Source organism: Pagrus major, chromosome 17, assembly GCF_040436345.1.
Source record: "Pagrus major chromosome 17, Pma_NU_1.0".
Classification (NCBI taxonomy): Eukaryota; Metazoa; Chordata; class Actinopteri; order Spariformes; family Sparidae; genus Pagrus; species Pagrus major.
This window is the reverse complement of record NC_133231.1, coordinates 8,690,904-8,762,992: the sequence shown is the minus strand read 5'-3', so window position 1 is coordinate 8,762,992 and position 72,089 is coordinate 8,690,904. Positions and strand designations below refer to the sequence as shown.

The window sequence follows — 72,089 nt, the reverse complement described above, 5'->3', positions numbered from 1 at the left end:
ATGGTTTCAGTCTTTGTATGGATGGTAATGTCAGTTGGTCAGTTGGTATTAACTGTTTTTTTTTACTGAAAATGTAGGTATAGTGGAAGAAAACAAGTCTAGGGTGACCAAGGACGTTTGGGCAAAGTGTGTAATTAAATAGGGCGGAACTCGATACTACAGCTCACATACCTCAGAGTGCTGCAGGGATGATGTATTTTTGTAGGCTAGCATCACCTGGAAGTCAGCATCACCCTGCTTCCCTCATCAAAAAGCCTATGATTTTTCCATTGGATTTTTTGTTTTTTTTCTTCAGCAAGATAATCTCCACAAATAAAAACACCACCTTTATGATTTTTGAAGCATAAATTAATTTGGCAGAAGTAAAAAGCTAACGCTAGGCTATAAACAAACTAAAGTAGCAACCACGAAGCATCTTCCTACACCATATTAAACACTCTTTACTATAAATTGATCAATTTACGAGTTGTAAAGTTAGAGTAAGAATAGTTTGCAATTGAAGTATGCCTGTAAAGACGGACTAGTGAGCAGATCAGTCTCCATGTTCAGTGTTATGACCTTCAGTATCCCAGACAACTTCTGTAGTCTCAGTTAGCCTCTTGTTAGCAATCGCCCACTTTTTTATTCAAACGTGGGGTTTTTACAGCCATATTTTATGTTGTAGAACAAAACGTGAAAATCTCCTAAGCCTGTATCTACCCCAGGCCTTATTTAAGGCATTTAACCGAAAACCGATTTAAAAAACCCATTAACTTTGAACAGGAAGTGCACGAATGCTAACTTATCACTGGGTTTTAGGACTCATTCCACTGGCACTGTATTAGTGAGCTCTATTGTAAAGTGTTACTATTCATGGTCCCCAGAGGATAAAGCCTACTGAGTTTGGTGATCCCCTGAAAATGTATCTAGCTCTTGCATAAAGTGAGCATTTTGGGTTTCTAATGAATTTTCTTGAAAAATACTTGATTGACAGGCATAACATTTCCTACAGACATTCATGCTGAGTTAATAATTATTCCAGTACTTTGGGTTATTACCTAAATAGCAGCAAAACTATTGAAATCCCCATCATAATTAGCTGTACTTTGTGTTTAGTGCTATTTAGCAAGTGCATCAGCACGCTAACATATTAAACTAAGCAGGTGAAATTGTAAACATTAAACATCAGCATAGTAAACATTGATATTTTCAACATGTTAGCATCTTAGTATAGCCTCACAGCTAACATCAGCTGACATCACTTCCTGTACACCACAGGCTTTGTCCCGGAGAAAAGCTCCAAGTCACTGAGTTTTTACGAGAGCAGATATAAAAGCTTTTATATACGGGTTACTAGTGCCTTCATGCTGGCGACATGGAGTAACAGGAGATGTTTAAATATGAAACTGTCAAAGATTGTAACTTTAAAAAGATTATCTGATTCTGACTTCCCCTGAAATAAACAGGCAGGAAACAATGAAATTATGCTTTTAAGTGCCACTCCTCCATGCACACAGGCTGTAATCGCCACTGCTCAGCCACAATCTTTGCCCTTCTTACTCCTCAATGTCTCTCTCTCTCCCCTTGACACATACCTCTCATTAATTCAGGCCTGTCACATTGACACATACAATTACACACACACACACATACACACACACTCATAGTATCTCAGTAGCGGGTGACAGCTCAGTGGTGAGTGACAGCAGCCCTGTCTGTCTGCTACAGGAAGATCTTCTGCTGCCAACAGTTTTGTAAAGTAACCCTCGACTGTCACTGCGAGAGACGGAAGGGTCATCTATTCATATGTCTGCCTCCTCAAACTGTAAATAGCTTCAGTGATGTCTTCCCTCATCCATTATTAACTGCTTCTGAATTAATGACAGTCTTTTATTTTGCACACGTAACTCTGGTGTGGTTGTTTGGCATTGACTTATCCATCCAGAAGCAATCCCACTCCATCCTCTGATTAGGATGGTTTCGAAATGTATGTTTAAGGAAATATTTTAGGATTCTGTCATACTAGAAAACTACATATTGTTGGGGGAACACCAACAGTGCTTATTCCAACTTTACCTGATCGGCTGTCATAAAGGCTCAGAGAAAAGGTGTGAACTGTGAAAAGTTGTCCTCTATTACACAAAAATAAACACATTGTCCTTTCTACAGATGCCTTTGTCATAGTTTTACAGAAACTTATAGATAAGTTACCTCTCATTTCAAGAAAGCCCAGTTTGCCTTCAAAGGTACAGGAAGTGATTCTGGAGAACGATAGCTGACTGTTGAGTGTCATTCACAGGTCGTCAAATAACCACGGTTTGGCTTGGGCCGGTCAACCCACAGCGGCCAACACACAGCATTTTTTTATTCTTTTGCTGTGCTCGAGATGTTTCTGGCTGTCAGCAGTTCTGGAGAAAGATAGTTGTTGACTGTTGAACGATGCTTTGGATTGGATCCACAAACCTAGAGCGCTGTCATCAGCAAACCTGATCAAGTGCCTGTTTGGGGAATCTATTGCAGCTGACTGGTGTATTAACGAAAAACAGTAGTTTGGACTAAAGACAGCCCATATTGATGTTTTATTCAACAAAAGGAGCTTAGAGACTTCTCAAAAGTCGCGCTGTATAACAAAAACAAATCCATTATCACCAATATGGTAATAGAGAGGCAGCTTGGCTAGAATTACCTACCTAACAAGGAAATGGTGGACCGCGTTGCGATGCATTGAAGCCAAAACAATTGGACTTCACACTTTTTCAGTGGCTGTTAAACATTTCATGATGTGCAGACTTTAAGCATGACTTGTTTGGCTGTTTGTAAATCTGAATGGGCCCACTGGCATCAAACGATTTCCATCATCCTGACCTGTACTGAACGCTGATTGGACTTTGCTTAGTTTTAGCTAACAGGTGTCTGTAATATGGATTGAAACTTAATTCAATGATATTGACATTATTTAGCACTGATGGTGCACTAATCTTCTTTTGTGTTATTCTCTGGATTAGCAGTTATAGTTAGCAGCAGTTTCATATTAATGGCTCACTGGTTGAATAGTTGTTCATCAGGCCCACATCACATGCTAGTCTCCTGTACTAAAGCATTTTCAGAGTGGATGACCCAGCAGTTTTATTTAGCATAAAAAAGATTATAAAGCATTCTGTCAGGTCTAATGTGGTCAATTGTTGGCAAACACGTTTCCAGAATATTGGCCCCAGCTTCCCCTGACACGTGACACAAAAGATTCCTAGTAGAAGCCAGGAAAGCAAGTGTAAACCAAATATTCATATCATATTTTCAGTGTCACATTATAAATGGAGAGGATAACAGGCTAAAGACTAAAAGAACAAAACAAACAACATGGAACAAGGCAAAGCACACAGAAGTGCAAGGTACACTGCCAATTATTTTCTCATGTTTTTAGCTAGATTTGTTTCTTTAAGGATCCCTCTTTATTTTGTGACCTGTGTGTTCATGATGTGGATTTGGACTGAGTTCAAATTTTACTACTAGGACTGTAGAGGATCTCTGGCATCCCCTAGGTGAGAAGAATAAAACTGTGATTTGTAGTCAGAAGTTCTGCCAAGGAAGCCCAGAGCTGGAGGGCTCAGAGACGAACAAGACAGACAGGAACATACAGTAAACTGGTCCACCAAACGTCAGAAACACTGTTTTTTTTTCTTTTTTTCATCATTTGATCTGTTCCACATCAGTCTAAGAGAAAAAAAAATAATTGGCCGTTTAGAGGCACAAAAAGAAAGTTTGCCTTTGTTCTGAATCTGCATAAGAGTCACCACCATACATTATCATGAATAATACATCCATATCTCCTCCATAGCCACGGGTGGTAGGGATTAGATAAAGCGCCATAAATAAGCTTCAAAGCCCGCTGTATGCCATTTTGTTACACCTCGCCATAGAGGCCTTTCCTTTAATCACAAACTTAGCCTTAGCTGGTGGGGCCCTTTTGTTGCGATTGTGCTGGTGTCGCTATTAGCGCGGGGCGGCCCCGTCTGTACACACATATTCATTTACCTAATTAACACGGGACTCACACTGGGAGTCAAATGAAAGCTACCGTAGGGGAGTCGCAGAGAACAAAGCCTGGTGAGGAAACCCGCCACCGGAATCACTGGGAAAAAAAAGCAAAGACACCCGGACGGGCCTTTGGTTAACTGTTGTGGTTTATCTGAAGACACAAACGCGCTGACAAGCTCTTTCTTGTCCGTTTGTCTATCCATTGCTTCTCACGATAATCATATATTTTATTAGGAAAAAAAACATATGTGGTTCTTTTTTGTTCTACTCATGTGAATTGTTCTTGCCAACATTGCAAAATATGTCACCAAAGTTTCTCTTTCAACTGTGTAGCAGGGCCGTAATTATAATAGAAATTGAAATGGGGTCACTCTAGTGATATGATGCCCCCTATTGGAGTATAAATTCAACAGAAGGCCAAACCTTACATATTGCATCTTTAGTATAAAGAGAGGACTGTCTTCTAGATGTTCCACTGAAAAGGTCAAAAGGTCACCAGTTACCTTACCATTCAAAATTCAATTTCATTTTTCTTTAACAAGAATAACATTTTGGAAATGTGTAACATTTTCTTGGCATCACAATAGATGATGACAGAGACAACAACCCCTGACTTCAGGCCAAAAAACATATCTGCCGTGAGACTTAACAGGCTCTGGACTTGATACTGGTGGAAACATAATTAGTAGATTATCAGGTAAATTTCCCAGTAGATTTTGCTCAGTCGACATGAAAAATGACCAACATAAGCCAGGAATTAACAACATCTTGTGCAATGTTCATCAGTTGTATTGTATTTTTGTTACAGCTCTGTTGTTAAGTGTGTACAGCCTCTTTAATAGAAACACATAATTAACATCTTATTTTTGGTGACAGTTTGAAAGTTTGCCTAAAATGTGCTTGACAGTTGGATGGACACAGCACCGTCTGTGTTTATATCTGTCTGTTTCCCTCTGAGGTGCAGGACTCACTGTCATGTGTTGATTTAAAGAGTTGGATGTCTTTAAGGACTGATTATCTTTAATTAACACAGTAAGATGGATGCTCATTCTATCTGCCTGTTATCTCTGCCTTGTACTCTGTCAGGTTATTTTCATGGCTTATCACCAGCTGCAGTGTATTAACATGGACTAGCTGATGTACATTATGTGAAACGTTATATTGTTTTCCAAAACTAGGTTCTAATTAACTTTGTGATTTTTTCTTTGATGTTATTTATGTCAACTAATTATTTCTTTTTGTCTTAGTTTTCTTCAGGAGGATAACAGGCCTAATGTCCAGCGCCTGCCAGTGGAGTCCAGAGAAGAAAAACAAAAAAATCTATTTAATACAAATTTCAACATCAACACATTCAAGATATTTGACAGGTGGACTTTGTTATACGACTCAGGAAATGAAATGTAAAACATTCTGTCTAATCAATTGGTTTGTTAGAAACAGCGAATCACAGGATACTATACCTGTCCATTCAAACAATATAGATAGCTATGCATATCTTAACCAATTACAATACGTAATAAAATACATTATAACTTTTGTTTATGTTTTTTTTGTTTATTTTAATGATACCAATGGAAATTATGAATGCCAACATTACAAATTATGTCTTAGTCACAAGTTACATTCAAAACATCTTTTAAAAAAAGTAATTCTCCTTTAATCAAATATCGGCACATGATAGCTTAGCTAGTTTAGCTAGGTTAGCTAGTTAGCTCAGTTAGCCGTGCAGCTAATGATCCATCAACATAGGCACAGGTCGGATATGAATGTTAGTAAAACAGGTGGACTTTATGGGAAAATGTTGATTATCTGGGATACAGGTTGACATGTTCATGTGAATTACTATGCTGGAGTGTAATTTGTTGATCAACTATTAGATTCACGTTGCAGCATGGCTCTGCAGCCTCCCATTGAACACCGACTGCCTCAGAGGCCAACGGAGGCCAGTTTTACAACAAGGTATACAGTACCAAGGTGATTTACAGCTGCTCCAACCAGGAAGCTGACTCCTGGGACAACAGAAACGTCGCGGATTCAGGCGGGGACTGAAGAGGAATTAAGCAGGAAAGGAGCGAGATGGAGGTTGGGCATTAGTCAGTGTTCGCCTCCTGAGGCCTGAGCTATACTCTGAGGTATCAGGTATCACCTCTTGAGGTAGAAAGCGGTATTACGAGACAGCATGGGCTGATGCTAGCTGTTTAGCATGCTAACTTTAGTAGTTTTCTCTGCAACACAGTGTCAACTTTGTCGGTTGAAAGTATAAGTGCTGATATATTTCACTGTAAGTGATCAGTCAATCAAGCTGCATTATATCAGGAGTGGACAACACTGACACTTAACACTCTTAAGCAATAATGCACTTCAAGAGCTGCCAATATAGGCAAATAATGAACGAGTATGGCACTCAGTAGAGCGCATACCTCCGCCAAGGCCCAAAAATCCCCTTTAATTCAGTCAAGCCTAATCCCTTATCAAATAAAACATATTTGGAAATCTGTTTAGCAGTTTTTATGTAATCCTGCTGACAAACCAACCAACCAACAACAAACATAACCTCCCTGGTGGAGGTAATAAGTTGACATTGTGGTCTTCTCTTTGCTGGTTTTCAGACACTGTCTTGCACCCCAGCCACATGGTGACCTTTCTTTTAACATTTTTTGCGACTCACCCTTGAGCCTTCCTTCATTTTATACTGTGAACATTGTGTATAAATGACACATAAAGAGGTGAACACGTGTTGTTTGTGATGCACAAAAAACCACAGAGATTAATTACGAGGGGTTGGATGTTGCATCAGCAGCCAATTATCACCTTAGGAGAGTCGGCCGGCCTCTGTCGGTTAGCAGCCAGCCTTCTTTCTTCTCCGGCCCCCCCTGAAATCAGCTGCCCATCAGCCACCAACAAAATGGATAGGAGCCAGCAAACATATTACCACCCAAATACACGGTGACAACAAATCGGGGATTGTGGTAATAAACTCTAATCTATCAGGAGGAATGAGGGATGAAGGATGGAGGCTGGTCAGAGAGCTGCAGCACAGCGAGCAAAGAGTGGAGGGACATGAGAGAAAAGAGGGATGTGTTTAAACTTCATTCATCTGAGGAAAGTCTGCAATGATTTACTGGTGGATGCTGGATAGTTCCATGGGAGCAGCTGGGGGTTCAGTGCCTCATTCAAAAGTGCTATCAAAGGTTTTCCTCGCTGATGTGGGAATTTGAACCAGACCGCAGCAGTAAAATGGTTGCGAAGGTAAAAGAAGCGCTGATGCCTGTGGACGAGGAGAGAGTGCACCGTGAGCAGGGGTGATGGACGGACACAGGGAGAGGCAGAGGGTGGAGGGCATTCCGTGAATGATTTCAGTGAACACATATTCGCCTCTCATCAGCGGCCTGACCTCCTCTGACTTGGATGATCCTTGTTGTCATGGCGACTGGCAAAACAAGTGTGACACTTCTCTGCTTTCCCCCTCCCGTATGTGAGTGATGAAAATGAATGTGGCCCCAGGATCAACACGCAGTCATATTGGCAAAAAATCAATAGTTTTTCCCTCTGTCTTGCATCGGTCCAGTAAGCTGTAACATATCAATCCATACGTGCGCGCAGTCAACACTAATCCTCCCTGTTTGTGTGTGTGTGCGCATGCGAGGGAAGAGAAAAATGTTGCATTGAACAAAAGCTGCCCAGCGTGTTTGAACTGCTCCATTAAAACAATCTTTGTTTTTGATACCGAGGAGGAGAAAAAGAGCAAGCTGACTGAACACGGACTGGATGTCAGTCGAAGATGGAGGGGTTTTTGTTGTTTTGTTTTGCTTTTCTTTAAATTCTGTTTCTCATTACTGTGCCGAGCCTCAAGCAGTGAGGGGAAAAAACCGAACCAGAGCAACTGTGCTTGAGCCCAGGGGCCCCCAGGAGCCGTGGGGGGTCCCTACTTTGATGGAGGCCTGAGCATCATTAGAACAGATAGCATGATGGGGTCAGGAACACACTGCTACCACTGTACCGCTTCTGCAAACTCCTAACAGCACTCTCACTGACAAATACAGACAGCAAAATGTGTTTCCACCCAACTATTTTCTATGTGACTTATGATGAATCAAAATAGGAAAAAAATCACAAAAATATTTTTAAACTTGCTTAGGGCAGAAATATAGAAAATATGCAGCGGTAGAAATGACATACAATAAAAAATACACTGACAGCAGATGATAGATAGATAGATAGATATATAGATAGATAGATAGATAGATAGATAGATAGATAGATAGATAGATAGATAGATAGATAGATAGATAGATAGATAAAGTTAAGATAAAAACCAAAAGACACCAACAGAGCAGGACTTTACAAAATATGATGACGGGTGAACAGAAAGCAGAAATTAATTATGTAACCCATTGCAGTTCTCTCCGAAAGTTCACTGTTCATGAAAAAATTAATGTGAGCTAGCGCTTCCTTTATGAGCATCATAAAAATTATACTGTTGTACTTAAATTTTTTAATAAACTGACTGAGAACATTTAGGGAGACTGGCATATGTTAATAAGACTGAGAGGAGCAGGCTGTCTAAACAGCGTCGGGGAGGAACAATCCCGCTCTAAAACAGCCCTGGACCTCAAAGGTCAACCATATTTTTATAATAGCAGCCCTTTGGCCAAATCTAAATCTGTCCTCAGAATATGGAGGCCGCCCAATGAGAAGGTGTGGGAGATAAAGTCTAATTCCTGCGCGAGGCGTCGTTACGACACCGTCTTTATAGGTGAGCAGGACAGAAAGATGGGATACGTGGCGATACACTTCAGGTTTTATATGCTGGCTTTAAGTACATTTCTGTGCGGAAGCAGTAGTGTTTCGTAGCCTTAGCCTTGAGGACTTGACTGATACATATTTTACAGGCTGATATAGACTCAGCAGCTACTTTGTTAGGTATGCCTGTTCAAACGCTCAGTAACGCAAATATCTAATCAGCCGATCGCATTGCACCAACTAATGGTTTGCAGAAGAACATCTCTGAACTACAACTAAAGTGGCCGTTGAGTGTATTATTATGCATTAATGTTAGGCTATGTAACTTTTGCAGACCACAAAGCAATATCTGCCTAAGGTTTGCCATCATTCGCTACACAAGGTCAGTGCAGATCAAGTAAGACTGTAGCAGTATCCAGAAAAACCCATAGTGTGAGTGTATGACATTGACTAAAGATGCATTTTAATGCTTCTGAATTATTTCCCCCATTATTAAAAGAGGAAGTTTGTTTTAATTCTTCTCTCTAAAGTTACATAGTCTCACTTTAAAGCTACAGCTTATCATTGTAAAAATGTTTTGCAGAATACAACAATACACCCTGAACCCTGTCACAGCTATGGACTTCAGTCCACCTCAGTTCAATGTCAAGGAAGTTGTCACTGTAGTTCTCAGGTCTGTTTGGATGAATATAACTTTTAATTGAACACCAAATTACCTGAGAACAGTCTAAATGAATGATGATGATGAAACATGAAAGCATTTTGTTCTTAAAGGGGCACTCACTTAGGAATACTTGTAAAACACAAGTAAGCCATAAAACCTGTATGGTTTTTATGCTTTGGACAAAGAGCTGCATTATAAGGTGGCAGTGTTGAAAAAAGTCTGCACACTGTAGCTCCCTTTTACATTCACTTGAGTATATTTTAATCATCTATTGGTCCAGTACCTGTAATATTTGAAGTACAGAGGGTCTAATGAAAAATCCTACTGAGTTGCATTATGGAAATGGTTGAAGCTTGACCCATCTTTGACGCTAAAAGTCAGGATATTTCGGCCTCTGATCCTTAGATTTTGACCACTCTTTTTAAATCTGTTCCTTTCCCCCTACCTTTTACCTAAATCATCCAAATTGGTCGATCACTTGATTAATGTGGCATCCAAGTCCTTGTTTACATGAAAACAGCTTTGTTAAAAGCGGAAAAGTTTAGGGTGAGTACACTCTGGAACCTGGTTTCAAAAGTTTGAGTTTTCAGGCCACCAAGACGCAGTTTTCGTGTGAATGCACAGCCAAAACCCTTTGTTTTGTTAACCTTTTTTGACAGTAGAGAACATAAATATACACACACGTCTCTGGAATTTGATTTCACTTGATGTTCCAATGTCACAGTGCTGATGCAGACTGACCACAGTCACCTAAAGTGTCTGATGAATGTGTTACCTATCAGTCCATGTGACCTCATGTGTACTCCTCTTGGTTCATTTGTAAAATGCCTGTGTGAACACCATTTTGACCAGAACCAACATGCAACAATGCATGTTAACAGTGGATTTATTTCCTTGCTCAGGACCAAATAAATCAACAACAGTTGGAAAAGAAAATCACATTCTGTATGTTAATGAATCTTCTTACTATTTTAGGCTTTGACAAGGCAGCACATCAGCAAAATTACTTTTCTCATGGAATAATCAACTGATCAGTTAATATGTAATCATTCAATCTGCATCAGAGGAGGATGTCATTTGGCTGCTTGATACTTGAGTTTTGGCAACTTATCTCTAAATTCTCCCAGCATATGTGTGTGTTTATGTGAGAATGTATGTTGGGTGTTGTAGGCGATCTCTGATGGGTTGTCTGCGTGTGTGTGTGTGTGTGTGTGTGTGTGTGTGTTCCCTGGCGGTGATGAGACCCTGTCTCTGACACGATGCTGCTCTGTTAAGGTCAAGCCCTACAGAATGTCAGGGATGATGACACGCACTGAAAGGTTTCATCTAATCCCTCCATTTCCCCTCTTCCCCTCCGTCCCTCCAATCTGTCTCCCCCACCTCCGTCGACGTCTCCGGCCCGCTCACTCACGAGACAAGACAGACATATACCGGCCTTCACCTAGAGTCTGCATCAAGACTCTTTGTGGGTGTGTGTCTGTCCGTGTGTGTGTGTGTGTGTGTGTGTAAATAGCATCAAGCCATGCCATCCCACTAGTAAGGCCAATTCAAAAATGCCTGAGGCCGCTGTCTCTGTGTCTGTATGGTTGGCCTGGTCTTTACAACCCGCTGTCAAACATCTTTGCTTCAGTCTACAGTGGCTGCACATTTACTGATACTTAGGTTCTACTTGGTTGCTTTAATATAGTGGAACTTCCAGTGAATGCAGAAGTACAATAAGCAGCAATCATGAGGATTCCCAGCATGCATTTATTATGAAATGATGTGAGAGGGATCTTTATTTGACCGTTTTAAAGATAACAGTTTTGAAAATATGTGTCCTTAAGTCCTTACATCCATTATCCATATGTAGTTTTTTATGTCCAAACAAACTAAACTCTCTTTGTTTTCATGCCTGAATAAACAAACCGACCTTAAAGGACAACACAATTTCATACTGTTTTACTTTGTTTATATTTGGCGGACCCTGCCACCTTTCTAGTCTCAAACAGTGTTCCAGGACCTTATTTTCCTCTGAGGACAGCTTGTTTATACAGCTATCAAAAAATAAATATTCCTGAGATTGTATTATTCCTCCTAATATTGTACATATTGAAATTATGAGTTTGAATTTCTTCTACAAAAGTACATAGTGCCCCTTTAAAGGCGCACTAGGTTGTTTTAGAGAAGAAATTCAAACCCAGAATTTTAATATTTACAATATTAATGAGGTATTAATAGAAACTCAGACATGTTTTTCATATTTTTTTTTCATAATTGAATAAACAAGCTGTTCTCAGAGGAAAATAAGGTCCCAGTACACTGTTTGAAGCTAGAAAGGTGGCAGGGTCCGCCACATATCAACAAAGTAAAACAGAATCAAATTGTGTTGTCCTTTAAGGTCAGTTTGTTTATTCAGTTTATTCAGTCATGAAAAGTTTATTCATTTAATTTGTTTAGGCATAAAAAGTCAGACAATGACGATCTTCCTCTTCATCCCCAAAACTACATAGTGCACCTTTAAGTCAACGTCATCGATTTATGTCGAAATGTTTTCCATATTACCTTGACATTTCTGCATTTAGGGTGTTCAGCAGAATGAGCTTGAAGTGCTATATCACAGTTAAATCACAGACCTAAGTACAGTCCTTGTGCAGAGAGCAGGGATAAGAGCTCTGCAGAAAGACATGAGGATGATTTCAATCATTCCCATATCCGATCCCTTCACATCCGTTTGAAGTAACTAACCTTAATTCCTCTCACTTTCACCTTTACAAAGAACGCCTCCTGACAGTCTTTGCTTGCGTGTGTGAAAGCAAATCTAATTCTGTTATTTCTAAATAGCGTCAAATGAATTCAATTAAGCTGCCATGAAAAAGAATGTTATTTACACCGTATGAGATTACCTGGACTTAATTTCCTGGGGTTTTAAATAATTGACAAACAGCATGTGCGTACTTAACTAAGCCTCATATTATGCGCACAGTTGAACATGTCATCAGTTAATCTTAATGCTTTTTTACTCCTACATTTTCCCTCATTTTTCCCTCTTTTCCCTCGCTCGGCTGCTCCATAGTTAACACTTATTAAATTAGCAGTCATCCAGTGATCAAACAACAACCCTTTTCCATGGAGCCGGCTGAAAGACGGCAGAGGTCTCCTCAGCATCTGGTGAGATGCCTGGTTTGGTACAGATGAGCACAGAAGCTCTGCTAATTATGATATTACAATTCCAGTAAAGTGTGTGGAAGCACTACAGTTTGGATTTGCTTTTAACCCGGGTAAGGAAAGAAACAATGCTGGATTCAAGATGCCTGGCTTCCCCTGCACCTTCTCAAACTGTCATTTATCCTCTCACCTCTGTGGATTGGGTCTGGATCAGTGGAGGAATGGCGGAGATGGAGAGAGCAGAGGGAAGGGAGGGGGGGGGGGGGGTATGAAGGATTATATAAAGAAGAAGCAGCACTTGACGGTAACTGGTTGAGATTAGCGCCTTAGGGGTACAGCAGTGGCTGTGATTTTGATACTGCGCCCCCAGCTAAACGCTGAAGGCCGCCTTGCCTAGAGGAGTCTGCCTTCACCCACAGGCAGTCAAAGATTGTTTTCTTACCAGCATCTCCTCCTCCTCCTCCTCCTCCTCCACCCCACAGACACCTGTCATCTCCAATGTCAAAACTCACAGAAAGGAAAAGACAACGCAAAGAATAAACAAAAGAAACATGCTTTTTTAAAGGCACACTCTGCATACAGATCTGTGAGGGTGAGGCCCGGGCTTCACCTGCAGCAGCCTGAGCCAAATGCACTCAAAGTCATGACAAATGGGGCTCTGCTGGCTATTTAGGATGAAGTCTAAATAATAAAACAGATATATTATTCTTACACAGAGGGGTTATCAATTCATTCAGACACAACAATGATATATATTTTTATGTCTGAGTCTTGATTGCAAACAGATTTGACTCTGATTTCATCACACGTATGTTTTTTAATAAAAAAACAATAATATCTGGGAACACATAAAAACTAGAAGTGTGTTTATATAAATGAAATAGCGTAAAAAATGATACAATTTTAAGCAAGATTGTCATTTTAGAATCTTGATCTATGTCCTGCATCTTCTTAGATGATCACCACACTCACAACACAATGTTTAGGACTCCAATATGTAGAAAATGAAGACCTGCTAATTCAGGTCCAATGTAAATATTTAATGAAAAATCATAATAGATATAGTTTTTCAGTGTAGTGGCTGAAAGCTTGCACTGTACCTACTAAGTGTGCAGAACCTTATTTTCCAGTGGTGGAAAATAACATACATATGTACTCAAGTACATTTACTCAAGTACTGTACTTGAGTATTTCCTTTGAATGCTGCATATTACTTACTCCGCTACAATGTTTTGAGAGCCAATAATATACTTATAACTGCACTACATTTATTTGATAGCTTTAGTTACTAGTTGCTTTCAGTGTTATAAAACGTACACAAAAGTCATATGTGAGTAAATTATTGTGTTAAAATATTTCTTAGGTAGAGTGAATCTCACCCAAACAAATAATACTTGAGTAAAAGTCTTAAAGTATCTAATATTAAATGTACTTAAGCATCAAAAGTACAAGTAAACGTAAATTAAAAAATATATTGACATACTGTACTATGGGTCTACTGATTATCGGCCTGGGCGATGAAAATAAAAATGAACTACTTTTGCACTGATGCAGCATGTAATCTGCAAAGTAAGCTATCAAATAAATGTAGTAGTTTAAAAAGTACAATATTTGCCCCCAAAATGTAGCAGAATGGAAGTATAAAGTAACAGAAAATGGAAATACTCAAGTACAAGTACTGCAAAATTGTACTTAAGTACAGTACATTGGTTACTTTGCTGATTCAGATTCTTAATACAAAATAGAAATATACTTATTAACATGATGTTTTATCATAGATTAATCTACAAAGCCATTTACAAAGTAGCTTAAATGATCTCCACCTTTACCAGCTGTTAAAGAGATTAACGCATTAATGCTTCACTAATATTAATCCATTTATAGCTGCATTATGAGTACTTATTTTACCATGAGTATATTTAAACGCTAATACTTTTTTACTTTATTGCTACACTGTGGTATTTTTATTTTTCACCTCCGCCAAGGAGGTTATGTATTCATCCATGTCCGTTGGTTGGTTTGTTACCAGGATTACACAAAAACTACTGAACAGATTTCCACGACAATTGGATAGAGGATGGGTCTCAGCCCAAAATAGACCCCATTAACTTTTGGTGTGGATTCGGATAAAGGGATGGATCGAGGGATTTTTACAAATTTTCTTTAACATTGCGAGGTAGGGCTTTTTCACACATTTTATTGTTAATTTCTCAGGGAATAATGCATGGATCTTAATAAAAAATCAAATAAACTCAAATTTATATATATGTCACCAAAATATGCCTGATTTTATTTTATTTTTTATTACCCCTCTTAATTTCTCCATATGTGTCAATTCTCCTGTATCTAAAAATATTCCTAATCTAAACAACCAAACCAAAATTTCTATAATTTTCATTTGGTGAATATTTGGTCACCAGAGAGAACATTGGGGATGACACACATTAAAAAGCCAGTCTTAGCCATTGTTAAAACTTTTTGTGTGGATTTTTCTTTTACTTTTCCCTCCATAAAGACATTAAAAACAACAAGATCTCATTTGAACTCACGCTGGCTTCGCAAAGATGATTTTTTATCAAATTGAGTGTGAACGACCTTTGCCGCCTTGAGGAAACACAGCTACCTGAGGAGTAAGAAGCAGAAAAACCCGTCCTGGTGTGAAGCGGCCCTTGTCGTCCGCGTAGTTAAGCAGAAGCATGAGATGACGTGACACTGGCAGCCCTGCCAGGCGGTGTTGTCGCAGCCAATGGGGGGCAGAGGACACAACGGAGAGTAATGGCTGCTACATGCCATCAGCCTCGCAGCGATAAAAACACACCAGCACCACGTTTCATCTGCTCTGTTTTTCTCTATTTTAATTCCTTCTGTTTGTTTGTTTGTTTGTCGACCTTGCCATGTCAGCTGACCTTCCTCCATCCAGGACCCTGAAGAGAGGGGGAGAAAAAAACAACAATGAGCAGGACGCTGACATTTCTGCACAGAGAAAGAACAAACAGCACATACAAAACGCCCCCCTCACCCTCCACTCCCCTCAGACAAATTTACTCAAAAATATGTGTGTGTCTTGAACGTCCGAGGCTGTCCGGCTCGCGGCCACCATTGCCAAGGAAGTGTCAGGGTGTCGTGACAACTTCAGCGACTGCGGTGCGATGGGTGACCCTCGGCCGGCGGAGGGGGGGCGTTGAATCCTCCACCCACCCTGGATCCTGACAGATGTCATATACCTCCTCCATGGGCACCTTCTGTTTCCTGTTCACCTTTCTCCATCCTGCAGCGTTAGGGCTCCTGTCTCCACCTCGTCAAAGCACACACACATACACACACACACACACACACACACGGAGGGGGAGAGACAGACAGAGAAGGAGAGACAGAAAGTTGACCGATACAGGTTTATAAACACCAATATTTAAGGATTGACAGAGGCGATAGAGCGCTTTCAGCATGTGTACCAGAATATATGCAAAAATGTATCTTTTTCCCACCTGAATTAAACCGTCACATCACACTTAAGCCTGGAGATTTATTAATAAAAGTGTTTAATTCTCGTCATCTGTTTGCGCTGACTCTATTTATGCCTTTTTGTTTAAACACTGTCTGCTCAACTTAAAAGGCAAATGTGCATCCTGCGCTCTCTGGCATTCATATCGCCTTCTCGGAGGACATTTCCTGTTATTTACCAAAGGCTTTTCTCTGAGAACAGTTGGTATTTTAGTCTTAGCACACCCCACTCAAAACCTGTTTGCACAGATTTTCCCAATCATCCTTCAGACCGTAGTTTGACAGAAACACTTCAACAGAATGAGATTCTGCCTCGTTACATTGTCTCATACTGTTACATCAAAAGTGTCACCAGCCCACTCCGTGAATAACAAGTCTAACAAACCAAAAAGCCTTATGATATTAGATTTCCATAAACCTTCTGCTGGCTGCCTCCTCGTTGGGATTGTGTATCATCCACTCAAAATGCTCTCCTAGATGGAAATGTGCAGGCTAAATCTGATCATGGCGCTAGATAATGTTCACTTCTCACTCCTGAAACACAGACTTGGGGTAGGAAACGGAGGGGATCCTGTGACTAACCCATCAATCACGCTGACGTTGTGCTCGAGTGATGGATATTCTAATTTCCCTTTTATATACAGGTGCACAGGATGGATGGATGACGATTAATGGACGGGCAAGGCTGTTCCCAGAAAACAAAGAAAGACGCAGAGCGGCCTGCGGCGTCACTTTGGAGGCCAGGGAGCTGCATTTCCCCGTGTTTTGAAGATGATACCTCACATTTGGGACTTGATTTCCCTGTAAACACGCGAAGACGAGGTATACATCCTGAGGTGACAAAGGTGTTGCTAACACAACAATCGTCTCCCCTCCACAGGGACCTACAACAGGTCCTGCAGTCACTTCTCTGACAGCCCTTGACACCCTCACCTCGCCTCATTTTCACGCAACCTGTTTCTCACATTCTGTCACTGCTATCACCTCTGTAATTATTCCTTAACTTTCACCCCACCTCAGACTGCTTAGACCGTAGTTTATTTAAAAACATCATCCTCCTCAGGCCAACTCTTCCAACACGCCGTGCTTATCTGTCAAACTCTTCAAAGTCGGAGTTGTGCCAAACATCCTTTTGATGAAATCTTCTGACGTATCGGCGCTGCGGGCTTGAATCTCTGAAGACGTTTCCTCAACAATCTCTCATCCTGTCTTTTCAAGAGCAACTTTCTTCTCTCTATGTACTGCTTTTAAGCAAACACCTCTTTCATATCGACCCTTCCGTTTAACCCTTTGCGCCATGCTGGAGGTTAAATGGTTTCACCCCACTAATTGGCCAAAGTCGTCACTGACATGGAGGCAAATGAAGTGGATGAAGTCCATCAGACTAACTCAGGATGATCAGTGATGGAATGTAACTAAGTACATTTAATCAAGTAGTGTACTTTTGGCTGTACAGTTTTGAGGTACTGGTGCTTAACTTGAGTATTTCCATTTTCTGCTACTCAAAAGAGACCTACATGCTTTTTTGTTTTTCCCTTTCCTTCAGTGTGTTATACAGGTTATTGTACATGTAAAAGGTCTTGAAAGTTAAAAAGCCAAAGATCTGCAACAATGGGAGCTCCTCTCTCCCACAGAAAACACTGCTCCTGAAACGCCTCGTCAGCAGTCCCTCCTTTCATTCTGTGACTTCTTGACATCACACTATGTCACCATGTCACACATTTGCCTAATTTATGCCTATGTTCACAGTAGAAATAAAGCTAACTGGAAGCTGAAAACACAACAGAACTGATGTGGAGACACAGTGACTATTGCTGGCTCGGGCGTGCGTGGGCTGACAAATCAGAGCAGACTGGGAGGCAGGCCTTAAAGACACAGGAGCTAAAACAGAGCGTCCCAGACAGAGGGGGAATACAGCGCTGCTGCAGCACTGCACAATATGTTATAACTGGTTTTGGGTTTGGTAACCCAAAATAAAATGATGAACCTGAAAGTGAGCATAATATGTCTCCTTTAATACTTCCACTCTACAACATGTTGGTGGCCACTACTGTACGTTTGTATTTTTTACTGCACTACAATTATTTGATTACTTTAGTCACTAGTTACTCTGCAGATTCCTTCTGCTTTTTCCATCTGGTTTGAACTAATCTATTTCACAATTGGATATCTGTCTTATCTATTTTAATAGTCAGACCAAGTAGTTACACTAACCACACTCAAATATGTCCTTTTGATGGACATCAGTGGCAAACTATTTCCCCTGTGATCTCTAGTTTCCTTCCTCGTTTCCCTTCACAGCTGACATTGAACATGAGCATTCATAAACCATCCCGACTTTTCATGAGACTTAACAATCCAGCCTGAGATCTCTCTTCCACCTCTGTCCTTCTCCCTCTCTCTCCCTCTATCTCACTTTATCTCTCGCTCTCCATCCCTCCCTCCCTGTCCGAAGCTGTCCTCCCAGCCATCTGTCATGTGATGTTTATGGGCCCTTTTGCTTTTGTGTCCTGATGACCACTGTCACAGAGAGCTACCCATTACCGATGCGGCCTGATGAACGATGTTACCCAGACGCATTGCTGACACCCCTGTGTCCTTGGCCGCAGAGACGTTGCCTCGCTAGCCAGCTCAGGCCAGTAAAGAATGAGGACAGGGGGGACCTGAGGGAGCTGGACTGAGGACCTGTCCGTCATCCCACCGACAGGATGCTCATACCCCCTCCCCTCCCCTCTCCTCTTTATCCAGCCAATGGAAATATGGGGCTGGTCAGCGTGGCGATGGCGATGATGTTGTCATTAATCCTGAGGTGGTGAATAGCGCCCTTGCCTTTCACCTGAATATATATCTACATCTTAACAGACACGGTGAGGGACCCTCGCTCCCCTCCAGAGGCCACAGAAGGTGCCCTAAAGGGTTAATGTAGGTAGGAAGAGATGATGAATGTAGCTGAGTGTGATTTTATCTGTCAAATAGAAATGTTAGTGCTTGTTTGGATGTTTTATTCAATACGTTTGTAGTGCAGCGAGCTGGAATAAAGTTTTATCGTAGTGTGTTGATAGTGGTAAATATAAGCTGTTCTAATATGATTTTTTTTTATCATGCTCTTAAATTTTAAAATTGTACGCTTATTTGGGTCACTTGAGAACTTGGCCGCGTCGACCTGCAAATTTATCCTCTGTCAGATATTGGCTTGGTTACAATGGTTTGATCTACATGCTTGGATGTCTCCTACTGCAGGACGAAAGGTGTTAGATGTGAAGGTCAAACCAGGCTGAATATAGTTACTTAGTCACAGATGTTGAGGTTGCATACCTAGGACAGGATGACATGGCCTTATATGATATTGCTTTATTTTTTAGGCTATATCTGAAAGGATATCTGAAGATCTGAAAAGCACTTCATAAGGGCTGGGTGAACAAAATCAAACATCCCAATATTTTTTTAAAGACATAGCTCACTGTTAATATTGAATATTGTAGGGATGACCATTGGTACTTTCACAAAATGTAAACTCAGATAAAATTTTTGATCACCAATAATCAGCTATGTGGATATAATGTAGAACAGTCTGGTAAGTTCAAAAATGTACATCACTTTCCTGTACTGCAGCCTTTAAAACCGGGAAAAGACAACACTTGTGCCACATCATGATATAACAATATCCAAAATCTGAGATGATATGTAGTCTCATATCACAATAACAATTGAATATCAACATATGGCCCTGCCCTACAGTACATATAACCATTGTTTTGATGTTTGCTTGAACATCTCTACGAAATCCAGGCCTTTAGACTCCCCCGAGAGGTAGGTGGACAATTCTGAAGGGTTGTTAGATTATTGACAAGATGAAAAACTAGAATGGCACTCAGTAGAGTGCACACCTCCACCAAGGCCCAACAGTCCCCTTTACTTCAATCAAGCCTAATCCTATATCAAATGAAACACAAATAAATGAGCTAGATCCAGATTTTCATAAGGATCCACATCAGATTGTGCGCACTAACAGATACCAGCCCCCTAAATATGCCTGATATTTTTCATCAAGAGCCCTCTATCCAGTATTCACTAAGGAATTAACAAAAATGTCAAAAGATTTCGCCCACATCTCAGTCTTCCTCAGCAGATGCTTGTATGTTAACAGTCCAAATTATTTTTATTATTTTGTTTTCACCTGTGTTGCTTGTTGGTTGGTTTGTCAGCAGGATTACACAAAAACTATTGAAGAGATTTCCACAAAACCTGGATGGAGGATGAGTCTCGGCTCGGAATAGACCCCATTAACTTTCTGGATAAAGGGACGGATCAAGGAATGTTTTCTCACTTTCAGTGACATTGTGAGATAGGACTTTCTTTTGCTGTTGACATTTTCGTTGATTTCTCAGGGAATAATGCATGGATCTTGATGAAAAAAATCAAGTGGATGTAATTGGCATTTTTTGTGTATCCTAGACCTGGTGAACTTAAATTTTGCTTAAGCATTTATACGTGGTTTAAAATTTAGAGTGATAGAAGTCTATCGAGGTTGATATTGGATGAGGCTTGATTGAATTAAAGGGGACTGTTGGGCCTTGGCGGAGGTATGTGCTCTACTGAGTGCCATTCTAGTTTTTTCTTACTTTTCTCCCATCTTTGCTCTTCATTGTAAAATAATTGGTGATTTAATCGCTACAGACATGTAAAGATTATTCATATTAAACAGCCTGACGAGGGTTCACTCTAAGACAATGGTTCATTTTTAAAGGGCCCCAAGTCAGAAAGGTGGGAGCTGCTGACCTAGACATCTAAACACTTTTCAGTTTTCACCAAATTTTTCCCACTTTTAACCTGCACCTCAAGACATCTTTTGACCCGCAAATCACCAAATCAATGCTCAGTCACTGCTCTATATCATAAAAATCAACCATTTTAAGTCGTCAGGGTTTGTCACAGCTGATCTTAACAGAGGAAAACAACAGAGAGGATAATCCGCTCACAGTACTGTAACATAATGTGAACAATCTGCTGGACAAAATAAAAAATCTCATTTAATCAGCGAGGCCTTCTCTTCTCTTGTGTCACCCTCCCTCCCTCTCCCTTCTCCGTCTCTCTCCGACTCTCCGTGAACGTCTTCACTGGCCGGTGAAGCCGCTGATGAATTCTTAAGCAGATCACACTGATAATTGTATTTCATAACTGTCAGTTGTGCGAAGGCTGCCAGTGTGCCCAGGAGCTATTTGTGTCTCAGTTTGTCCTCCACACACCTCAGCCCCCCTCCCCCTCCCCCCTCACCCCTCCACTACTCTGTCCAACCCCCCCAATCACCAGGGATGTGCTTACTGTCTCCGGCCCCGAATTACTCAATCAGGAGGACACATTTACGGATGACACCTTTATTACAATTAATCAGGGGAACTTGATTAAGAAAGTTATTCCTCCCCTTCATTGAGACTTACACAAGTGGTTCTGCTGCATATTGTAATTTATGTCCCACTGAGCTCTCGCGCCGCTGATAGACAGAAAAGCCGACAGATTGCCAGCCATACTGAGACACATGTGGACGTGTGTGTGTGAGGAGGGGAGTGTGTGTGTGCGTGTGAGCGGCCCCCACGCACATCTACATATCCAGAAACATGCACGGCCACAAACAAACACATTCCCCTATCATTCTGTCATGCACAACTCAGGTTTCGCAAACAGTTTAATAAATGACTTTAATTGGCTGTAGAGATGTGCTCGCTAAAGGAGGCTTGAATATTCCATTTCCCTTTCTTCTTGTCTCTTTCCTTCACTCTCCCTCTCTTTAACACACACACACACACACACACACACACACGCTCCTGAATGAAGCCATCTCTTTACCTTTACTCACAGTTCCTGGGTCTGCTGTGGCTAATTAGTCGAGTGGGGTTTTAGGTTTGGTAATTAGGCGGAGGTAGGAGTGACGGGGGCTCGGGGAGTTTGGGAGTTGAGGGGGTCTGACTGACTTGCAGAGAAAGAAACTGGACTGTCTGGATCCTGGCAGCACCAAGCAGCCAGCCAGTGTCCCTCAGGCGCCTGGAGGTAGACTACCATCCCACACGATGAGGGTGATGTCTTTGTTATGTGCCACATGTTCCAGGGGAAACTGTGGAGAAAGAGTGTTTTTAGTGGGAAAAAAGAAAGAGACAGAGAGAGACCTTTTGAGAATTTCACTCCCCGAAAATATGTTTAAGTGCAACAATGAAAACCACCTCCGTGCTGTGGTGTTGGATTGAAAATTAAAATGGATTGGAAGGGTAGAAAAAGTTGTGATTTCAAGAAGTTTGATTTCAAGAGTTGTGACTTTTTTCTTTCTTTCATAAACCAGTAATATAGAGGGGAAACACATTTTCATTGTAAATGAGTTTTCAGAATAGAAACGATCCACCGGTGCCTACATTGTTATTTTTGCTTAGTATCTTTAAATGCTTCATATCATTGAAATCTGTACAACCTAAGCTAAAAGGTTATTTACGTCTATTAACAATTATAAATTATAAAAGTATTGATACTATCATACATAAATAAAATCAATAATCCCTGTTTTCGTACAGTAGGGTTAACCTTCCCTTAGCAGCTGCCAGTGTGGCCACCAGTGACCATTATATCCAGTGTTGGGAAGGTTACTTTTTTAAATGTAATCTACTACAGATTACAAATGTAATAAGTATCAAACTAATGTAACCTGTTACATTTGATTACTTTTCTAATGCATGTTTTAAAGTGGGCCAATGAATCAGAAAAGTCAGATAATGCAGACTGAAGAAACAATCAAAAATTAGAGTGCACACTACCCAGTGAACAGAGCCTGTCTAGACACGTACAGCTTCTTGTGAACTACCCTGTCCTTAACGGTGTTGCACTAATAGTTGTTCCAGCAGCTTTTCGCACCCGCATTGTCCAAAAATATGAAAAAAGAAAGCATTCATGTGCGCCGAAAAGATGTGAAGCAACAGAATAAACGTTATATTCTACATATACTTGGTAGGGTTATGGTTACTACATCCCTTTGTTGTCACCAACATACTGATTAGTATCTGTAATATGATTGCATATTTTTCTTAGTAACTGTAAAGATTACAATCATACTTCCCAATAAATTTAACCCGTCTAGACATGTACTGATCCTTATAAACCATCATATACTTGTTGGTGTTGCACTCAAATTTGTCCCAGCAACTTTTCTGACCTGTGTCGTCAGAAAATATGAAGAAAGAAAGCACTCATGTGTGTCGAAAAAGATGTAAAGCAACAGAATAAATGTTATATTCTACAATCAAGCTGCTTATTAAAAAGAATATATTCATATGTGACCCCTTGTTATCACCGACATATTGATTTAGTATCTGTGGTTTAATTACATATTTTTTTCTCAGTAACCGTAATGGATTGCAATTATATTTATTTTGTGTTTTAATTACAAACACCCCTACATGTAACTCGTTAGTCCCCAACACTGATTTCATCCTAATGGTAACTTTAACATCCTAGTGAAAGAGCAACATAAATACTGTATCACATTCTACAGCCCTGTATATAATCTATTGCTAACTTATTCTTTCTTTTCGACTATAAATTCAATACTACAAAAACGAGCCATACGTATTATCATTAACAAGACTGATTGTTATGCTCGCACAATTCCACTGTTTCTAAATTCCCTTGTTATGAAATTTAATGATTTGTTTAATTTTAAAATAATTAGAAAGTCAGTCCTGTTCTTTTCAATACAGGAAAGCAAATATGACCTGAGAGGTGTTTGTAAGTCCACTTTATATAAAAGCTGAAAAAGGTATGAAAAGAGAGGATTGTCCACTGTTGGGGTCAAGTTATAGAATGATGCAAAATAATAGTTTGTAAAGTGTCAATGACTTTTTTTTGTCATTTTCTGCAGGGTAGCTTAAATGATTAAAAATTGATACAAGGGCCATTGACTTTGTTTATACTATACTGTTTATATTTATTGTATTAGGTGTGATGACTGAAAACTACTAATGCTGCTACTACGACAAAGTAATGTCAATGATACAACAATAACGTTCTTTAGTTCGTTACAAGACCACACAATTCTTATGAGTTCAACTATTGATTTACACCAGGGAGAAGTATTATTTCTTCTGTCAAAAGTCTCACTTTCAGGTAAAGCACCACCAATATCATCAAATCTCAGAAATACATCTATTTTGTGGCCTTTCTTAAGAGCACTGACTCATTGTTAATTATAAAGCTGCATTAACTATAAAACGACCAATAACAAGGCAATTAAAATTGTGCTAATGAACAAGCAGCCAATTCATATGATAACACTTGTTAAAATCTATGCTCTGCATTTAAATCCTTCACATATCCATCAGGTTAAAAACGGTAAACTCAGCTTACCTACATATACATATTAATCTAAATGTACCTGCTGTGTGAATGACCCTTTCTGAGGAGAACAACTACACTAACCCTCGACTAAAATAAGAGAGACACTAGGCATAACTCCTCAAACGAAGAAATGTTCCTGAACTTTTACCATCAGACAAAAGTCTGCCAACGCTTCTGAAGAAGCTTCTCTATCTTTAATGTCTTGTTTACGCTCCACGGTTCCAGGTTGCTTCAATACATTGCCAGTTAGCAGGCTCCGACTGCAACACAATCCAATTAAATAAAGAGTGTTGTCTCTCCAGGTTCCTGTGTTCTCTAATTGGGGCTGTGACTGCTCACTAATCAGCGGAGGTACAGGTAGGCCCTGGAGGACGCCGAGACGAGGCCTCTCCTGGTAATTGAAGAGATACTAAACCTGGCCTATTCCTCGCTGTGCAACATGGATGCACACAGTACTCGAGCATCCATGTGCATCATCGCGTTTTTGCATCATCACGGCTGACAAAACAGATGTGATGGCGATAATTAAACAATTACTGTTTGTTCTGTTGGTCAGATCATCTTAAAGCATTTATCAGCGTTAGTTTCTTGTCCTCTTTAATTATGTTGTTTTAATTTAAACAAAGGCACTTCAATCTTTTAGCTCGTGTGTCAACAGTTTTAAGTGTGTGAGGTAACGTAACGGTCACGGGTGAGTCAAAATTTTATATTGTAGATTTAAATCCAGACAAAGCAAAGAAAAAGGAAGCCTAACCGAAGAAAAGACACAACTTTTTAACAGTAAGTTGACAGATTGACAGACAGAGAGACAGGCTTGACAGATTTGGAGGGATACTCAGGGAAAAGTTGATAAAATATATTGAAAGGTGAGAAAAATGTAGTTTTCTAAGTGAATCTCGTGCATCATCACATCTTTGCATCATAACGCCTGACAAAACAGAAGTGATGGCAATGATTTAATTACTTAATTACTGTTTGTTCTGTTGGTCAGATAAACTAAAGGCCTTTTTTAGTGTTATTTTCATTTATTTTTTAAATTTTTAAATTAACTTAATTCAACTCAAATCACTTGAATTTTAAATCTCACGTCAACAGTGTAAGTGGCTCAAGGTCATGGGAATGTGTGTGTCAGTCAAAATTGTTTATTTTAGATATTAAGAAAGACAAAGTGAAGAAATAGGTCTGTCTGTCTGTTAATACACAATAATGATAATGTCATATTAACAAAATCATTGCGTGACTTTATAAAATGAAGTTTAGTGGATATGAGCATGAACATATATATATATATATATATATATATATATATATATATATATATATATATATATATATGTATATATATATATATATATATATATAATATGAATGATATGGAGGGAAACAGAGAAAAGGTAGTTCAGGGGTTAATTTTCCAAATCATTCTCTTGTTGCTGTGTTTAAGTAATAATTTAAAGTGCTACTTTATTATTTGTATATGCACATATTACCCGTCTTATTAAAACACACTGCGTATGTAAAAGATATTACAGGACTTCCATAAGTAAACATAACTAAATCTGAAAGTGTCCGCCATCTGTGCCAAAGACCATCAGTTTTCCTCCGACTTCCTTACACTCTGGATTGAAAATGGCCTTGGCCTGGTGTGTTCCTGATTTCCTGCGCCGTCTGCTGAAGGTAGCAGCTTTGCATGCTGGGGTCACACCTGTAACGTATTTCACACTGCGTTATATTTTGAGTGGCCACCTGGATGAGGAAATAACATGTTCACAGTGCATGAACACTACAGCCCTCCCTGCCAGGTAGGAACAGGTGTTTGTTTTTAGACGACACACAGTACATTAATACGACATGGACGGCCTCAACGTACACAGTGTCCCATACCTGATTCTTGCCTTTTTAAAAATAGAGGAAATTAAATGTTAAATCCTTTCAGATCTTGGTCATTTTCCACCTATTAAGGCTTCTGCATTTAAAAACCTTTCTTTTTTCTCTCGTGCATGATAATGATAATATGTGTTGTGTAGAAATAAGCTGCGAAGTGACTAAACTTCCTAACGTATGTTCTGCTGCTTTGTTTCCTGTTTCCAAAACTAAATTAAACACACACACACACACACACACACAATGGAAATGAAAAAAAAATGTCAAAGGGCATTCCACAATACATTCACTATAAGTGATTTTTCGTACGTTCAGTGGAGAAAAGTAATGGCATTTTATAGTCTGGCTCCTGGTTAGCTGGACTAATTTTTTTTTATTATGTGCAGCTTCTGGGCATGTGAATGAAAAGATTGATTGTGTGAATGCCATTTCTGTCAGCCACAAACAGGCAATGAAATACCAAGCACACCTGGAGCAGCGCTCACTTTTGACAAGCACATACCAATGTAAGCCCCCCCCCCCCCATTAGAAAAACAATGAAGTCTATCATAAAACATTTATGGTAGATAAAGTGCGTGTGAGTGCGTAAAGCTGGCACGTTATGGCAGCGGGTGGAGAATAATTTCAGGGGTGGAACACAAGATTAAGAAAACCTGTAAAAAACAGTTTCTGGGTGGCTATAGATTCAGATTTTTATAGGAATATTTGTGCAATATTATTTTTAATGCATAGTTGTTATCACTTTGTATTGCATAAAGCTTCCAAAACCAGGATAGAAGAAAATAAAGTTATTATTATGTTTATTGAAATCATTACTTTATAGTGTTATATCAGTTCAGTTCAGTTCAGTTCAACTGAACTGAACTGTTATATCAATCATACAAAAATAAAGAGCATAATCTGTATTTGAAATGATTAAAGACATTTTCTTCTTAAACTTAACAATCATTTGGGTTCAAGTATGATTTTTAGTGCATTAACAATCAGTGAAATCACAGCTTACTACTGCTAACAGAGGGTGGTGCCACATCCACCACCACCTTGCCCAGGTTTTTCCCATCATACATGTAGTCCACAGCTCTGAACACTGACTCCAACCCTGTGAACCTCCCCTCCTGCGCCAAATCCCCTCCATCCACCTCACACACCAGCTTCCCCTTGGCAAACATCTGCATCATGCTACCCAGAGCCTCCCTGTAGTCACTGATGAAGTGGGGCAGGAAGAAACCCCGAATACTGGCCGACTTCTGGAGCAGCTTCACCGGTAGTGTTCCCCCTCTGAAGGGCGGGATCCCCGACGCGCTCTGGTACCCTGAGATGAAGCCAATCACGATCAGCCGGCCCTTATTGGCCAGACTGTTCACTGCGAGTTCTAAGAGGCTGCCTCCGACTGACTCATACACCACATCTATGCCTTGTGGGTACTCTTTCCTCAGCGTCTTGGCCAGGTCTTCTGTTTTGTAGTTGATTGGCCTGTCGCAGCCGATGGATTTAAGGAAGCCGGCTTTCTCGTCGGATGAACAGGTCCCGATCACGTGACAACCGGCCTGTTTGGCAAACTGCACTGCGAACTGTCCCGTTCCACCAGCAGCCGCTGTGACCAGGACCGTCTCACCTTTGGCCAGGTCGCCCAGACGTTTCAGGGCGATGTAGGCCGTGGCACCGCTGACCAGCAGGGTGAGGAACTCTGGCTTCACCGCAGGTACAGGCACGCTTTCCTTGGCCGGCACCACCGTGTACTCAGCGAACGCACCGCTGCCGAAGTAGGCCACAGTGTCCCCGACGGTGTAACGGGAGCTGGCGCTGAGGCCGAGGCCGACGACCTCACCGATACCCTCGAAACCGGCATCGAAGGGGGGCTTCACCGAGGGATCGTACCGGCCTGCTGAGTAATTAATATCAGAAGCGTTGATTCCCACAAAACTGAAATACAAAGACAAACAATAAATAAGGATTAAACGTGTGAGTTGTTAAAAAAATGCACACACAACGTTCAGAATCATGTCCAGAAGCTTCTATGTGGTCATCTGAAATCCTGTCTGAAGGTCAAGACTTCAGCTTCCTTCTCCAGACATGTCTGCACGGGGCACAAACACTCTGGTTTGTTTTGGCAATGATTCCCTTTCTTTCTGGGAGAGAACAGTCCTGCACTGACAGGGAAAGGTTTGTATCACAAAACACATTGCATGATGTCATGATTCATTGTCTTCAGAGACACCCACAACAAACTGCACTTTTAAAAAAATCCCAGATAGTTGCTTCTTGCCTCAACACGAAGACGGCTGTTTTCATCTTACTTTGGTAACATGTTGGAAACAAATATGTGAGAAAGGAATGTATAAATAAATCATTTACTGTCTTTTAGAGCGGCGCGCATGCTGCGCCTCATTACTGTGCATGTCACACATGTACTTTGAGCCCGTAGATAATGCTTCTGTGGTTTGTAGATGGGTCAGGATGATGTAACCAAGCACCTTGATTGGACGACTTTACATCTGTGGAATCAGATTTGTGCATCACTGAAAATGCTGAAACACTCAAGTTTAAACAAAATGAGCCGAGATGTGACAATAAAGTCAGAGTGTGTTCAAACAAAAACCTTCTGAATGCAACAACCATCTTACCAAGATGATTTAAAACCACAACACACATTGTGATATAAAGATAAGTATCACTGGTGTGTGTGATGATAAATACTAAATGAAATATTTAAAAGGTGCACTGTGTAGTTATGGGGAAGACATTTTTATCAGAAGGGAAAGATCTTCATTGGATGATTTTTTTTAACCTTAACAAGCAAAATTTAATGTCTGTATAAACGTAACTATGTAGTTTCAGAGAAGAAATTCAAACTGAATTTTAAAATTTACAATATTAATGAGGTGATAATACAAACTGAGAAATATTTATCTTTACCGTAAGGGAATAAACAAGCTGTTCTCAGAGGAAAATAAGGTCCCAGAACACTGTTTGAAGCTAGACAGGTGGCAGGGTCCGCCACATATAAACAAGATCAGTTTGTTTATTTAGTTTGTTTAGGCATAAAAAGTCGAGACAATGAAGATCTTTCATCTTCCCCAATAATACATAGTCCACCTTTAAAGGACAACACAGTTTCATACTGTATTACTTTGTTTATATTTGGCGGACCCTGCCACCTTTCTAGCTTCAAACAGTGTTCTAGGACCTTATTTTCCTCTGAGAACAGCTTGTTTATTCACTTGTGGAAAAAATAAATATTTCTGGTTTTGTGTTATTACCTCATTAATATTGTACATATCAAAATTCTGATTTCAAATTTATTCTCCAAAACTACACAGTGCCCCTTTAAGGTTTTAAGGCCTTCAAGGCAGACTGAAAATTACATTTCTGCTAATAATTTGTTTCGGAGTGCATTCTTACACAAAACATACTAAAAGAAGCTGTAGAATATTGAACCATTGCTACCTCTGTCTCTCATGTGCAGGTCATCTGTCTTCCATTTGAGTGACTACACTTGATTTTTACTCTGAAGTGTGCTCATGGACCAGACGTGACGGTGTGGAGCACTCTGTGATCTTGATTCTTGAGGATTTTACTGTAAGAGATCCGCTTCAGTGGAATCTTAAATAAAGAAGAAAGTTTCAATTCTTCCTTGTGAATTAATCCTCCTCTTTCACTGCAGTCACGAGCTTTCCAGTTATCAATTTCTCACTCTGAGATTCCTCACTCAACACTTTGAGACGGTGGATATTTCACTTGGACTGCACTGATGCTCTGCAATATGGGACGAGCGCTCCTCCATTTGCACCACAAACAGAAACATTTATTTCCTCTGTTAGCTGAAACATCCTCACTTTATCTCCCAGTGACGGTCAAAGGTCTCGAGCAAGTGATCACCGTCACCGATAAGACACCGATGTTCCACGTTTACACTTGATCTGATGGGAAAATATTTGTTTTATTGGCACCAAGTGGCATGATAAACCCTGAGGTGCATTTGTGTAATGCTAATTTAACATTTAAAATCAGATCAGGCGCACATACAGTCTGTAATGTAGTAGTAAATCAAAATTGGGGTAAGACGTTACCTCCGGCTGGAATCAGAAATAGAACCTGGAATCTTACTATTTTTAAAAAGCGCATTCAGTTGCGCCTCTCCCACCTTACACCAGCTTTAATTCTATTTATCAATGTATAATAATCACTGAGGCTACTGTGTCAGGCTGCAGGAGGCAGGGAGGCTGACTTCAGGTGCTCTTCCCTAACAGAGAACACACTGCTGAGAAATGATACTGCAATTCCCGCGCCATCTAACACCGCATCTCCTTCTCCATCATCTCCATCTCTTGATGCCAGTCTGAGCCCCCCCTCCATGACTTTCTGTTTGCAGTTTGGTGACGTAGAGAGACAGGAGGACAGAGAGAGAGCGAGAGAGAGAGAGAGGTGGGGGAGAGAGAGAGAGGTGGGGGGAGAGAGAGAGAGATGCCGAGATGGATTGATAGACAAATGCAGAGAGGGCGGAACTTGGAATTACAGTACAGCGCTTATTCCTCACGTATTTTGCCATCTTGTGATGATGATGATGATCGCAGGTGCTGGACATGGGTAAATCGAGGTAAGCGGAGCCCTTTATACAACTTCTCAACATTGCTGTGATAGATCGACATCCCATAATGAGCCATAAATAGACTCGTAAACACGCTTTGGGTCACCTTTTTTGCTATTCCGAGCGCGCAGAGGAAGCGGCGGTGGCACGGTGCGTTTGTGGCCACCTCTTTCAAAAACAACAACTTACCGATTTCTGACGAGCAAGTCCGCGTCTCCGGGCGTCGGGACCGCGACGGTCTGCATAGAGACGGCCTCTCGGAAATTCGGACTAAGCTTGTTTACGACCAGCTTCCTCATGCTGCTCGGTATGGAGGATCCCTTGAAATCCATGAAGTGCGCTGAGTAGGACATATCTACGATGAAGCGCCGCGCAGTCGAATGAACTCCTGAAAGTGCGTCGGTGCCTCTGCGCCCCACGATTACCGATAGCGCTCTCCTGCCGTGCCTCAGCAGCAGCAGGCTGGACATGACTCCGAAATGTGACAAAGTTCACGGACAACTTGGCGTGCGTTTATGGCAGTAATAAGCCCGTCTGCCGTTAGCCTGCGCTAGAGGCTTTTTTCCCCTCTCTGCACATGCACAGCGTGCAGGCCGGGCCGGGCCGGGCCGGGCCGGGCACAACGTGCCGATAAACCAAAACAAAAGCCGCGATGCTTCGCAGCGGGACTCTCGGTTACTTATGCAAAAAAAACAAAACAAACAAGCACCGGATCGAGTATTTCGGATTAAAAGGTTGCTGTGGTGCAGCCTTGTGAGCAGCACAGCAGCGCCCCAGACTTGTCGTCGGAGTCCCTCCCCTTCCCGGACACAGCGCTCACTTCCTAGTAAGGTGAAACAAATCAATCCTCGTCTCCTAACGTATCCTCCACCGCTTTTCCTCCCACGAACACAACCGCCAGCCCCGGCGAATCTTTATTGATAAACAGCGACAAAACACAAAAAACACACAACAATCGCTGAGCGCCTTCGCGTGAACGCGCTCTTTTTATTTGAAATCGCCTTTTTTATTTTTTATTTTGAAGGTTGCTCCCCCCCCCCACAGAAACATGTCCGTGGCCACATGTTACACCTGTAACCACAGTCTGCATCAGCGATTTGTCAAAGTGTGTCCTCGCATTCGCGCACGTTTCCGTGCGTTACCGTCTGTTACCTATTGTCATCTGTCCGTCATGTTCTGGAAACATCGCTGCTTTTCAAAATAAGCGTGTAACACTGTTACTACAACAGAACCTCCGTCCCTCCCCTCAGTGGGAGACTGGACCTCTCACTCAGCCGGAGCTTTCACGAGCCAAAGGTGACATCGAAGTTGTAACGATCTAAGATCTTTGAGTTGTGCTTTGCCATAAAATGTTCCTATAAGTTTTTTTTTTTTTAAAATTCAAAGTTGATCCCCCCATTTAATGATTCCTGAACATGATTCCTCTCCTTTGTCGGAGGTTTGGGATTTTTTAGAGCAAAGGGAGAAGGAGGGAGAGAGAGAGAGAGAGAGGGAGAGAGAGAGAGAGAGGGGGGAAAACAAGACAATTAAAAAGATTGACAGGTAGGCTCCTCTGTCAGGGGTGACGCTTGTGGAGAGGGGAGGAGTAAAAATGTAGCAGGAAAAGCCACTCGATGCGTCTGTCTATCAGTTGAGACTGTCTGAAACAGCTTCTGGATCCACCGCGTTTCCATTTTTTCTTTTTTCGGGAGACCTCGGATCAGTCCCTGGAGTTTTTGCCTCCCTCTTTTTCAACCTTTTTTCAACAGACAAACATTTTAGTCCATGTCGACCTGATCTGTTTGTTGGCGAAGCTTGGATGCGCCTGCGTCTTGTTTGTTTCCCCTGCTCTCTCTCTCTCAAGTGATATCCTCTCTCCACCGCATCAACCAGCCACCCCTTCCAAAAAAAAAAAGAAAAAATACCGACTCCTGTCCATGATGCGATGAGACGAGCGGTGGGAATTATTTCCACGACTCGTAAAACGTAAGTAAGAAGAGTAAAGGCTGCTCGTCCCGTTTATTTTTATTTGTCTTCAATGGGAGAGAAGGAGGGGAGGAAGGGAGGGAGGAAAAAGTCTCCGCCGGACTGGTGAGGCTGGATCCGGGGCTGAGGTGGCGTGGTGGTGACGGGACTGACATTAACCCATCTAATGCCTGTCTGTCTATTTTCTCCTCTCCCCTTTCTCTGTTTCAGGTCTCTGGCACCAGAAGAGAAGGAAACCTAAGGATACATTACTTATCAGAGCTGTGTGGCGCGCTCACACGGGACTTATTTGTTCGCTCACCGCCAGAGTTTATTTATTTTTCTTAGGTTTGTGCGTAAAAGACGCAGCAAACTATCGTCCCCCTCCAAACAGCACTGGAGACTAGGGGGGATCTTTTTTTTTTTTTTTTTTTTGGTTCCGGGGGGGGGGAGTGAACTGAAAACTTGGCTTTCAAGGTGCTTCCTCGCTGCTTCTGCCTCTTTTATTTTTACCCCTGCCACGAGAGACATGAAGGAAGATGATCTTTGATGGGCAGGAAGGTGTCAGGAGCTGGCCGAATCCCTTCGTAATCTCTCCGCTTATTGTCGAAGCCGATCCAGCCATCAAGTCCAGAAAAGAGCAGCCGGTTTGAGAAGAAGACAGCTCCGAGAACAGAACCCCTACAACCCCTCCACCCCGACCCCCGAACAAACCGGGATGATTCTTCAAAACTGACTGACTTGATTTGTTTGTAATTCCTGCATGAGAAGCACCGTGGAAAGTGACGGTCACTATGCCGAGGAGAAAGCAGCAAGAGCCGCGGCGATCAGCAGGTATAACCCGCCCCTCCATATAACCACCATTTCCCACCTCAGCAGCCAACTAGTTTTTTATTTACAGGCAACCAAATGAAAATATTCCCCTCACACATCACATTCTCTCCTCGTGCTGCATGCTGAGATTTATTTTAACAACTCTGTGTAATTTGTTGTGTTATTAACGCAGCGCGCAGCTCGACCCCCTGACCCACACTTGTGTTTAAAAATGCGTCTTAATTGCGCCAATGACGCACACGTACGCGCAGTGGCACTTTGAGATCTATTTTTCTAACATCCTCCTTTGCCAGGAAAAAGTTCTCTTAAGAATGGTGAGATAAACTAAATGGCATGTTATGGGGGATAAAAGGGAGCTTTTGAGGTTCAAGAGTGAGTAATGATGAATAATTGACTGGGAAAGAAGGGGGAGAAAACTGGTGAGAGCCGGTTTTTTCCCTTTCTTTCTGTTTTATTAGAGGATTGCCATCCTTGATTTGATGCGTGATTGATCGCCTGTCATGTGGCAGTCTTTGATCTATTCATCCCTGATAAACATCAATAAATCCTTCCATGAAGACAAGCATGCCTCTGGTAGGTTTAGCCACTCACACACACTCTAGACACAAACCCTCCTGTTGTTCCAAGCAGGAAGGGAAATGCAAAAAAAAAAAAAAAGCAAAAAAAAAAAGCAAAAGTTGCGAATTATGCTGGAAAATCACCTCGTTTTATTTTAAGGGAAGCGACTAACAGCAGATGAAAGCCCGGTGTGTATGTTGAGCAGATCAGAGGGAGAATCAACCCAAACACTCCCTGTTTTAATCAGCTGTTTGATGCCTTTTTCTTCATAGAGATAAACGTTGAGTTTTTTTTTTCGTTTTTTTTTTATTTCTGCGCGTTCCCATCCAAATTCACCCCACATTCGCTGGAAGAATCGGTCCAGTAATGAAATCAATATCCACTGCTGGAGGGGGAGTATTATATTTGCAATGTGACCAACTGATAAAACCAGGTCTTGGCAGAGGACCGACAAGGTTGACTTCTAGTGGTTTGGATTTGGACTCCCCCCTTTTTTTTCCTCTCGTCTCCCTGCAGCCTTTAAACAAATGTAAATGAGTGACAGGGGTTTCTACCTCTGTGCTAATGAGGCCGAGCCTTTGAAGTTAGGCATTAACAACTGGAGTGAACAAAAGACAGTTACAGAATTTTAAAGAGATTTTGAAATATGAGGTGCAAAGCGGGTCGAACAGGAGGGCCAGCCGACGAAGACTTTGAACTCAGCAGGTTTTATCGTTTAAAGCCGGGGAGCTGCTGGTGATGATGGTGGTGGTGATGAGGATGAGGAGGAGGATGAGAAGGAGTGTAGGATGGAGAACATTCAACCGGTGCTGCTCGCTGCTGACTTCTGTCTTTCTATATTTCTATCTATCTATCTATCTTTCTTTCTTTCTTTCTCCTTTGCCTTTCCAGCAAAGTACTTTTCACATAATTTCTACAAAGACAGGATTTAAATTTAGAGCCTCACTTGACTTTTCTGAGTGTGTGTGAGAGAGAGCGAGAGAGAGAGAGTTTCGGTTGTTGTTTCGGCAAAATAACCCGCTGGAAAAGGTCGACCATGGTGGTGGAAGAATGACTCCCGTTTAGTCCCTGCATGTAGATGGAGGCATGAAAACATGACATCGCTGTGACCCCTCCCTCCCCTCCCTCCCTTCTCTCCCACCACACACACACACACACACACACACACACACACACACACACACACACACACACATTGATCCATTACACTGTCCACTGAGTGCCATGCGCATCATGGGTTGTAATGGTCAATCACAGCTTGGCAGACGGGATGCTTTCCATTCTTCCATGAACATGACAGTCGGTCAGAGATAACGCCCTCCACTCCACGCTCTCCCAGCAGCAGCAAATAACCAACACACCCACATAAACACACACACACACACACACACACACACACTAGGCTAGCCTGATGCTCCACTGGGAGCTGGTACTGACCTGTGGCTTCCTCTCTGTGCTGCTGCTCAGAGAGGAAATTGCTCGTGGTGGGACTGTGCATGGAAATCAGAGCTCAGACGATTAAAACGACAATAGCAGGCTTGTCTCGACAGCTTTACCTTTTTGTTGGAGGATATTTATTTTCATGTAGTGTTTATTTTTAGCGTCTCAAGGCCGAATCCTGCAGAAAATATCCCACAGATCCCCAGAAATGGTGAAAGTTATAATTGTGGAGTTTTTAAAATAAGCTGTAGAAATTTCACCCAGCTTGTAATTAAATTCATTTCATGGTTGTAGCAAAAGATGCATTTTATTTTCCTTATTTTCCCCATAGATTTTTACCATTGACTCTTTTTTTGTAATATTCAGGAATTTTACATAAAAGCACTTCAGATTTTTTCCCCTCAAACGCTAATTCTCTAAGACGATTCTCTCAAGTAATATTTTGATGTGTGTGTGTGTGATGTTAAGATCCACAGAAAATGTCCAAGACACAAGGCTTTTTTTATTTTTTCAGAGATAAAACATTTGCAGCTCCCATGACACTTTTGAAAATCTCTCTCTTTTTTTTAATAGTTTTCAGAATCCATGTTTAGCTTTAAAAACAGAAAGTGTGTAAAAACGCTACATTCTCCTCTTTCCTGTATCCATTTCACTGTGCACAGCTGCATCTTCCTGTCTGTGTTAATGCACTTCGTCTCATCTCTGAACCGCTCGATTTTAAATAAAGGTGAGGAGGACAGGAACAATTAAAAGTCAGGATGGAGTGACGCCGTCTCTCATCCAAGGCAGGCTTAGATAGTCTTAGAGGAGGAAGACGAGGAGGAAGAGCTGATAAGGATAGTCGCTCTTATTTCTTTGCGGAGCACGATGGTTAATTATAAGAAAGACTGTGTGTGTGTGTGTGTGTGCATGTGTGTGTAGGGGGGGGTGTGGTGCGAGGGGGGGTAAGGTTGCTTCCCGTTGGCTTCATTAGAGAGAGCCCTAATTATCTGCAGAGCTGATGGATTTGTGACAGGCCCTAACGATTAATGCTGACAAATTCAGTAAGGTGTCAAGTCCGCAGCTGCCTTGATGTAATCAAGTTGATATTATACAGTCCCCATAGCCCCTAGTGCAGCACCAACTCAATTTGCCGGTGCAGGTGACAAATGGACTTTGCTACCTGACTAATCACGTCAGGAGACAATGCCAGTTAATGACCTCGGTGAGCCCCCGCCACCCCCCCCACCACCACCACCACCCTTATAACCTTGTAATAAGCCGTCCAGATCGGCAACCTTTCCCTCTGTTCTCTCTTTATTTTCCTCTTCTCGCTCCTTTGTTTTCATTTCAATCACAGGGTGATTTAATTCTTGTGTCGATGTAACAGTGCATTCTCGTAAAAAAGTCTCCTCCTCGGCTGGAATGCGAGGGGTGGAAATTCTCCAACTGTTGCGAGCGATTTATTTATTTTTATATTAATGACACGGCTTGGGCCTGTTCTCGCCACTTGATATATCAGCACTCCAAAGTAATCCCAGGAACCCTTTTGAAAGTTTTTTACACTTTCGCATTTGTTGCAGCCCTGCTAGTAAATCAGCACCACATCACGAGACGGTCTTCATGTACTTTGGCTTCACGTCCTCCCAACTCCGTGCTGGAGCAGCCGCCTCACTGAAGGCCTGCAGTTTATCCGGAGCAGGAGAATCACAGTGCCCAGGGATTAATGATTTTGCATGCCCGGGGTAGCTAAGATTACACAGCGACCTTTGTGCTCTTACTTGACGATGCTGTTATGTGATATTCTCCCCTCGAAATAATCAGCGTGCTGAGATTTATGTGCCCCCTACCCTTCTGTCTGCACCAGCGTCCTGAGGAGTATACTGCCTCTAGGTTGAGTGCGTGTGTGTTTTTCTCTTTTAATGTTGCCAGATTTTGAATAGCACCCTCCTCCCAGAGAATTAGAACAGTCTTGTTTTGTTGAAAAGTTGATTTCGAGCACAGGAAGTAGTGTCTCTGGCCTGAAAGTTGGAGCGGCTTATAACTTAAGATGCCTTAAAGGCTCCACAGCTTCTGAGAAATGAGAAGTTTATGTTAGAATTTAGTGAAAAGTGTGTGTGTGTGTGTGTGTTTGTGAGAGGGGGAGTGTGTGTTTGTAGCTTAGCGCTGACCGGTGTTAGTTTTCCTGGAATGAATAACTTGAACGAGCGTAGCGCTAACCACGCCACGTTAGTCATCCTCTTTAGCAGGGCCTGCCTTCAGATCTCCTCTCTGTTTCCCCCACAGGAGCACGAAAACAACCTCCAGCAGCAGCTCCACATATTTCTCGCTGCTGACTGTCATATCTGCTCACTATTCCCAATCAAAAACGAGGGATATCAAACAGAGCAGGAACACATATTGATCTACAGCAGCCAGTTTTATTCCCCCCCACCACCACCACCACCTTCAGTTGTGCTGTACGTTTCCTGGGCATTCCCTTTAGCTTGTGTATGTGTGTGTGTGTGTTTGGCGGTCGGGCTCGGCTAGAGGTTACGCTAATTGGAGCGGTGGTGTCGTTAGCAGGTGGCATCGATCGACCTCGTCGATAGCCACTTTTGCTCCTGCGCCACCCTTCGAAACTATTAGTTAAATTTACATCGGGGATTTGAGGCAGTCAAAGGTCAAACATGCTCAGCTCGCTCTTCTAATGCCTCCAGTCACCACAAGTGCCCCTGTGTTACTCTGTGTGTGTGTGTGTGTGTGTGTGTGTGGTATTAGTTTCTTAGCTGTATGCATTAGTTCCGTTTATTATCCTTGCAAAGGCACACAGAAAATTCTTACATTCCCGTCTCCGAGATCCACATGAGAGGTTATTTTTAGTATTGATTATCAGTGAATAACTAATATAATCAAATGGAAAGTATTAGCGAGGTTTAAGCTGCATGTGTTAAGCTTTTCCTGTTCACATAGATAAGGATATATTTCACACCATAGCAGTAATTCCCATCCTCGTCTCTTTCTCTTTCTTTCTCTCTGAGTCTTTCCGGGGCATTCTCAACAAAAGCTGCCCTCAGGGCACGCTGCTGCCATCACTAACAGTGTGTTGCCCTCGCTGCTCTTTAGACATACACACACCGTCAACCATAAACACAGACAGACTGACTGACAGACAGACAGACACACACGAACACACACACACACACACACACCTACACCTAATGCTTAAGTGCAGCCAGCATGTCTCTGTGGGAGGTCATAATGGAGGTGGCTTAGTATGATGGGAAATCATATCATTAAAGCAGCCAGATGTGCTTTGTTGCCTGCCTTGCAGCATATAAAAACAGCAGCAAGTCATGGGATCCAAAAAAGAAAAAAAAAAAAAAAAAAATCCAAGTCTGAGAAAATCAAGTCTGAAACAGATAGAAAGCAGCCCTCTGGGACTGGGCTGACAAGCAGTCTTACTCCTGACTGCCATAGAAAAACAATTTCCCCCCAAATAAAGAATATTTGTTCTCATTTTTCAATGTTGCAGCAGCATAACAAACTGGCTTTTTTAGCTTCACTCTCAGCTCGGACTCAGAGCTTTGATGAGCGGCGTGCTGCTGCTATCAGCTCTTTGTTAAGTGTGCTTAATTACTATGTAATATTTGTGTTGTGCTGAGTAATTATATTTTTTTTAAGGATGGGGGGGGGGGCTTTTGAGCTCATTAATGAAAAACATTTTTCATATGTTTTGTGTTTTTTTTGTTTTGTTTTGTGTTTTTTTTCTCCGGCACGTAATGTGAGACGTGAGGAAGATAAGAGGGGAAGCGTTCAAGAGGAGTAGTCGTGCAACATTTAAGGCACAAAAATTGACATCTCAAATTTTCTTAAGTAAAGTATTACATTTGCCGAGGGTAAATTTGCTCTCTTGATCAGTGCAGCGCCTCCTCGAGAGGCTATGGGAAAGTCTGCTGGAGCCAAATTTAACATGTTACTTCTATCAATAAAAGATGAGCAATTACAGAATATTTTGTCTAATAAGTATTTGAATTCCTCAGCGCTGGAAAAAAAAACAAAAAAAACATGTAGCTTACCCACTCATTACATCAGTTAGCAGGGGGAGTGAGAGGCAGCTCTTTGATGCCAACAAACAAACAAGACAAACGAGATGGGCCCACTACAGAAGAGCAAAAGCCCTATCCAGGGACACCCAACCCCTGCGCTCTCCTCCCTCTCCCCTTCCTCTATGTCTCTCTACCTCTCTCTCTCCGTCTCTTCCACGCACCTCTCATCTCTCCTCTCGTTTCTCGGCACTCCCTCTCCCTTTATTTCTCGCTCTTTTCCCCTCTCCAGCATGTTTCTCATCTCACATCCCCCTCTCCTCTGGATAAATACTCGTTCTTTGCCACTCAAACGCAAAAGAGAAAAGAGAGAGGAGTGCTGGTGGTAGAGGAAGGATGGGAGGGGAGGGGGGGCGAGGATGGGGTGAGTGAAAAACGGGGATGAAAAAAAGTGTTTTTTCTCTTTTAAACTGTGTTCGTTTTTTCTTTTTTCTTCTTTTTTCGTCTCCCTCTGTCGGTTGTAGCTCATCAGACAAAGTTAGGTGGAGATCATCGGGGAAAGGAAAAACTGAAGGGGAAACAAATAAGGGAAGGAGTGAAGGAGTTTAACGACACGGTTTTAATGTGTACGGCGCTGCTCTGGCTTTATTTATGCTATCACTCAGATAATTGAGCGGAATCTAGAGAGCTGAGGAGAATGGTCGATGATAGTCCAGCAGCACCATCAAAGACGGTGGTGTCGGTGGGCAGGGGGCTACGTGGGTGGACGGGTTGCAAGGTGAGGGGTGGTGCAATGGTGTCGAAGGGGAGGGGGGGCTGGCTTTTAGGACGGGTATTAGAGCTGACAGATGAACGGGACGATGGACAAATTCTCCTGCAACAGCTGTGACTGCCGCCATTATCCTGACAGGTGTCAATTAAGAATTACTGCCCGGCCGGCCGAACGCCCCTCCCGACTCTCTCTCTCGCGCGCACACACGTCCCTCCATCCACTACAACAACCCCCCTCCGACCCACCCACACACCCCCTTGTCCAGCTGTCGGCGTGCGAGCAAAATAACACTTTACCCTTGTCAGTGTTGTCAGAGGCCCTGCAGCCCCGGTTCTCCCCTCCCCGTTTGAGACGGCAGCCAGCGGCAGATGCTCGCTGGTCGGTCGCTCTGCGTATTACTGATCACGATGTATGTCGGCGGACGGCGTCCAGTTTGGTCCATTTGTGGCTGTTCAAACTGCGATCTACTCTGCTCTGATATCAGGTGACTAAGCATTACCTGAGAGATGCATCGAAAAACAGCGAGACCCTTCCATCAGATTATTACAGCCTTTCAAATAACCCTCAGTTATAAGGATTTACATCGGGCTGCAGTGTGGTGTTTAACTCCACTCTACAGGTTAAACAGCCCCTTCATTACATCCAAGGTCTGTGTGTGTGTGCGTTTGTGCACAGTGTGTGGCGTGTTCACCTTTTGCAAAGCAGCGGCTGCAGACTAACCTAGATCCTGCTTCCCTTGATCCTCTGCTGCTGCTCACCCCGTTGGCTGATACAGGGCCGCTTTTATTCCACATTGTAAAGTGGGGAGTTGAGGTCAATGAGTGAGAAAATGAACAGTTGCCATTGCCCATCTCGAAGGCTTCCCTTCCAGTAAACCCGCTGGCTGACGACCAGATTTTTTTGGGTCGGCAGGCCCTCTGGCTTCACAGCGAATAAAAAAAGGGGAAATTTAAACATGTGTGTTCTCCATTTGCCATATTTTCTCAATTCTTAAGGGTTTAAATCAACGCAGCGGCACGCGGTTTAATTTCCCTTTAATTGCGCAAGAAACAGAAAGCATTACGTGTACGAGACGTGGTGACATGGAGTTTAGTGTTACATACCTTTATTTCTAATTACACACCACATAATTCACCCTCACATGCACATATGTGTCTGTGAATTTTAAAGTTATTATCTGCTCGTGTGCCACACTGTTGACGCTGTGTAGTTATTACCAGCCTTCTGTAATAAATGCAGTTTTTTCCATGCCGGCGCAGAATAAACATGAGAAGCTTCAATCGGTAAAAGAAGGAGGAAGCAAAAACAGCAACGCGCAAAAGCAACATGAGAGCGAGCGCAGAAGGCTCCCCAGGAATACACAGATGGATTTGCATGTTCACTTGGGAGTTGCAGTTTTGGATTTCCTCCCTCGAAATCATTTGCCACAGAAAATAACCGAGGAAGATAATATCAGTGTTATTTCGCTACTCCTGCTTTATTTGCATATCTCTTGTTTTAAATAAGGCAACCCCTCGGAGTGAAATTCGTTTTTTTTATTTTTTTTTTTGCGGAGCTTTAGTCTGCATCACCTTTTTTTTCATTTTAATGCCTCAACCTCTCTGCCTCTTTCCCTTTTTATTTAATTCTTTCTCCAGGCCCATACCTCCTCTCTTCTGTCTCACACTGGCACCAGACCGCTCCGAGCGATTATCAAACCTGAGAATATTTTTTCCATCCCCATGCAAATCACCCGCCATGCTCTCTTATCGTTCCTGCTTTGCCCCACCCTCCCCAGCCCAACCACCCCAAACGGTCGTGTGTAATCAAAGTAAACGGCAGCTAAAGCTAAAAGGGAAATGCTCTTTGTGGAGATGGATGGAGGGATTAAATATTAACCGGATGCGGCTGACTTAAGGCGAGTGTTTTACATAGCTGCTCCCGCCGCGGATGCCGTGCATTGATCCCCTCACCCTGGCGCCTTTACTTGTTTGGCTGCCTGCCGTTAATTTTTCACCATCATCTCGCCGGCCAGGCCTTTAGAACGGAGAGGGAGGCCAATGAATGGCTTGCCCAGCCACCACTGCTGCCCCCCTCCCCCTCCCCTCGCCTTTAACAGGGGGCAGGTGAGATGGATGATAGCAATTTGAAATTTTGTTTGTGCGTGTGATCATGGAGATTGTTTTTGGTATTACCATGGTGTAACAATCCCGGTGATTAATTGAGGTGAGCGCTCGGCTAGGATTGGAGGAGGTTGTAGCTTCTCCACCTTCCTCCTCACTCCACTTGTGAATGTTGTGTTTATCGGCTGACCTTGGAGTCCAACACTGCTGCGCACACACACGCGCGCACACACACACGCGTCCAACAACACACTCCCGGGATTCTGCCTCCACACACTGCCTCTCTTGTCATATCACTTCCTTCATTTCCTCGTGCCTCCCTCTTCCTCTCCTCCAGCTGTGATTAAAAGAGAAAATCAAAACCGCTCAAACCAAACTTTGGGCTAAAAGGAGACTAAACAAAAACAAAATGGCTACAGTGGCCACACTATTCATGTAGCTGGACATTAGCAGCAGGAATGCTCCTCCAGTGGCAAGCGGCGCGGCGTGTTTTCAATGTGTTTGTTGTCTGCGTGTGTATAGCAATATCCTGTGGGTCACAGAGGCAGCTTGTTAACAGGAGGGCTCATACCAGCAGCGGTGGTGCAACCCCCCTCCTCCAACCACACACACACACACACACATATAAACACAGTTGTTGCACTGCTGCTGTTGACGGCATTGTGACGGCCTTCTGGCATTTATAAATGCAGTGCCGGTGCTCTGGTGGGGCTCTACCCTGCAGTCGTCAGACATGGCCACCGCTCATCACTCAGCCCTAATGATGCCTTGTTTTCCACACACCCCCACCTTGGCCAGGGCGCACATCTGAAGGGGTCGTAGGCAGGTCGTGACCCCCGGGTGGCCGCAGTCCGGGCGGTTGCTGGTCTTCTTTCACGCGTTTCTGTTCGTTCCCCTCAGCTGACTTTTACAGCCGCTGGAAGGTGCACATGGTTTATATTTATAATCCTGCACGGTGTTAATTTGAATAATTTTCACGCCACCAAAAAATTCCAAGAATTACATGATGCTAAAATGCTCTAAACCAATTAGCTAATAATAATAATAGTAATAATAATAACGCTAAAACTATGATTTAATCCAGTCAAAACACTGCATTACTATTAAATGCAGTTAAAAGAGCTCACCTTAGACACTGTAAACATGAGGAAATATGTCTGTCATATCAGATCTATTGGTAATCTTTAAATAAATGAGTAAACAATCACATTAACATGTCTGACCCTGCTCTTTCTTCTCCTCCTTTGTCTCTTGGATCGTCACCAACTTCTCCTTCCCCTCCTCAGTCTTTTCCCTTTTTTTTCTCCTCTCCCTGTGTCTTTCTGTGTCTCTCGCTCTTTTGCTCTCCTTTAGTCAAAGTAGCCCTGGTCCCCATAGCAACACATAGTGAACTCTTACTCATTAGTGTGTATGCAGCCCCGGCTGAATGGCCTGAATCCTGTTCCTCATTCCTGTGATTTCATACCCACACATCCATCACCTCGTCATGATTTTTTACCCGACCGGGGCCGAGTAAACCGCCGCTGATGGTGATATTTGGATATTTGGTTGATTCCAAATGGGTGTGTTTGCCTTGTAAGTGTCTCTGTGTGTGTGTGTGTGTGTGTGTGTGTGTGTGATCACATGGAGATTGAGAGGTGACACTGGGAAACGTCCCTCCGTCACGCCTGACTCACGCTCACTGTTTTTTTTTTTTTTTTTCTTTTTTGGCTGTTAAATCTCCAGAGCGCTGATAACAGGTCAGCCGTTGAGAGAGAAACGAAAGGGAGGAGGGGTGTAAAGAGAGAGAGAGAGGGAGACGGGGGGGTAGAGTGAGGAAGTGAAAGAACCAGGATATGATTAGAGAGAGAGTAAGAAAGTGTGTACGCAGAGGGAAAAAAAAAAGGGAAAGAGAGAGAGAGATTGGTCTTCTTTATGCTGGCTCACCCATTGCGTGGGCGGCGCATGGAGTGGAGAGGTCAATGGGATGCCGTGATAGGCTAATCTGCCAGGAAGGGAGGGTTAGGGCAGGCCTTACGGGAGCAGCTCATTGGCTAGACTCATTTGCCCTGTGAAATAAAATCTCATCGCGTCTTTGTTTTCATTTTTTTTTCTCACCGTTTGAAGATTGATAGTGCGGGTATTTGCTCTGAAATCTCTTTCTCCAGTGTGAATATTTATCTGCCTGCATCTATACTGTACGTGCAAAGTGTGTGTGTGTGTGTGTGGCATACTTTTCTTGGTTCATCCCAGTTCCTGTGGGAGTGTGTGTGTGTATGCGCAATGTTTCCAGAGCTGTGTGTGCTCGTCCTCCAGTCAGACACATGGATGACAGATGACCCAGTGGGAGACACCAGCCATCCTGCCCAACCGGAATCGTGCCCCCCCCCCCCCCCCCCCCCTTCTCCACCTGCCCCCCTCCTTACTAAAAAGTGCATACTTTGTTTACTTCCTCGGCTCTCGGCCATAAATCCTGGATCCACCTCCGATGTGGCGTTGCCCCCTTTTCCTCGGGTTACGGCTTTGTACGCGATCATAATAGCTGCGTCACTGTGAGTGTGTGTATGTGTGTGTGTGTGTGCGCACGGGAGAACAAACCAGCCGCAACCTGGCTGCATGCATGCCTGTCTATCGCTGTAAAGGGGAGGAGGGGGGGCAACAAGGGGACTTACTGGACCAGAGGAAACCTAAATCCTCATATAAAAAGGCCATGCACTCAGGCCGAGGCAAGGAGGGAGGGAGGAAGAAGGAAAGAGAGAGGGAGACAGAAACAGAGGGGGGAGAGAGAGAGAGAGAGAAGGGGAAAAAAGTTGATTTCCTTTTTCAGCAGAGCCATACATCACAGGGCCTCCCAGCTGCAGTGTCACAAGCTGACAGAATGACATGTGTCATTTATCAAAGGGGCCAGGCGGGGGCCTTGGGAAACGTGCACCACAAAGCCTGAGAGAGTTCATTCCAACGCTCAACCCTCCCTCCTTCCCTCCCTCCCTCCCTCATCTCTACTCCCCTCAGCCCGCCCCCGCCGTTCACTCTCCTCCTCGTTTTCTCTCCTCTCTGCCCCCCACCCGCCCTCCTCCGACCACCTCCACCGCCCTCCCCGCTCACTTCGCCTGGTGCCAAAAAAAGGGCCCTGTAATGTTTTCTGTCTTCCCTGTACTCACACACAGCCGCCGTGCATGAGTGTGTCTCTGTGTGTGTGAGTGTGTGTGTGTTCACGTGCGTGTTTGTGTATGCACGGCCGCCCCGCTGAGAACAGGCACTTGCCATACCTTAAAGCCAAAGTCAGTGCAACTTTGAAGAAAATCTGAAAGAATAAATCACATTAGGAGAGCGTTCAAAAGCCTCGGAGCGAACACTTCGACAACCTACACAGAATTTGTTTATAGTCATTCATAAAATGATCACAAGATGATGATATTAATAATACTTTGGTGCTAAAGTTTTGGTATAGAAAAATATTTAATACCTACGTAGATTAGTGTGTGTGTGTGTGTGTGTTATGCTGCTCCTGTTAAAGACGGTCGTTATCTTTCTGATTGTTATTATTGTAGCCTTATTAGAACATAGCTGTTAGCACTCCCTCTCTTTTTATTCATTTTATCTCCTCTCGGTCTGGAAACATTTACACACACACACACACACATGCACACACACTCTCCATACCTGCTACTGACGACTTGTTTGACAGAGAGATTACAGCTTCCCCGGCCGGTCGGGCCCCAGTCGGAGGTCTGCGGGGTCACGCTGCTGAGCGCTCGGGGCCCGTTTAAGAACGCATTACGTTGCAGAGCAGCTTGTACATAGGAACGCTACAACACGTAGCCGACGTGTCAGTTACAATAGCAAGCTGTGTCAGTCCAGTCATGGCATGCCTATCTACGACTTTCTGTGTTAATGTCTTACCTCGCTGCGCGCACTCCATTTCCAGCTTCCTCTCATCCATCATCGGCTCACCTTTCATCCCGAGCCCCTCCGTCCACCCCCATCATCGGGCCCTGCAAGGGTTAACTCCATCCCGGCCACTTCCAGAATCAATAAACTATCTCACCTGGACGCCCGACCCCTTCCTCCACCAAGGCCAGATTAGACTTTTAAGAAAGGCCAAAGCTTTAACGCAACAATCTGCCTCTTTACTTGTGTTTAGTTGCAGTAAAGGAGGCCATGTTGTTCCACTGAGCGACGTCTTATTTTGTTGTACTTTTGAGCAAGTGCAAGCCAATTAGCGTTTGTCAAAACATTAATGAGAAGAGATCAAGTAAATTCTAAAACGTGAAATAAATTTATTTGGATACCATATTTAAAGAAACTACATAATTCTGGACCAGTTTTACCATTTAAAGGTGCACTATGTAGTTTTGGGGAAGACATTTTCATCAGAAGAGAAATATCTTCATTGACTAATGCCTAAACAAACAAAGTAAACAAAATCACTTTGTTTTCATTTCTGAATAAACTAAATAAACAAACTAATAGATACTGTTTCACTTTGTTTATATGTGGCAGACCCTGCAACCTTTCTAGCTTCAAACAGTGTTCTGGGACTTTATTTTCCTCTGAGAACAGCTTGTTTATTCAGTTACGGAAAATATAAATATTTCTGATTTGTATTATTACTTCATTAATATTGTAAATATTACAATTCTGAGTTTGAATTTATTCTCCAAAACTACATAATGCCCCTTTAATGCAATAATGTGCCTCTTCTGTTTGGTTGCAGTTATTGAGGCAGTGTTGTCCTTTTTGCCATGTTTCTTCACCACTGAGCTACATCTTACTTTACTTTTGAGCAAGTGCGAGCAAATAAGCTGCACATTTTTGTCAAAACGTTAATGAGAAGAGATCAAGTAAAATCTTCAATCTAAATCTGCATACTATACCTAAAGAAATTGCATAATTCTGAACCAGTTTTACTATTTGATAACCGTATTTTATCACATTAAATGAATGAAAAGGTAATGTCTTTTAAAATTAAGTTAACCCATCCAGGTTTTGATCACTACCATTTCTCAGATGCGAGGACATTTCCATTGGTTAGGTGTGATAGAAATCAATGTACAAGGACAGATTTCTCAAACACATGCTCGGGTTTTCAACCTCACACTATTGTAATACATCTTGCAAGCACGCATCGTCTTTTGAAAACAGTGTCCGCTCCCTTACTTTTTTTGCTAACACCAGACTAAACAGACTATATTTCTACTGCTAGAATCCAGCCAGGCAGCCAGGTCTCTGGCAGATCAGATCGCCTGAAGAACAGCTGAAAAACTTTTGGGTGAAATTCTCTGTTTAATTATTAAGAAGCCCGACTCGGGGGCAGCACGAGGTGGCGAGCAGACAGAGACAGAGAGAGAGACAGAGTGAGTGAGTGAGTGAGGGGAAAAAAGAGAGAGAGAGAAAAAAAAGTTGTGGGGGAGCCCTCCTGACAGTATAATGTTTCTTTGCTTTGTCTGCGGGGGTTAAAAGATGTGGTACATCATTAAGAGGAATATTCAGTGGCGGTGTCACTGAGAGGTGACCCTTGGAAAAGGTCATGGATAGTTCACGGCGCCCCCCCTTTCCCCTCAGCCCACTAAATAGTCCCCCCCCCCTCTCTCTTGTACAGGCAGCCATAGATAGGAGTTCAGGGCTGACAGTTTCAGTCATTTTGGCCATTTTGAGATCTTTGTTTTCTCTTTTTCTTGAGTGGTTGTGAGCCAAGTTTTGCTAAAGCATGATTCAACAATCATATTTGCACAGTTCTGAAGCGCATTTTGGCACCTGCGGACTCCTCGGCTCGTGTTGATGCTAAACGTACACGTGTGTTCAACAACTTTGGCGTTTATAAGGAGATCAAGAAAGAGAAAACTATCTCCTCTATCAATCCGTTCTCTTCTTTGTCCTCTTCACCTCCTTCCTTTCTCCTCTTGGTGCATTCTGCCGGCCTGTGTGTGACCGTCAGGACAGCCCCTTTTCATTCGTCTTCATAAGCCTCATTTATTTTTGTAGCCAGATGTGAGCTGACAGACATCACTCAGTGGCCCCGCAACTCCACCTTCTCCCTTCAATCGACGCCCTTGGCCCCCCCCCCCCCCAGCCGGCCTCCCCATGGCCCATTGGGGGGTCAGGCGTGCACCCGCCTCCCCGTGCACCCCCCCGCCCTGACATCAGCATTACAGATGGATGTGTCTTTAAAGCAGAGATTGATTGTGGATATCAGAGTTATGGCGCCATTCATCACAGCCGATATTATTCAGACGAGCGGGATTGAACAAGGAGGTGGGACTCCTGAGCCCATGGGTGGGTTCTGGGTGGAGGGAGGGGGGAGGGGGGGGGGGCAGCGTGGCAGAAGTTTAATAGATCGTAGATGAAAGTGTGTGTCACTTTGTGTGTGTGTGTGCTCATGTACTCGCCCGTACCTTCATAAGTCGGCCTCGCTTGGGAATTCTGGCATGTGTTTGTGTCTGAGTGTTTCTCGTCTTTATTCTGTGTGTGTGTGTGTGTGTGTGTGTGTGTGTGTGGCTGTCTGCATTGATCTCCAGTGATGTGATCCTCCTTCAGAGTCTGTTCTCATCGGACTCTGATTTACGGCTTCATTAGGATCCTTGCACTGCCTCCCCTTCTTTTTGTCTCCCTCCTCTCACCAGGTCACTCTTGGAGACACACTCACACACGCAAAACACAGACAACACACTCTGCAGAAGCGAAAGCTGCGACTAAAAAGGACTTTTTCATGCGCACACTTTGTATAGTTTGTTTCTGTTCTGTTTGTCATCTTTATGAATAATCTCTTATTATTCATCAAGGCTCAGCACCTCATTGTGCCCCCGAGAGTTGAAGTGCTGTGGCGGTTTTGGAGGTGCTTCCCTACCCCCAGGCAGCCCCGCTCGGCTGAAAAGAGCCCTCATTGTGTGTGTCGTCTTTTATGGCGCTGCCTGAAAGAGAGGGATGCACTCCAGTCGGCATTCAAATGCACGTGGTAAAGCAGCCAGCAGAGCAGGACAAACACCACAGGTTGTAAAACGCTTTGAAAAGGAGAGTGTGTGCGAGAGCGCATAAGGGTGTGCGTGCGCGAGGCCGTGTAGAATGCGGGTGAGTGTGCGCAGGCTCTTGACTGAAAGGTTTTCACTCTCTTTACCACCACTTTTTCCTCTCCTGATACAGTTCGCCACTTACTTCACTCCCCTTTTTCTCTCTGTCTCACCTGTCGTCTGTAGTCGCCTGAAATGACTTTCTTCTTCCACGAAGAAAAGAACCTCAAAGTTTTTACCTCTCGTGTTTTTAAAATCCCCCCCCCCAGAACCCCTCCTCCTCCTCCCCGCCGCCACCCTCACCGCCATTATCAGGAGTCAAGTCATGCAGAAATGTAAAAAATAAGAAGGTAATCACACTTTGTGCTGGTGCTTTTGTCGTCAGTCCGTGATGGAAATGGGTCTAAATATGAGATTAGAACCTGCCGGTGACTGATGCTATTAGGCAGATATGCCATAGACTTTACTATCTCCCATGAAGGATTAGCGCAAATTATACTGGGAGACAGGCTTGATTTCTCCTCTGCCTGGCTGGATGTGGGCATTTGAGGCACTCTAAGTTGACAGCGTCTGTCTCTGCTTAGTTCTCCGAGACAGGTTGTGTGACAGCTGATGCCAGGCGAGGGCTTAAAAAGTGTGTATGTGTGGGTGTCTATTTGTGTGTCGGACGACGTTTTGGACGGTGTGTGTGCGTGAGTGTGTCATCGTGTGTGTGTGAGAGTAGGAGAGTTATAAACTGACAGGCGAGTGTGTTTGAATGTGATTGCGCGTCAATGACGGGTTTTTTTTTTACTTTTTTTTTTCAGAAAACAGGTTCTCTTTGAGTAGGGTGACAATTGGGAAAGGCTAATTTTAAGCTCGGTGGCTTCCTCTTTAATTCTACACACTCTTATCTGGTGTTATTTTAAATAATTAAACTGTCTGTAAGGCTGTCCAGGTGAAGCTGTTTTTTGTAGCTATGAATAAGTAAGAAAGGCGATCGGACGTCTGACCAGGTGCTGGATTTCAGCGTTTAAAGCCATTAGAAACAAAACCAAGATAACAGGACACATGCATTTCTCTTCGTGTCCAAACTCTCACTTTGCCTCGGAGAGGTCCGTCATGACAGCAAGCCGATGGCATCCATCACGCGGTGCGTAATCTCACATAGTTAGAGCCGTGATGTTGATAGAACGGGAGGAAGCTGGTCGAGCGGTTTGTTCACCTCTCAGGAATGTTGAGAACATGTAAATGCTCCCTGTTTTAGCCCTGCTGTCTCCTCGCGGCCTGCTGATTTAGGAGGGTGACATGTCCTTTAATGTTGGGTAATAAACTGGAGGGGTGGATTTATAGGCTCGGGCCTTGTCCCCCCCCCCCATACCACCACTGTCTCTGTCCGCTGGCTCTTGTGACGAAAACAAGCTCCACCTTTGCTTGAAAGCTACAGCAGCAGCCATATGTCCCAGAGATATTCTGCAGTTAGAAAGTTTCCCAGTACGTTGGAAATGAGTTTGGATTTCACACTCAGGTGATCCACGCCAACTGCAGCAAGCCCTAACCCTAACCCCAGTCATTCAAGGTTAAACTATTCATGAATTACAGTTTAAAGACAAAGATATTTCGTTTCATTGTCTGCTTTGTGAAACGCCACCGAAAACAAAAAACCTAAATGCAGCAGAGCAACAACCCGCCCTCACTCAGAACCGAACCGAATGATCTCTGCTGCACATTTGAAAACATTCATGTCCACCTCTTTGATTCAGCTCGTCCTTATTTCTCCCCGTCCTCAGATTTCTTGCTCCGTCTTCCCACTCATCATCCTCCTCTCTGCTCTCTCCTCCTCCTTAGTTTGTGAGGTATGATGCGCAGCGGCGCTCCGCTATGTCAGCAGGATTGAAGCAGGTCAAAGTGTAGAGTGACTCAGATAGCGTCAGACTGATATATACTGTACAGTATGTTTCCTAATATTGGCTTCTTGTTGGAATTTGGCCAGAGAAGGCTGCCCACCTCCGATGTGATGTAGTGAGGAACGCTGCCTTGACTACAGCAGGTGAATATGAAAGCGTTAGTAATGTTTTTGTTTCAGGTGGCTGACCGGAAAATGCTCCTCAGTGTGGTGTGGGAGGATTTACTCACCACCTTAAGTGTGTAAATCCTGCAAGGAAACCAGCACTCCCTGCCTTGTAGAGCTGCTAAATCTAAAAGAATGTCATTAGTTTGGCTTTGGAGAGAGTTTTGGAATTATATGATGGATGAAATGCCGCTTCAGAGGCTTTCGTACGAGTACAGGTTGAGGGGAAACACTTTTTTTTAGCATGTTAGAAGTCATATCGGTACAAGAACCAGCATCTAAAAAAGCGACATCGGTCTCCTCTACGCAGGATGCTCCAAATCAGTCTCATCCTCTCCTCGACGCAGTTTGACTGATCAGTCCGAGGCCTAGTTTGCTGCTGCCAGCATGGGACTCGATGTTCGTTTCTCTATTTATTTCCACGGCCCGTGCGTTTTTCCCCATATAAAGACAGTTTATGTCCGACCGTGTCACCGCGTGATGGATTGCACAGTCCTCTTCTCTCAGGAAGGGAAAAAGGGGGGATGGTGGAAAAGGAGGAAGGAAAGACGGAGGGAAAGAATGAACGAGAGAGGGGAGGAAGCGGAGTGGTGCGGTGCAGCAGTGAAGGACATGGCAGCTTAGTGCTGGCCAAAAAGACTGTGCTGAACACCTGCTCCCGTCTCCAACGCCCCTTCAACCTCCTCATTACCTGTCAATCTATCACAAGGCAGCCAGATCAAATGTCTGCAGCAGCCAGGACTCGCGCAGGGAGGGAGGAGGGAGGGGGGTGAGCGAGGAAAGAAAGAGAGGGACAGATTGCATGTCTGGGAGAGCAGAAAATGAAGGGGAAGTAAACGGAGCAGCTGCGTGTGCATATCGGCGATCTGTTGATAATTTGGAGTAAACTTTGTCCAGAGTGCAATTATTTAAAACTTCTGGAGGTAGTTTGTCATCTCGCTAAATTTAGAATGCGTGGAACGGAGGACTTTATGCAAATGTGTTTCATCATCGTCACTGGAGGGTTCAAAGATTATGGACAAGTTATTAAAAATCAATTTTGAAGTAAAAAGGAAGTAATATCAGGGGAACTTTCAGGTGCAGCTTCGTCTAAAGATTGATCACACTGACCAAAAAACTCTGTGATATTCTGTTTTTTTTTTCTGTTCAGTTTTGTGTTATACCATACACCCTCTTTACACAGGAGTGTTAGAACCCGCCCTACAGCCTTGTTTGGCCTTTGATTCGTGCCTGTGTGTTAAAGAGGTGAATCTGTGACGGACAAGCACCTCTGTAGGGAGGCGGGGCCTGTGGTTTCAAATTACAGCGACAGTGCAGCCAGTGTGTACCTCTGAGTGTGCATGCGGACAAGTGCACATATGCAGATGTGTATTTTTATGACACGTTCAAGCATACGTACAGGAGTGCTGGAGTGTGAATGATGCATTTTGTGCGTGTGCACTAAGAGGCCGACGAATTTCGAGCTCATCAAGGTGCATTAGTGCACACATGACCAGTCCCAGCCCTCTATTTCTGATCCCTTTCAGTCCCTACTCTCTCGCTCTCTCTTTCTTTCCCCACTCTTTCTCAAGCTCTCTCGCCCCTCTCTCTCCTTCAGTGTGTGAGCCGCGGTGATTTACGGTAATTATCCATCGTTGGGTCATCTATCAGGCTGGCCGTTGCTAGGAGATGGAAGCAGCTGCTGCTGGCTGTTGTCTTGTCAGGGACAGTGCATGTGTGTGTGTGTTTGTACATACTTGTGTATATTTGTGTGCGTGTGTGTGTGTGTTTCCTGGGATTTGGGTGAGGATGCTTGTGTGTGTGCGCGCGCGTGTTTGTGTTTATTGGCGGTGTGTGTTCAGGTGAAGTGGTCCATCCTGATGCGGGGATTTAAAAGCGCAGGTGGTGCAGAAGACAGAAGGAAGCGAAGGAGTCGATGGATTGGAGGGAAGGATTATAGGAGGGAGGGAGACTATAGGGTGAGGGTGGGGTCAGAGGTTGAAGGAGGCCAGGTGGAATTTGAGTGTGTGTGTGTTTGTGTGTGTGTGTGGGGAGGGGGAGTGGGCAGCTTAAAAGGCACAGGTGTGTGTGTGATAGACAGGGGAGCTGTATGATAAATGTATCCAGGCAGATGGAAGTTGGAAGAAGTCGGGCCTTGGGGAGTAGTTTTAGTGGCTGTGAAAATTGCAAGATTGAGTGTGTGTGTGTGTGTGGAGGGGGATTTGAGGGTTGGGGGGGCTGTTTTCTATTGACAGGTGACGGTCCCACAGATGGGTGCTGGTTCAGATCCCTGCTGAGGGGCCTATTTCTCTTCACTTTGGCGCTGTAATCCACCATAGCCCATTGTGTCGCAGCCGTTTCAGGTTTCATGACCTACGCACGCCATTCATGTTGGAGCACACATGAATGCACCCAAATCCTACACACACACACACACACACACACACACACACACACACCCACACACACCATGGAAAGGTCAACTGCAAGCATTATAGTCTTAACTTGAACATATGAGAGGGTGTTTTCAAAGGAAGCGAGGAACATTTTAATCACAGGTAACTCGGAGCTCAGATGGGGAGAAGTGTTTACTGCCGATGGGATATAGAGCTCAGAGCCAAGACTGTGAAGAAAAACCATAATAGTAATTACAGTACACAAGCAAGCATGATAATTATTATGTTAACATAAGAAGTAGTGTAAATTAAGGTAAAAGCAAACAAATATGACAGCTAAAATTGCAGGCAATAAATAAAAGAATTCACCGCTGTTTGCTAACAGAATTGATAATGATAAAAAATTCAAACGCTACAAAAGAGCTAACTCACAAACTAATTAAAAACACAAGGATAAAATACACACTCACACTGTTTAGACTGTGAAAAGCCAGCTGGAGAAACTATACGCGTAGTTTCCCTGAAGTTTTATTTGCCTAACCTGTCGGCAGGTCTGTGAGAGGCAGCTGGATATAAGCCACACGTCCATATGAGCCGCGCTAACTGTAAATACAACCTCGACTCTCGGCTCTCCATACCGGCCTAATTAGCGCCAGTTAGCATTTGTCATTGCGTTTAGGGGTGAAGATTAGGAACACCTCTCAATTAATCTGCAATCAGCCTGTTTGTTAATTAGCTAACCTGTTCTAAGTGGCCTTCAGGGCTCTTGTGTAATTAGCTAAGCTGCTGGGAAACAGGTCTGTGTGTTGACATTGACCTAAAGCGTGCACACACGCACACACACACACACACACACAAGCGCATATATACTATATAAGACCGTGCAGACGTTTACAGTCATGGTCAAGAGGGACAAGAACCTCTGGCTTCCAATAAATTATGTACAGAAACAAAGGCACCTCCTGTGCTGTCTGTTTGTTCAGGAAAAACAAATGCTTAAACACACACACACGCACACACACACACACACACACACACACACACACACTTCCTGACATACTTTATTAGTTGTTGCAGGCGTGTCATGCTCATCCAAATATACATATTTGCACATCGTCATGCTCGCAGCGATACACTGATTATTCTTCCCTTCACTCTACAGCAAACCTGCATCCCTCAAAAGCATTCTTAGAAACGGCAGGAGGGTGGGGAAAAAAAATACATACTGTACTCCCCGCTCACGTACACTCTTTTGAACATTTTATCCTTTTCAAGTGCAACAACATCCCCACCAAAATGAACAGCTTCTCCATTGCTGTGTCGAAGCACTTTTTTTCCCCTTGCTCACTTCAAAGCCATTTGTTTACTCTGCTGCCTCCTGACATTGTCTGTGGTAATTAAAGGAGCCCACTGAAATTTATGGTTTAATTATACAGGCCTTGTTATGCAGAGAAGACCAGGATGGGCTGATATGCTCAATAAAAATAAATAAATTCTATACGGGTTTATTGAACCCCGCGTTTGCACGGAGGGCGCAATCGTTCCAGCCACTCAGGTGTGTGTGTGTGTGTGTATGTGTTATTGTGTTTATGCGTTCACGTGTATGCATATGTGTGTATGTTTATTTATGTATTGCCTCGCAAGACAGCGGCAGCAGCAGCTCAATGTGGAGTGTGAGTGGGTGAGAATGAAATTGAAAAAAAAAAAAGCAAAAAAAAAAAAAGCTAGATGAATTGCAATCGATTGGCGCTGGTTCACTGTATTGATCCCACAGCATGTTAAAGCCTGCTGTACTCCATGAAGAACACTCAGTCAGTCAGTGTACCCCCCTCCCCCTTGCCCCCACCCACCACCACCACCACCACCCCACCCTCCATCCGCCCCTTCACCAACTAACACACGGCTGGATATACTGTAAATGTCTCCCTGTGTTGTAGCTGCGTGCATGTGTAAAAAGCGGAGACGGTAGTGCTTGCAGCCCAGGCTTTGGTGTAAGCATTCGTGTGTGTGTGTGTGTGTGTGTGTGTGTGTGTGTGCGTTTGTGTGAGAGTTTTGTGCATGCACAGTAATGGAGAGTGATCTTGGCTGTGGCCCACAAGCTGCTTCTCTGAACTGATCTTTGAGTTGGGTATAAATAGCGCTTGCTCTATAAATAAAACAGCAGCACCTTTCACACTCACTCTCTCGCACTTACCCACACACACACACACACACACGCACACACTTTCAAAACCTGCCCACATGCCTTTTGGATCTTACACCTGCCCAATAATATGCACAAATATATAGACCTCCCATCAATCCATATATCCATCCTGTGGAGGTCAGATAGAAGGATGTCTGTGGGACATATTGACATATTTACATGAGAACATGACCTGGGCCAGCTTAGCACTGTCTACCTGCCTGACCTCTGACCCCACCTCACTTTACAGAACAATAATCTTGTTCACATCAATCTATAGTGCGCTGGTATTTAGCTGATGCTGTTATTCAAAGGAGCTTATAGCATGAGCCTGAAGATCTTCTATCACGATACGATGCCCAAGATAAAGATGGTATCACGATTCAGCAATTCTGTGATACTTGATACAGTGAAATACGTCATTTAGGATTAACAAAAAAGTGCATAGACTTAGCTTAGTGGTCCCACCAAATCACAGTCCGCACCAATCTGCCGAACATTGGTTCAACCGAAAGGGGTGGTCTCGGTCCGGATCGAACTGAACCAGATTTCGGTTCGATTATACTGTGAAAACATTATTTGGGAATGTTCAGACTTTTGGACCAATTACAGGAAGTTACAGCAGGTTAATGGTCAGAACCGGAAAAAGGAAAAACAACGCAAAAAAACAAAATGAGCCATGGGAGCACTTTGGGAAAGGAGGAAAACAAAATTTTGACTGACATCTGTGAAGTAAAATTGTCAGGGAATCTGGCGTTAGTACATCAATAAGGTATCGCAAGAGGAAGTGATGTGACAACCTGCCGTATCAGTATCTGATAGTCTTATCAGCAAACATTTCAATGAACTTGAACTCCTTTGGGAACAGACCAGTCTCTCAAAGCCCAGGAAGATTTTCTCCCATCTTTGTCTGGCCAGCAGTTGTGCAGATACAGTATGGACCAAAGTTTTAGAAGGACAGACTGGCAGGTAATCCAACATCGCCGTCCTGCTTGCAGTGCAAAACACACTAACAAACTGCTCTCCAACAGATCAGCGCGTTGACTTTACATAATGCTACCGGCCTACTGTAAATCAACATGACGTGAAGTGTTTGCACGGAGCCACCAGCGCAAACGATCACTGCAACGGCTGCCGCTTGACTCACTGAATATCTGCCAATAATACAGAAATTCACCACTAATCCTGTTTGCACAGCACTTATTCACATTCACACCACTTTCTGCGTCAGTCCATTATGTAGCTGTGTGTCTGAAGAACAACACGTCCCATCCGCTGCTGTCTGCTGAGCTCAACTCAGGCTCCAAGTGTTTTTGAAACAGGGTGGAGGTGGGGGTGAGAGATAAATTGGTACAGCGAGCTGGAATGCTGCAGCAGTTATTTAAGGCCCTGTAGGTGCTGCCTAGGCCATATGCTCCCATTATTCCGCTTGGGAGGGGCCCATGTGGGCATGTGAGCAAGGCTGGAGAGAGGAGGAGGGAGGAGGAGAAGGGTGGGAGGCAAAGAGAAAGAGGGGGAGTGAAAAGAGAAAGGTAGCTGAGGAATTATTTTAAGGAGAGCCCCCCTATCAAGCGTAGGAGGAATTTTAAGAACGGGATACCGGGAGAAGCCTGAGATGAGACGAGAACGAATTAGCTCCTAAAGTAAATGATCGCCTTCACCCTCAATATCCGGCTCTTTCACCGCCATCTTTGCATAATTCATCTCGTCAAATTTTGAGGTGTGACAGAGTATAATTCACGAACTCCTGAACTTTTCAGGTTGATAGCGTCTCCCAGGTTCGGGCTTCTCAATCATTCTCATATCAGGGAGCCACACTTATTAAGAATCGGCGCGACACGCCTCCTCGCGGGTGCTTGCTTTTGTTGCTTGTTGATTTTTCACAAAAATATAAAGGGATTTCCACAACTCGATGCAGCTTATGAATATATGACTGTGGCAGTGAGAGTGAAATACGATCAGGATAATAAAGAGTAAATTGTGAGAGTAAACTGTGCCCCATTCAGACTCCGGATCCACAAAACTTCATTTTGTCAGCTGTAATGGGTTGATTTTTCAAAAAAGATCTTTCCTCCAGCAGATAGCTCAATATTTATCTGTTAGGAAAACAAGGCCCAGCTGCAGCTTTGTTGTTAGCTTCATATCTCTTGTTTCCCTCTCTTTTCTTCTCCCTATCTGTACAGTCTCTTGTCAAACTGAGGCCTGTGTTCCTGATCAGGGCATTGCTCTCATGTTAGCCGCTTCACGGGAAGCACATCCCAGCATTCCCTCTGACACGCCGGCAGCAGCATTACCATAATTGGCTTTTCTACATGACGGGACAGAGGAAATAATAATGTCATTTTATTTACAGCCCTCTTGTCCCGGTCCGAGAGCTATCACCCACTCCTCCCCTCCTCATCCCTCCTCCATCCTCCCTCCTCGCCGCCGCACTCTTTCTCCTCTCAGCACATACACCCCTCCTACTCCTCCTCCTCCCCCTTTCTCTTCTATCTCATCTCCCTTTCTCCCCCTCTCCCTGTGCAGGGCGCGAGTCTCGTTCTGCCACGGCGTGTAGGTCAAGCGATGGCTTTTTGATCAGCTCCTGTCCAAAGCCATCAGGGTTGAGAGGCACGTAATGGAGAGCGGGGTGACAAACAGAATCTGGGGAAGGAATAAGACTGCCAGTTTCCTATTAGGGGCCGGCCTAAACGGCCTCTGCCCCCCCCCTGCACCCACCGCCTACCCTCCCCAGCATTCTCGGCTGCGAACCCACTCCAGCACTGCCTAAATCACATGAGTGAAGGGGCCCGTGATTGGACATTAGTGCCGCAAATGACTGCCGTGATTGCCCCCTCTTCCCAAACTCACATCAAATAAATAAAGAAATGTGTGTAAATAAATAGAAAGAGGGGTGTTGGAGAAATGGGGCTGATGGTGGAGGTGGTGGCGAGGGGGAGGCTGACTGGTTTCATCCCCTTCTTTTTCCTCTCTCTCTCTCTCTCTCTCTCTCTCTCTCTCTCTCTCTCTCTCTTTCGTTTCATCGCCTTTCTGCCTTTCTTATCTGGTTTGTTTGGCTTTGACAGCGGCCAAATGGTGAAGCTCCGCGAGCCTGACAGAGAGTTTTATTGATTTAACAACCAGCAGACTCTCAGCAAAGAAAAGGGAGAAGGCAAAAAAAAAAAAAAAAGAATGGGCAGGGCGGAGAAAGATAGCAAAGTTTTGAAAAGGAGTGATATGTTTCTGCTCTGCTCCTTGCCAGAATGCTGACGTGTCTGCTGGTCGTATTTCATTTTGTATCATTTACAAAAATCAAGTCGTACAAAAAAGTCGAGCCGCGTGTGAGGGGGAATGTTTTGGAGATGATCAGCGCTTAGGTCGATCGCGGTGTCCCATTGTGAGGCCCAGTGTTGTGTTGAGGCAGGACGCAGGGCGTTCACCACAGTCTTTTCATCACAAAAACATCATATCAAACTGACTGTGTGTGTTCTGCAAAATAGCACACGGCACACACACTCTGAGAGCTAGTGTTAAACCTGCACAAACCAGATCACAGGGTGCAAGTCTGTAATGACGCATTGCATTCTTTAATCTTTTTACTTTCGGGCACAAATCACAAGCGAGGGTGCTTCATGGGTACTTTAGTTTGCGCAGTCCTTCAGGAACGCTCTCATTTAAATAAGAATAATAATAAATAAGGCAGCTGAGAACAAAACACACACTCTTGAGCTCTTATCTCTAATCAACGAGAGATAAGAGTTCAAGAGTAAATGGGTCTCTTGCCCAAAGTATATCTGGTAGCCTGAGACATTGACTTTGATAACAGCTACTTTACAGCACCATAAAGTGTGTCTGTCAATCCATTTGTGCATTATGCATTTTTAAAAAGGCCATTATAACATCCAAAGGGGCTACTACAAACCCTTTCTGGTGCTTAACACATTTCATATCCCTTTTTATTAACTGTGTAATAACCATATGTGTAGGTATTGGGAGATGCACTAAGATGCTAATTCCTGCTTCCTCGCTGTGTGTTGTTGGTGATCTGGCGTGGCTGGTGGTGGGCTTGATCGCTGCTGCTTCTGACAGTGAGTCTGCAGTGCTATCCTGGCCACGCTGCCGCCTGTCTCCTTGATGGCGGCACGTCCCCGAGCAAAAGTGACAGGCGCTTTGGCGCCCGTGCAGATGGCCCTGCTCACAGCCATCACCCGCTCGGCAAACCAAACCGCCAGGGACGGCACGCCAGCCCTGCCCCTTCCCCAGCCCGCCCCCTCGCTGCTGGTGTTGCTCGGCATATGTGCGTCCAGGACAAGAGAAGGAGCTTAATCTAGTCGCTAGTCAAAATCACACATATTCAAGTTGTGGTGATTGGACAGATAGAGTTGATGTGTAGCTCTTAATATTTTTCCTTCCTCTCATGCTTCAGATTTTAGCATCCTGTCAGAATAGATGCAGCGTCTCAAAACAGATGGAGAGATCATTTATTTCAGACTGCCGTGTGCCACGTTTCATCACTGGTATTGTACATTTATGGTTTGCGAAACCGTCCACTTGCTGCCTGTGATTTTTACAGATGTCTGTCTCTGCCAGTCTTTTGTCTGTGTGCTTTTGATATCTCCCTCTTTGTTGTTTCCATGACAACATGGCAGGACAGGCATTGATTGACAGGGATCGTCAAAGGGTTCCCTGGCGACCTGCTCATTGTTCGAAGCCCCTCCCTGCTGCAGTCTGTGTTTTGTCACTCACCCAGGGATATTTCTGATCTGCTGCTTCTCATTCCTGCTGTCTGCGTGTGTGTGTGTGTGTGTGTGTGTGTATTAAGCACTGCCAATTATTGGGGTTTAGCTATTTTTTTTGCTGCAGCCAGTGAGAGGGACTCACATAGGTAATTCCTACTGTATGTTTGCACAGTTGGTGTGGGCTTGTAAAGAATGGATAGCCGTTCTGCAGGAAGCTTTGTATATTAAGTGGCTGATATGTATTGATAGCCTCCTGTTCTGGAAGCAGGTTAGCGAGGGGGAAGGCACTGTAACAGAAGACACTCTGCAGATGTGTTGTAGAGAGTACAGCACATAATGCTAATCTGCTGTGTTAGGGATTTTCAGGAGTTTTAGAAACTGTCTCGGTCTCAGTCTGTCAGTGGGATTGAAGCGCAGCCAGGTTCTCCTGTAGTGCTCTCATTTCACTGAAATCCTGTCAAGCGTTAGGGGAGTATGTTGCTCATTTGGAGAAGGGTGTATCAGTACACGCACAGCGAACTCAGACTTATAGGCAATATTATGGTCGGTGGGTTCAGGTTTGCACTGTAAGAGCAAACATGCATGAGCCGCAGAGTGCGTAACGTACACGCACGGGTGCGGGGAGGTGAGCATGCGGACAAACGCGCATCCGCAAGCATGCAGGCACTTACCGAGGCACTCACACGCACACACATGCACATCATCACACAGTCACAGTCGACGGTGCAGCTGCTCACCTCCCCCACCTCCTCCACCCATCTCCTCTCAGGCAGCAGTAAATGGTGCCAGTGTATATATATCAGGTATTATGTCCACTTAGATTATGATATGACAGGTTAGCGTGCCGTTTGAAGCTGACAGCACATCTGTTTCATCAGGAGAGACTGATACTGGCATCTAGGACACACATCTCACCATGCAGGAAGGAGATAAAGGAAGGAGCTAGGGGGCCGTCTTTCCTGTCTCCCTGCCTCCCTCACCCTCTCTCTTTCTCTCTCTCTCTTCTCTCTTTCTCCCTCTTCTCTTTCGACCCGTCTCCCCGCCCACCAAACCCACCACCTCCTGCTCACTTTTTCTTTCTCCCCCACATCATTCACTTCTTCTCCCTCTAACCACCTCCTGTCTCTCCTACTTACTGATGCACGCTGTGTCTTCCCTAGCATGCCCCATCCACACACACACACACACACACACACACACACACACACACACACACACATAGTCTAGCCCTCTATCTCATTTGCATTTATACATTTTACTGGTAAACCTGTTACATCTCCTTCTTGTTTTTTTCTCTTTCCCCACACCTCGATCTTTGATCTTGTGTTCGCTTTTCTTTTTTTTTTTAAATCTGTCTTTTGTGTTAAGCATCGTCCATGCCATTTTAGATCAAACAACAGTCGTAAATTTCGCAAAGCCTTCAACTCTCTTCCCCAGACCCTTTCCCTCTACAATCATCGTGGCATTCTCAATCAAGTTCCTGCTAATTAGCTCAAATGAAAATGAACTTCGGCTCATCACAGTGTGTTAGGAAAAGCTGTGATATCTCCAGATGAGTGTTTTGTTTCTTTCCCTATCCAATCGTTTGCATAACCTGAACATGTTAGGAGCTGAACTTCACCGACTGGATGAGTGAGAGGCAGTAAAGCTTGGGGAAGACAGACGGAAAGAGAAAGGGGGGAATTGAACATGCGAGCATGCAGCTGGCTAACAAGGCCAAACAGCCAGTCATTTCCTGGGGAACATGAGGCATGTGTGGAGGAATAGGGAGTTGGGAAGGAAAAGGACAACTGTCAGAAGCTCAGTGATTTATTTTTCCCTCGGAGGCTTTTTTCACCACTGGCTTTCAGAGCCACATGTGTGTAAAATACACACAAACTCATGCATGCATGCATACAGACACATACACACATTCACATTGGATGAGAATAAAAGCCTACATTTCCCATCATCGAGTATTCATTCCATGTTATTTTGACAGTGGTCCTGTTAGTGTGCTGTAAATCTTTAATTTCACTGAGCTGACCTCTTTTCCCTCTCTTCTTTCCTCCTCTGTTTTGTCTTTCTCTCTTGCTCTCTTTCTCTCCAGCATATATGCCCGAGGACGAGCTTAAGGCAGGCGCTCAAGATGAGGAAGAGCACCTGCAGGATGACGGCCTCTCATTAGACGGCCAGGACACTGAGTTCCTGTGCAACGAGGAAGAGGAAGACGCAGATGGAGGCCAGCCACCTAGTTACAGAGACTCTCCACTCAGCAATGGCACTAACCCTGACGCTGGATATGGGTCTCCACTCAGCGATGCCAGCGACCGACTTCCGGACTTCAAGAGCACCTCTTCCAGGGATGGTCAGGAGAGGGACGGCACAACTTTGCCCTTCCGCCCCAACAATGGCCTCTCTTTCCAGGATAGCCTGGCACAGATGAAAGCCGTCTATGCAAACCTCATCTCAGATGCCTCTTGGTCCAGTATCACAATGGACATCATGAAATCCAAGCCTGCTGCAGCTGGCAGTGTCAACAGTCCCCTCACCACTCCAGAGCCCGCCTCCACTGCTTCTGTCTCCACAACTACAACCACAAACAAGAGCAGTGTGGTCAGCATGGCTAGCAGCCACCATAATGGCAGGAGCTCCACCACCACTGTCAACCACACAGGCAGCGCGAGTGGCAATACTAATGGCACAGCAGCTTGCTCTGTTAGCAGCCACAGTGCAACCAGCAGCCATGGGAGCGGCAGTGGTGCTGCTAGTAATGGTGGTGTGGCCTATGACTGGCACCAGGCAGCGCTTGCCAAAACTCTTCAGCAGACACCCTACCACCTTTTACCAGAGCCCAGCCTCTTCAGCACAGTGCAGCTCTACCGGCAGAACAACAAGCTGTATGGCTCTGTTTTCACTGGTGCAAGCAAGTTCCGCTGCAAAGACTGCAGCGCTGCATACGACACACTGGTGGGTTTGACAGTCCACATGAATGAGACGGGCCACTATCGAGACGACAACAAGGACAAAGAGGAGGAGCAGGGAAAGCGCTGGTCCAAACCACGCAAGCGCTCCCTGATGGAAATGGAGGGGAAGGAGGATGCCCAGAAGGTGCTGAAGTGCATGTACTGTGGCCACTCATTTGAGTCTCTGCAAGATCTCAGCGTTCATATGATCAAGACCAAGCATTACCAGAAAGTGCCTCTCAAAGAACCAGTGCCAGCCTTGGCCACTAAACTGCTGCCCAGTTCAGCTAAAAAGCGAGCTATACAAGATGCTATAGTCTCCCCGTGCTCCCCAGACTCTATCCATGCTGGGAGTGGTGGGGGCAGTGTATCCCTCGGGGATGTTGGCAAAGATACAAAATCTGCAGCTAACCCTTATGTTACGCCAAACAACCGTTATGGCTACCAGAACGGTGCCAGCTACACATGGCAGTTTGAAGCTCGTAAAGCCCAGATCCTCAAATGCATGGAGTGTGGGAGCTCTCATGATACACTGCAACAGCTGACTGCCCACATGATGGTCACAGGTCACTTTTTGAAGGTTACAAATTCTGCCTCCAAGAAGGGAAAACAGCTGGTTTTTGACCCAGTGGTGGAAGAAAAGATTCAGTCGATCCCACTGCCACCGACCACCACCAGACTCCCTGTTCCCACTAGCATTAAGTCCCAGCCAGTTTCCCCTGCCCTGTCCTCTGGCTCAGAGGAAAAGAGGGAAGGAGGTGAGGATGAAAAGATTGAGGGTGGTGAGCCACTGGAGAGAAAAATCAAGGAGGAGAAAGATGACTCAGGTGAGAAATCTGAGACTGACACCACATCATATAAATACCTTAGAGAAGAAGATCTGGAGGAAGCCCCGAAAGAGGGTTTAGATATTCTTAAATCCCTTGAGAACACAGTATCCAGTGCCATCAGCAAGGCCCAGACAGGCACACCCACATGGGGTGGCTACCCTAGCATTCATGCAGCCTACCAGCTGCAGGGTGCCATGAAGAGCTCCACTACTGTTATACCCCCGATGATCCAGAGTGTCCACATGCAGCCAATGTTTAACAGTGGGCTACGGGGCCTGGTGAACGACCCCAACTCAGTCATCCACTCGCCACGGAGCCCTTCCTCCCCAACCCCACTCAGGAGCAATGTCACTGCCATGGAGGAGCTTGTGGAGAAAGTGACAGGGAAAGCTGCCACAGTGAAAAAAGAAAAGGAGGAGAAGATGGTGAGCCTGGAACGATGTCGGGCCCCGTCATTAATAAAATCCCCCTCTCCTGCACTGAGAGAGCAGCGAGAGCAGTTAGCATCTCCGAATGACCTTTCTGTAGGTAAACCGTCGGGTATGCGAAGTAGCAGCCCAGGCAGTGTAGACTCAGAGCTCATCTGCAAGAAGGAGCCCAAAGAGAGCCTAGTAGATGGCCACAACAACCATTCAAAGAACGGCTCTGAGGCTTGCCAATCCCCGGTAACTAATGGCAACAGTCTTGGCATCATCACCGATCACTCACCGGAAAGTCCTTTCATCAACCCTCTCAGCGCACTCCAGTCAATCATGAACACTCACCTGGGTAAGGCCTCCAAACCAGTAAGCCCAGCTGCAGATCCACTATCTATGCTTTACAAAATCAGCAACAGCATGATGGATAAGCCAGCTTTCAACCCAACACCTCAGGGCAAGCCAGCTGAGCCCATCAACCACTATCCGTTATATGACAACAGTGACCAGCCCATAGATCTGAGCAAACACAAGTCCGCCACTAACAGCAACAATAACAACAACAACAGCAGCAGCAGAGCGCTCTTGAACAACAATAGTTTAAATGGTAACAAACCCCTCATTTCCCTCCCTGACTCAGTCTCCTCTCCTCTGAGAGAGAATGCTCTGATGGACATTTCCGATATGGTAAAGAACCTCACCGGAAGACTGACACCTAAATCTTCAACTCCCTCCTCCATCTCAGAGAAGTCGGACGCCGACGGCAGCGCATTTGAGGACGCCCTAGAGGACCTCTCACCTGTGCAGAAGAGGAAAGGGAGGCAATCCAACTGGAATCCCCAGCACCTCCTCATCCTCCAGGCACAGTTCGCCTCTAGCCTGAGGGAGACGTCGGAGGGCCGCTACGCCATGACTGACCTGGGCCCCCAGGAAAGGGTCCACATCTGTAAGTTCACAGGCCTCTCCATGACCACCATATCCCACTGGCTGGCAAATGTCAAGTACCAGCTGAGACGGACTGGGGGCACCAAGTTTCTCAAGAACATGGACTCGTGCCAGCCCGTGTTCCTCTGTGGTGACTGTGCCTCCCAGTTCAGGACTCCCTCCGCCTACATCGGCCACCTGGAGTCTCACCTGGGCTTCAGCTTGAAGGACCTGTCCAAACTGTCAGCTGAGCACCTACGGGAGCAGCAGGCTGCCTCAAAGGTGATCACAGACAAAATGACATTCGGCAGCCCCCTGTCAGCCTTGACCACGCCAGAGGACGACACAGGCTCTGTGTACCAGTGCAGACTTTGCAATCGGACATTCGTCAGCAAACACGCAGTCAAACTGCACCTCAGCAAGACCCACGGCAAGTCTCCAGAGGACCACCTGGTGTTTGTCACTGCTTTGGAGAAACTGGAGAAGCTAGACAAGATAGAGAAGGTGTAAGTGGGGTCTCGAGCTGAGGGTAGAGACTGACAGCTGTGGAACTGATTAGAATTTCATTGCACTAAAATGACATTGTTCACAGTTACTGCACTGGGCCGAACTGAGCCGCCAGAAAAAAATCGGTCTTATAATTTTTTTTTTTTGTTGTGATAACTGCCTGACTGGACCATGTCTTTTCATGTTGATTTGTTTTTGTTTTGCCAAGCTTTTTTACACTTATTTTGTAATATATTTATATGCTATTTGTCTGATCTGTGCATGTATTTTAGTGAATCAAGGTTAAACACAAGATTTTAATCTTTTCATGGCAAAAATACAACTACTGCTTCAATGGTAAAAGTGGTGAGTGGAAAGAGAATTGGTGGAATAGAAAACTGTATAATACTTGATATGAAGAAGGTGAAAATTAAATGTATACACCAAAAGAATGAAAGAATACCCTGAAAGACTGAAGTAGCACCTTAGACGGTTGATTTTTGAATTTGTAAAGAGAACATGTTTTGAAATATCTTGCATTTGTCAAAATCAGATTGATTTTTAAAAGATCAAGGATTATCATTCCCCCCCCTCCCCCCCGCTCCTTTTTGGGTTCCTGTCACTGCAATGTTTTTGATGATGAATGGCCTGCTCATAAAACTGTCAGTGTATTAGAAAAAAGATCATGTGAACATTTGGAAAAACTGAAATGCTGCTTCTGGTTACGAGTCAATCAGTGAAAAATGAATGGCCGTCAGTATGCAAGTTTGCTCAAAAAACTTTTCCTTGTTGTGAAGTATCACCTTATAGCAATTTTCCAGTTGTATGGTTTGTTACAACTTTCTCTTTCTAAATTGTGTCGCTTTATTCAACTGTAAAGAGAACAGTCCGTTACATGTAAATGATTACAGTGAAATGTCAGTACTCCATAAGACATATCTTACCATTTGAAACGGCTCAACATTCTTTGTATCTTAAGGTGTGTGCATTCTCTAACTTTTATATTGTCATTTTATATACAAAAATGATAAAAAATAAAAACAGATGGTGTATATAGATATATGCTGTAGAGCTACAAAATGTCCTTTTTTAAAGAAAATACAAATTTAGCTTCTTTGGCTTGGTTTACAGAAATGATTTTAATTATACTTGCATCCAATTTGATGCATGAAATGGTGTGGAAAATAAATAAGCGATGCACAATGACTATACATTTCAATGTTTTATCGACGATATTGTAAAAAAAACAAAAACTTTTTAGCACCGATTAGTTTGTTTCATTTGTTTCTCAATTGTAAAATAAACCCCAAAGCAGTTGTTAACAGTCATACATTTGTGGTTGTGTGTTCATTTGTCATGGTGGTGCACCGAACTCAACATGTATTAAACTTAACTCTGTAGCGTTTGCTTGGCGGCAAATTAAAGCAATCACACCCGTATCAACTCCTAACACAGTGTAAGAGGATTTATTTTGTCGGTTAAACTTAGATCTGACATTTACATAATTCTTGGCTCACTTTTAGTACATATTTTGGGTTGTGCAACTGGCCTGCTTTCATGTTTACAAAAATTTAAGAGAAAAAGAAAAGTCACTGGTGTCATACTTAAAACTGATGACTGAGCCGCATCATACTGCTGAAGATTGTTATAATGATGAAGATGACGGGGAGGATAAGTCTGTAAGGGTGCCTATTGTATTGAAAGAAACCCATGCTAGGCTTGTGACTGGCCTTCGGAGGGCCCGTTCTGAAAGAATCAGTGTTATATTAACGACGGCCGTGTACTTTTGCCTGTCTTCTTGGAATAAAATCAGATGGGTGTCTGTTCTTCTTGATATAGCCTCCTGACTGGCCACACTGAACCCACCAATAATTAAAACAACCATTCAGATGATGCACAAACGGCAAGCTGTCCTTTTTCTCAGATCTGCTGACAAGAAAATACTGCGTCTGTTTTGTTCTGTGCATTTAAAAAAATGACATTGATGTTTGTGACGGGGACGTGACGGTGAAACTTGGAAATGCAGTCCATAAACAAAACTGAATTACAACTTCAATGTAATTTTTCAGTCACTTCTCATCAGTTGTTGACCCTAAGATTCCTGCATCCGTCACCAGAGCAGGAATCTGATGCATGTGGGCTTTAAATGCTGTATTTTCAACATACCAATCGGCATTTCAGTTCAGATAAAACAACATCTTTGCAGGATGAAGTGTCACTCCAGCTTCATTAGTGTCAACAAGTTTGTTGCCTGAACATTTCTGAGTTTGATTTTCATTGAAGGTCATTGAAAAAACGATGCTGTTTAGTGCAAAAAAAACACAAAATAAATGTTTGAAGAGCCCGACAGACAATCTCTGCACCTTTTTCACAAGTCAAGCAGCATCTCCGTCATGTTAGTCCTTCAGTCCCTTTTGTTGCACAGCTTTTTCTCCCCCATGTTTCGCTTTGTAAGTTTTCTCGCTTTGTGTGCTGGTCTGACTTAATTTAATGTACACTGCAGCCTTAACATTTAGTTTTACTGAGAACTGAGAGTGATTCATTGTGGCTTATGACCCCTTGCTGACCCAGAGTCCAAGGTAAGGGGCAAGTTGTGGGTCTTTCTTCAGGCAGCCCTGCAGGTAAAAGCGTCTGCATCAGGAATTTGATCTCTCATCTCGCCCTCATGTCTCAAGTTTCCGATAGAGTACTTACAGTACCAGCCTTTGTATGGATGACGCCATGCTGCAGTGTTATGAATTCCATTCCTCACACTCACAACATGTCTCATGTCGGCTGAGTCAGTCACACACACTCACTCTCCCGGCTATATTAGCATGAGTGTCTTTGTGCAATTACACACCTCCTCGATCTGGCTGCACCTCGCTGTGTTGATACACGGATTCAGTGACAAAGGAAACACAGGCAGAGGGCAGATTAGCCCGGCTGAAGATGCAGCTTCCCTCGGAAAGGGGCTGCTAGAGTTGGGTTATAAAACAAACAAGGCAGATAAACAAGCAACATTTGGAGGAGATAGTGTTCCCTGCACACCAGAAATAAAAAACACCTTGTAGGTTTAATACCCCACAGCTAAACCTGTAATTTTGCTGTGCCGTCAGATAGCTGCTGAGCCGATAGAGACTCTTTCCTGCTTTGTTAGAGATCAGTGCACTGTTTCCTGTGCGTATTCTATGTAAATTACATGCGATAATCGCCACGCACGGCACAATGCTGGTTCCCGTGGTGCAAACGGAAACCGAGGGTAGATAAACGCAGGCTGGGCAGATTTGCATAGCCTTTGTGTTTTGGGCGCTGCTGAACGTGAGCCCTGAGGATTGGTAGGGATTTCCTCAAGGTTTTGTATAAGTAAATGCCTGCTTCCTCTCAGGGCTGGGACCATTATGTACAGCAGACAGGGGTGGGTGTAGACAGAGGGCACAAACGGAATAACAAAATTACCTGGGCTGGTGGGAACACGGGGAGGGAGTATTAACCTGTATAACTCGCGTCTGCCTCTGCCTAGATAGAGCAGGGGTATACCGGTGTTTGCATGGGAATGTGTACTCCACCTTACACCCTGATTCTGTGCGTTAAATCAAGTGTGCTTTATACATGTGGGTCATCTGTTAGAGACAGAGAGGTGAAGTTAACTGCAGGAGGGCATGTTGATCCAGCGCCTCTGATTCTTCTCAGAAGTTCACCTCTAATGCTTCAAGGTGTGTTATCACTTCAAATGTATGCAATTCATGCAGCCTACCAGGCTGTAGGTACCTGTTTTGTGTATGAGAGCGGCATGACGATCATTGTCAACCATGAAACAAAGACAAAGCTCCTGCTGAGGATCCTGGCGTGCGTCTGCCGCCTATAAACCCCCCAACTTCGCACACAACTCCGACGTATGGTTTAATACCCTTCCAAAATACCTCAAACCAAACAAACAATGTCTGACAGAGAATCAACAAACAAAGCAACGACGACTGAGAGCCTTTGTACTGGATCACAAACTAAAGTCGGAGGAATCTGTTTGGATCCTGATAAAACGGCTCATTGTGGAAATTTCATTCGGGGGGGAGTTATCAGAATTCATGTTTTGCACAAGATACCTGCTTCAGTCTATTTTTATGATGATTTAAGTCAGTTTGAAGACTTGATTCAATTATGTCTCAGGTCTATAATGTAGAAGGTGTAGGTTCTGTGACAATTCTATACGGTCCATACACACAAACCAAAGAAGGGCTCTGTATAGTAACAGAACAGGTTGAGTTTGTGCAACAACTTTTTTGTTAATCTTGAGACTATAATCACAGACACTGAAAGGGGACGTATGCAATACTTACATTTTTTTTCAGAACAACAGAACCTTATTCAGTAAGTAACACTTAGATAAAATATGTAACATTTCCACATAAACATGTCTTCAAACAGCTGACCTCTATTCAAGGTAAAGGTGTGTTTCATTTGCTGGTCTGTCACTATAACTTTCAGAAAACATCAGTTGATATGTCATCGAGTGATGAAGGAAGTCAGCAAACGTTACTACACATAACATGAATAAAACTTATATACATTATCTCATCCATGAGCATTTCTGCCTGAGTCACATCAGATAGATTGTTACCTGCAATGTTGGTTGCTTAACATTGAAGACAACAACTCCCATGATCCCACACTACTTCACGACATCATCAAACTACGAGACCCCTAGCGACAGAAGTTACATACTGTGCTTTTAATCGTGTTAAAGTAAGGGTACTGGCAAAATCAGCTTTTTAACGACAATTTTATCAAACATGTGGCACCTCGGTAGCTCAGTTAGTAGAGCATGCGTCACATGTACAGAGGCTGTGTCCTCGCTGCAGAGGCCTAGGGTTTAAATCTGACCTGTGGCCCTTTGCTGGATGTCATCCCTTCTCTCTCTCATTCCTTTTCCTTTCACTCTTTTTAGAGCCTTGAAAATAAATAATAATAATTATTTTATCCAATGGTTCCTAAAATTTATATCAATTTGCATTTAGGTTCTGCACATGGCTTAACGTGGATATGCCTCCAAAGGCTTGATAGCAAAACCTTTTTTCAGGTTCTAGAAAACCATTAGTGTTAAAAGTGTTAAGCTTCACATAACACTTTTATGGTGCAGTAAAAGCATCTAAAAATGAATGCCTTTTCTGACCCAAAACAAAAGATCTTACCCATTTCTTCCAAAGATTTTAACCAGTCAGAGAGCTTTATCCCACCTTACTAGTTTTCTGCATAGCTTATATACAAATAACTTGATGAGATCTTTTATTTTCCTCTCGTTCATTCTGATATATTGAGGAAGTAGATATTGTACAAGACAGAATTTCTTTAGACACTTTTAAGAGTCATACTACATCATTTCAGGCACCACAGTGTGATACTCATGCGACTGGGAGTGCAGCACTCCGGCTGGTGTCAGTAACAGTGTATTTGTATTTTTTTGATGGACACGCGGCAGTCTTTCATCAAGGTGGGTTTATTTTGCAGTGGGAGGGTCGATGTGACAGAGTTGTCTTCGGAGAATGATGGTGTTTGACAGCAGCAGGCTAACGGATGCAGGAGATCATCTCAGTCTGCCAAGCCTTTAGTTATGATGTGGTGGTGGATGA

General features: G+C 43.7%; 2 protein-coding genes across 2 annotated transcripts; one reads left to right on the top strand and one right to left on the bottom strand.

Moving 5' to 3' along the window:
* Window positions 1-27,109: 27,109 nt before the first annotated feature.
* LOC141012374 (prostaglandin reductase 3-like) lies at window positions 27,110-31,705 on the bottom strand. The gene is made up of 2 exons (XM_073485837.1): window positions 31,104-31,705; window positions 27,110-28,249 (listed from the first exon to the last, which is right to left on the bottom strand). The coding sequence occupies exons 1-2, from the start codon at window positions 31,382-31,384 to the stop codon at window positions 27,319-27,321; spliced, it is 1,212 nt and encodes a 403-aa protein (XP_073341938.1). The 5' UTR covers window positions 31,385-31,705; the 3' UTR covers window positions 27,110-27,318.
* Window positions 31,706-33,327: 1,622 nt separating this feature from the next.
* LOC141012524 (teashirt homolog 1-like) lies at window positions 33,328-67,811 on the top strand. Its single transcript, XM_073486031.1, has 2 exons — window positions 33,328-33,692; window positions 62,972-67,811. The coding sequence occupies exons 1-2, from the start codon at window positions 33,653-33,655 to the stop codon at window positions 66,505-66,507; spliced, it is 3,576 nt and encodes a 1,191-aa protein (XP_073342132.1). The 5' UTR covers window positions 33,328-33,652; the 3' UTR covers window positions 66,508-67,811.
* Window positions 67,812-72,089: the final 4,278 nt, after the last annotated feature.

Excerpts from the sequence above, each read along its gene's own strand:
- LOC141012374 (XM_073485837.1), bottom strand. The coding sequence starts at position 31,384 with ATGTCCAGCCTGCTGCTGCTGAGGCACGGCAGGAGAGCGCTATCGGTA. Across the intron at positions 28,250-31,103 it reads GACTTGCTCGTCAGAAATCG|TTTTGTGGGAATCAACGCTT; the intron begins GTAAGTTGTTGT and ends TTTGTATTTCAG.
- LOC141012524 (XM_073486031.1), top strand. The coding sequence starts at position 33,653 with ATGCCGAGGAGAAAGCAGCAAGAGCCGCGGCGATCAGCAG. Across the intron at positions 33,693-62,971 it reads AGAGCCGCGGCGATCAGCAG|CATATATGCCCGAGGACGAG; the intron begins GTATAACCCGCC and ends CTTTCTCTCCAG.